Source organism: Ovis canadensis, chromosome 21 (assembly GCF_042477335.2).
Source record: "Ovis canadensis isolate MfBH-ARS-UI-01 breed Bighorn chromosome 21, ARS-UI_OviCan_v2, whole genome shotgun sequence".
NCBI classification, from domain to species: Eukaryota; Metazoa; Chordata; class Mammalia; order Artiodactyla; family Bovidae; genus Ovis; species Ovis canadensis.
This window is the reverse complement of record NC_091265.1, coordinates 60,945,821-61,009,029: the sequence shown is the minus strand read 5'-3', so window position 1 is coordinate 61,009,029 and position 63,209 is coordinate 60,945,821. Positions and strand designations below refer to the sequence as shown.

Below are 63,209 nucleotides of genomic sequence, written 5' to 3'. Positions count from 1 at the left end.
GAGAAAAATGGCTTTCATTATATTTATGGAAAGTTCATCATAATACTGTCTGGGACTTGCTAAGAGAGCTGACATTTGGGAAATCATTGGTGCCTTCCTCTCCCTCACTCTCTTCTCTCTCAGGTGTCCCCTTTAGGAAGGTGATTGCAAGGGGAAGGGAGCTAAGATTGAATGACTGGCAGGACAGCCTGTTGTCAGATAGCACTGGCTCTTTACATACATTTTTATTTTACTCTCACAAGTACCTTGTGAGATCATTGTTATCTTCACTATTTGATGGGTGAGAAACCAAGGTACTAAAGATGGCTATTTAAAATATTTCCTATGGCAAGATGGCTATTTAAAATATATCCTATGGCAAGTGTTGGCTCGGCAGAAAATGCCCCACCTTGAGAATGATACTGGGATTCTCAGGAAGGGTGGAGAAACAGTGCCAGTGTAGAAGTACTTCAGATGAGTTGGTCTTCAAGCCCTTGTCCTTGGAGTGAACTTCAGGGGTAAACAGGCACTGGAACATCCAGCATCATCCTAGAGTTAACGAATGCCTAACAGAGGTAGCCAGGGACCAGACACAGGCAGAAGTGGGGAAGGGAGCCTGTGATCTGAGGGCCTGCCATCAGGATTGCCGCCATATAAACCACTGTAGTCAGCAAAGTTTGATGGGGACTTGCTGTGCTAAGTGGCCTTCCCCTTTCATTTATCTTCAGTAGTCCTCCCAACCTTGTAAGGGAGATATTGTTATAGTTGTTTTACAAATGATGAAACTGAGGTTCCAAGAGGAGGTTGTATGACACTGAGTTTGTAAATGGCAGAGCCAGAATATGAAATAATAAACTATTTATTTATTGGCTGCATTGGGTCTTAGTTGCATCATCCATGGCATGTGGACTCTTAGTTCCTCAACCAGGGGTTGCATGTGCATCCCCTGCATTGCAAAGCAGTTTCTTAACCACTGGACCACCGGGGAAACCCCTGAAATAAAAATCTCTTAACCACTCCTTCCACTTCCGTACAGCTATGCAGTGCATCTCTCACATGGATGTGACCTGCCTAACTGCTTGTCTCAGGGTTCTGCAGTATAGGGACATCAACACGACCAGGAGAAGCCAACCCCCTCTGTGCAAAAGCTAAGACAATGACCTCAGATACATTCAGCTCCCTACAAACTAAGGCTTGAATAAGCCACAGCTTCCACCCTTATGTCACCCGTCAGTGTGTGCCCCCATTCCGTTTGGGGTCTAGAACCTTACATACTATTGGACTGACTCCACATTATTAAAACTGTATTCACTCAGAGCCCATCCTCAAACTAGAGAAGGAAATGGCAACCCACTCCAGTACTCTTGTCTGGAGAATCCCATGGATGGAGGGGCCTGATAGGCTACAGCCCATGGCGTCGCAAAGAGTTGGACATGACTGAGCAACTTCAATTCAAAAATTCAATTCATCCTCAAACTAGTGGAGTTTTAGAGCCAGAAAGGATTGTAGAGGTTATCAGTGATACCCAACAGATGAAAAAATTGAAGCCCAAAGAAATGAAATTGTCTGTGTGAGGTTAAGTTCATTTGAGTCAACCAGGTCAATGAAGGAGCTTTTGGATGCTGCTCTGAACATGCTCAGTCTTATGAGCAGTGTCTCCAGGGGGCCAGTTCTCCCCAGTCCTTAGTCGTTGTTGTCTTTAAGTGGCTAAGTTGTGTCCAACTCTTTGCAACCCCATGGCCTGCAGCACACCAGGCTCCTCTGTCCTTCACTATCTCCTGGAGTTTGCTCAAATTCGTGTCCATTGAGTAGGTGATGCCATCCAACCATCTCATCTTCTGCCCACCCCTCTTCTCCTTTTGCCTTCAATCTTTCCCAGCATCAGGGTCTTTTCCAGTGAGTCAGCTCTTTGAATCAGATGACCAATGTATTGGAGCTTCAGCTTCAGCATCAGTCCTTTTAATGAATATTCAGGATTGACTTCCTTTATGACTGACTGATTGGATCTCCTTGCAGTTCAAGGGACTCTTAAGAGTCTTCGTCAGCACTACAATTTGAAAGCATCGATTCTTCAGCACTCAGTCTTCTTTATGACCCAGCAACAACCAGTCCTTAGACTTAGTGGCATATTGACTGCGTGCATTCATCTACTTACCTCAGGATTTGGATCACTGTTGCATGCCCACTTTACACATGCTGTTTATTCTGAGAAGAAATCCCCAGTCTGGCCAAAGAGACCCCATCTGAAGAGCCCTGGATTGATTCAGACCCAAACCCAAGGATTTGAGTAGAGCCAGAACACCCAAGGAAATGCTACCAGGTGGACAGTGATATTTCAGGAACTGTGGCGCTGCCTTTCCCTTTTGAGTGTGCCCTCTCTGGGTATATCATTCCTGGATACTTAGGAACTAACTTGTTCCCACCCTCTTGGATGGCATCACCAACTCAATGGACATGAGTCTGAGCAAACTCCAGGAGATAGCAAAGGATGGGGAAGGCTCACATGCTGAAGTCCATGGGGTTGCAAAGAATCAGACATGACTTATGGACTGAACGGCAACCACCTTGTTCCCAGGCTCCCCTAAAGGAATGACCCTGGGCGCTTAAGTGCAAAATGTCCCTGAGGTCCTCCTTCTCAGGCTGTTGCAAAACTAAACCCCCTTGAACAGTTTCTTTCCCCCAGGGAAACAGTTAAGAAAGCCTATTTCTCATGCAGGCAATAGAGAAGGGTTAACTGCTTCTCTCGGGTCCTGAGTCAAGTCTGTGCCCCACCAGTTCCCATAACCGGGTTTCCTGAAATGGAGCAGGTCCCAGGTGCCTCTCCACTAATCACTTCCTTGGAAATGGGGCCAGGAAGCTCAGATTAGCTCATCCCTTCACCTTCTTGAGGCCTTCTCCACCCGGAGCACAGAATCTGGGGCAGCTTCACGACTCACCTCCCTCTGCTTCCCTCTCAGGGGTCACACAGGGATGTTCTTGCAGAGGCAGGTTAGGTTATGGAGGGCACTGGAGGCCATAGGCATGCTGCCTTTTGTGCCAATTCTTGGACTACAGCAAAGGAAAGATTCTCCCCCCAAGACAGTATCAGTGTTTGTATAACTAGAGTATTTCTTCACCCCCCACCCTTATGTTTTCTTCCTCTCCTTCCTAGAATGACTGACTGTGATACTAGGTAGCTTCCTGCTTTTTCTGGCTGACAATCACCCTTAGCACTGATTTCTCATCTACTAGTAGCAGGTTCTGTGGCCAGCCCAGGAGGTAGCATTCCTTTCCTGTTAGTGTCCAGTTTCTCCACTTCCTAGGTAACCAATGAAATCTATGTCACAAAGTAGTTCTCCTCTAGTAACTGGCTTTTTACTTTCTCTCTAGGCAAGGCTGCCTTTGTCCTGCCAGCTGGTGTCCACTGCAAGGGAAGTAGTCTTTGTATAACAGAAGACTTCGGAATGGAAACAGCCATGTGATCTGGTCACGTATGGCCAAAGTAAACTTATTGGTTCAAAGGCCAGATGATCAGCTTTATTTGAAAGACGTGTAGGTTGACCAGGTCAAAGATTCTTCTTCTAGGCACTTCGTTAAAAGAGGACACTGATTCCATATGTTCAGTCTTGGTTTAGTTGTATGATTACAATTGTTGTTCAGTCACTCAGTCATGTTCAACTCTGCAACCCCATGGACTGCACATCTGTACATGACTACTGCAAAAACTATGGCTTTGACTGTATGGCCCTTTGTCAGCAAGTGACATCTCTGCTTTTTAATATGCTGTCTAGGTTGGTCATCGGAGAAGGCAATGGCAACCCACTCCAGTGTTCTTGCCTGGAGAATCCCAGGGACAGGGGAGCCTGGTGGCTGCTGTCTATGGGGTCGCACAGAGTTGGATACTACTGAAGCGACTTAGCAGCTAGGTGGGTCATAGCTTTCCTTCCAAGGAGCAAGTGTCTTTTAATTTCATGGCTGCAATCCCCATCTGCAGTGAGTTTGGAGCCCGAGAAAATAAAGTCTGTTGCTGTTTCCATTTTTTCCCCATATGTTGCCACGAAGTGATGGGACCAGATGCCACGATCTTAGTTTTTTGAATGTTGAGTTTTCAGCCAGCTTTTTCACTCTCCTCATTCACCTTGATCAAGAGGCTCTTTAGTTTCTCTTCACTTTCTGCCATAAGGGTGGTATCATCTTCATACCCGAGGTTATTGCTATTTCTCCTGGCAATCTTGGTTCCAGCTTGTGCTTCATCCAGCCCAGCATTCCACATGATGTTCTCTGTATATAAGTTAAATAAACAGGGTGACAATATACAGCCTTGACGTACTCCTTTCTCAATTTTGAACCAGTCCATTGTTTCATGTCTGGTTCTACCTGTTGCTTCTTGACCTGCATACAGATTTCTCAAGAGGCAGGTAAGATGGTCTGGTATTCCCATCTCTTTAAGAATTTTTCATTGTTTGTTGTGATCCACACAGTCAAAGGCTTTAGCATAGTCAATGAAACAGAAGTAGATGCTTTTCTGAAATTCTCTTGCTTTTTCTATGATCCAACAGATGTTGGCAATTTGATCTCTGGTTCCTCTGCCTTTTCTAAACTCAGCTTGTACATCTGGACACACTCAGTTCACATACTGCTGAAGCCTAGCTTGAAGGATTTTGAGCATTAACTTGCTAGCATGTGAAATGAGTGCGATTATCCAGTAGTTTGAACATTTTTTGCCATTGCCTTTCTTTGGTATTGGAATGAAAACTGACCTTTTCCAGTCTTGTGACCACAAAGTTTTGCAAATTTATTGACTTATTGAATGCAGCACTTTAACATCATAATCTTTTAGGATTTGAAATAGCTCAGCTGGAATTATATCACCTCTACTAGTTTTGTTCCCAGGTGGCTCAGTTGGTAAAGCATTCACCTGCCAATGCAAGAGACATGGGTTCAATCCCTGGGTCAGGAAGATATCCTGGAGAAGGAAATGGCAACCCACTCCAGTATTCTTGCCTGGGAAATCCCATGCACGGAGGAGCCTGGCGGGCTACAGTTCTATGGGGATCACAAAGAGCTGGACACAACTTAGTGACTGAACAACAACAATGCCTAAGGCCCTCTTGACTTCACAGTCCAGGATGTCTGGCTCTAGGTGAGTGATTACACCAACATGTTTATCCAGGTCATTAAGACTGTTTTGTACAGTTCTTCTGTGTATTCTTGCCACTCCTTCTTAATCTCTTCAGCTTCTGTTAGGTGCTTGCCATTTCTGGCCTTTGTTGTGCATATTTTTGCATCAGATATTCTCTTGGTATCCCCAGTTTTCTTGAGGAAATCTCTAGTCTTTACCATTCTATTGTTTTCCTCTATTTCTTTGCATTGTTCACTTAAGAAGGCTGATTACAGTACTCTGAAGTATTTTTCCAGGAATGGTGCTATACCTTTAAAGCTAGTAATATGGAAACTTGATTGAGCTTATTTTTCACCCAGCTCCAAGTTGACTTGATTTTCACCCTTTCTAGCTTTAAGACCACTTTTATCTTCTGTTTACCCAACTCTCATTCTCATAACTGAGAAGAGGCTGGGGGATCAAAAATCAAAAAGATCGGGATATCTTAATTCTTTTCCCATTTTACCACTTACTTTAGGTGTTATGTTCTAGTTTTCCACGACCAAAATAGGAAAATTCTCCCAGGAATATGGTTAAAATAGCATCTGTGAGACAATTTGGGGGCTTCCCAGGTGGCACCAGTGGTACAGAATCCACCTGCCAGTGCAGGAAACACAAGAGACTTGGGTTCGATCCCTGGGTCAGGAAGATCCCCTGGAGTAGGAAATGGCAACCTACTCCAGTATTCTTGACTGGAAAATTCCATGGACAAAGAAGCCTGGCAGGTTACAGTCCATAGGGCCACAGAGAATCAGACATGACTGAGTGACTGAACAGTAAACAGCAGTGAAACAATTTGAGAGTTTCAAAATCTTTAAATTAGAAGAAATCTTAGAAGTCATTTAATCTAGTACTTCCAAACCAGAGGAACAATATTTTTTCCAGCTCATTTCCTTTATCTCCACCCCTCCTCCCAAACAGCCTCTCTCTACCTCCTTCCTCAACCTATTCCTGGTATTCAAGGCAGAGTCGATCTATTAATAGTTGCATATTTTGAGTGTTTAGGATTAGGAAACACCTCCCTAATATCATGCAATAGTCATTCCAACTGTCCTGACAAATTAATATCTAGTTTTTACTTGAAATGTTGAATTTACTTGAACAGATGAATTTACATGAATTGTTGGAAATATGCCACCTCAGAGACAGTCCATTCGGGTTTTGGACAGCAGTGGTTTGGTAGAGTTTTCCTATATATTGAACTGAAACCTACCCTGCTGTGTCTTCGACCCATTGTTCCCAGTTTTGCCCTTTGAAATCACTGAGAATTCATCTAATCCTTTTATAAAGGGTAGAGGGAAATACCCATGGCTGTTACTGTTAACTTGACATAGTGGTTCAGACCTGTCCTGAGTGATTGTATATTACAGATGTCCTTTGCCTTGTACACTATGTTCCTCAAATGTATAAATCCTGTTTTGTGTGAATCCAATCATTTTAAACATACTGGGACAGGGTCGAGGGAGGAACTGAGAGAGCTGGACTGATATATACACACTACCATGTGTAAAATGGATCGTTAGTGGGTACGTGCTGTATAGCACAGGGGACTCAGCTCAGTGCTCTGCAATGACTAGTGAATGGCGTGAGGAGGGGTGGGAGGGAGGCTCAAGAGGGAAAAGATATGTGTGTACGTATAGCTGATTCGCTTTGTTGTACAGCAGAAACTAATAAAACATTGTAAAGCAATTATTTTCCAATAAAAATAAATAAAAATTATTTTTAAAAGTTAAAAAGATAAACATACTAGGAAATGGACTGCCTGAAAGAAATCCTGTTATCAGTTCTTTCATTAACTGAAGAATCCTTTTGTAATGCAAACAACCCCCATTTAACCTTTTTTGCAAATCTAGATTTTCATGCATTATGTTTTACTTAAGGCAAGTTTTGCCTACGTAGAAAACAAGTAAAATAATGATCGCAGCAATAGCTAACATTTATTAAGTCCTTGTCCGGCACCAGCTGTCACAAACCTGACTTGCATTGTTTAATTTCTCACTGCAACTTCACTTGAAGGTATCTCCTATTTTCAGGGGAATCTAGGCTTAGAGAAATTAAATAACTTGTCCAAGGTCACACAATTAGAAAGTGATGGCCTAGAATTTCAACAAGGTCACAAGACTCCAGGACCTTGTGTCCTAATCACCAGAAAGTCTCAGATTGCCAATAATAATTGAAATGACTAGTTCCTAGCTATGTGTCACAGCCCAGGCAATTCAGGCTACAATATAGAAAACTGACCTGAGATCTATAACTTCAAAGATGGATGCAGAATCTACCCTTTTTGAGTTCTGGCACTGTCAGTTTTCCCACACAACTCACATTTTCCAGTGCAATTTGATCAAGGAGCCCCAAAGGTATCCCTTCAGTTATTAGCACTAAGCAGATGCTGCAAATTTTATTTCAGGTATACAGGTAACATCAGACATTTTTTTCACAGCATATTCCCAGGGGTTTGTGGCATAAGCTTATTAGAAGAAAAGGGTAGTTCATTATTGACAAGTAAGTGTTTCCCAGGTGGCTCAGTGATGAAGAATCTGCCTGGCAGTGCAGGAAACACAGGAGTTCGATCCCTGGGTCAGGAAGATTCCCTGGAGGAGGAAGAGTCCCTGGAAGAAATCCCTACTCCAGTATTCTTGCCTGGAAGATCCCATGGACAGAGGAGCCTGGCAGGCTACAGTTCGTGGGATTGCAAAGAGTTAGACATGACTGGGCACTCACGCACCATGCATATTGACAGGTAAGATCAAAAATATTGAGAATCATGGTTGATCCCAGCCTGTTCCTAGGTGAGCTGGAATCATTCAAATGTGTTTTTAGGCCCAGTTTTTAATGGTGCTTAGGTTTGCAAGTTAAAAATAGTTTAGGACGGATGGTCCATAAATAAGTACTGTTTTGAATCCAAACTGGACAAAGATAAATGGATGTAATACTTCTATGTCCTCAAATCAGTTCCAATTTCTCCAGTTTAGTCAGCAACACCATGCACTTAGGGCATTGCTCAGCTCAGAGCACATCCTACGAGGCTCCTGGAACCCCAGACTTTTCCACACTGTAGAAGGGAGCTCCAGGTAGGGCTCCTCCCTCCTCCACACCCCTCCTCTACCCACAGCCATCAGATGCCCTATTTGACTTTATCTTGACTCTTCGGCAGACCTTTGGTTTCAACTCCATGATCTTTGCAAATTATGTCTGAGTTGGTGTTACAACTCTGAGTTGGCCTCCAACTCAGTCTCAAGAAATCAGGTCATTCCTTGTAAGGTGCTGGAGCTCCCCTCACAAGCCCACCTTTCTGACCTTTCCTTGTACAACAGGCTTGTTTACAACCTCAGGTCACAGACTTTTAGGTGAGGAAAGACATAATTTTCTTTATTTCTCAACCTGGCTCTTCGGCCTCCATTTCTACTAATAGCAGGTAAATAATAAACCGTGCCGATTCAAGACAACACAGTCATTTCAAGTTTTAAACTCCATCTCCTAGGACTCTCCTGTCAGTCTGCTTCTCACGGTGTTCTGTGTTGAAGTTTATGTATTATTCAGATACCAGGGAAGGGGCTTCAAGGTCAAGTGCCATCTTCTGTCTCTCTTGCCTAACTGCCAACTTGGCTTTAGCCATTGGGCATTGTAGCTACTGCAGTCGCCGTTCTCTGGCGGGTGGAAGCTGTGGTCTTGGTATAAACAGACAGCAGTGATTGCTTCATAGGAAGCTCAGTGGCTCCCACTTCAGCTCTTCCTGGTACACTGAGCTCCCAGTGGGTCCCTGACTTGGGTCACAGATTCCTCAGCCTCTACCGTGGGATTCTCACCACCCCACCTCCCACCCTACAGCAGTCCCCAAAGGCACCCAGTTCTCAGCTCGCTCCCACACTCCTCGCAGGGACTGGGCACCAAGGAACTTTCCCAAGTCCCTCCAAAGGTCAAGGAGTCAGGAAGAGTTGGGCTTAGGGGATGAGAAGGCTGGGGGTGGTGAGGAGATGTTTAGACAGGCCTACTTTGCCTACCCAGGTGACGGTGCCACTTCTGCTGTGGCAATTGCTCTTGATAGCACAGGGGGCTTCGATTTTATTTATTCTTGGCCATGCTAGGTCTTGGTTGCTGTGAAGGGCTTTTCTCTAGTTGCACCGAGCGGGAGCCACTCTCTAGTTGCGATGCTTGGGCTTCTCATTGCAGTGGCTTCTCTTGTTGCAGAGTACGGGCTCTAGGGTGCAAGGGCTTCAGTAATTGCAGCAGGTGGGCTCAATGAGTTGCGGCTCCTAGGCTCTAGAGCACAGGCTCAACTGTTGCAGCAATCGGGCTTAGTTGCCCCAAGGCCTGTGGGATCTTCCCCAATCAGGGATCAAGCCCACGTCTCTTGCATTGGCAGGTAGATTCTTGACCACTGAGCCACCAGGGAAGCCCCAGCACAGGGTGCTTTGAGAGGCTGTGTCTTCTCAGAGTTCCAGTAATGAAGTGGATTATGAGCCTCTTCCATCCCCTGTTGTTTGGTGGTGGGAACAGAAAATGAAGTCCCACAGTTGCATCTGAACTCTCTTGCTCTCCTTTCCCAATCTGTTTCAATTTTGCTCCAAGCTCAAAAAGGATTACATCTTCTGTGTGGAAGGAAAATTCACGTGTGCTTTCCAACTAGACAGTTGATGGCATAAACTCCAAACTTTAGGTTCACTGGGTTCTGTCTCTTGAGCTTTAAGGAGAAGGAAAAAAAAACTAAAAACAAAAAAAAGAAAAAAGAAATCCCTGTCAAGAATCTGGCTCTCACAATGTTTTTAAAAGACTGCAGCTTTCAAAAACATCTTCTCTGCAACAGATTTGAAAAGATCTAATTAAGAGTCAAAAACCAAGACTTTCATCTTCTGTATCATTCTTCTGCAGAGGACAGTATCCAGAAAACACCTGCTGTTGCTTAAGTGATGGGAGATAGATCAGGGGTAAAAGAAATTAATAACACATTGTTTGGTATGAAAACATCTTAGTTGCTTCTGTTTACAACAAGGAATCACCTTCTCCCTCAAGGTCTTTTCTGTTATTCACTAATTTATTGCACAGATATCTACATGTCTGCTCTGCTGGGGATACAACTATGAACTGGACTTCAGTGGTTAAGACTCCATGCTTCCACTAGAGAAGGTGTGGGTTCAATCCCTGGTCAGAGAACTAAGATCCCGCATGCCACCATAAGCTGTGGGCAGTGAGAGTCCAGTACATCAGAGACAGTCCAAAGATGCCAGAAGGTCCCTGCCCCAGATTTGGAACCCATGGAAGGCTTTGTGTGGGAAGAACAGCAGGATCTTTAGGCTTTATCCCAAAGATGTTGGGGAGCCGTTGAAGGGTTTTCAGCAAAGTGATCTGTCAGATTGTTGTGTTAAAAAAAAAAAAAACACTCTAGGGGATTTCCCTGGTACCTCAGTGGTGAAGAATATGCCTGCCAACACAGGAGACGTGAGTTCTATCCCTGGTGCAGGAAGATCCCACATGCCACGGAGCAACTAAACCGCCACATCATAACTATTAAGCCTGTACCCTAGAGCCTGGGAGCTGCAACTACTGAAGCCCTTGGGCCCCAGAGCCCATGCTCAGCAGCAAGAGAAGCCACTGCAATGAGAAGCTTGCACATCACAGCTAGAAAGTAGCCCCTGTTCTCTGTAACTAGAGAAAAGCACGTGGGCAGCCAAGAAGACTCAGCAGAGCCAAAAATAAATAAATAAGGGGAGAAAATAAAAAGACCATGCTAGCTGCAGCGTGGTAGATAAAATGGCCCAGGAAGAATGAGGAAAGGGCCCAGAACAAAACACCATCACCAACAATAACAACAAAATTACCTGATAAACAGAAAGGAACTCACAAAAGAAACAAAGGAGGGACCACAAGGGTCAAAGGAAAAGCAGGAAAGGGTGGCAACCCTAAACCAAAGGAAGAACACTTCAAGAAGCAGGTACAATTAGAGTCCAGTGCTGCCAAGAGAAATAGTAAGATAGCAACTGGAAGTTGACACTGTATTTAACAGTAGGATTATTGACAACCCGGTTGAAAGCAGCTTTAGAGGAGCAGAAGTTATGTTTATATTAGATTAAATCAGTTGCACCAATGCTTATCTATCCCCTGCACTTATTGTCTGTCCCTACGCTAATTTCTTCCAAATGCACGTCTTCAGTCTAGACCTTCTCTTTGAGCTCCACACCCAGATACAGTTGATGACTCAATATCTCCAAGACCAGCACTCTCTTCACCCAAACCTCATCTCAGCAAATGGTACCTCCCTCCCTTCCTCCAGTTGCACAGTCCATCCATAGCAAACCCTTTTTCCTCACCACCGCCCCTAGATCTAACCCATCACCGCATCTTGTCAGTCCTTTATCCCTGTGTGTTCCTCTGTCTCCATTGCCCAGTTCAGGCTACCATCTTCTCTCTCAACTGAACCATGGGGGTAGGCTTCTAACTGGTTCTCACATCAAATTGAATACCCTCTCCAACGTGTTTCCCACACAGCAGCTGGAATAATCTTTTAAAAAAAAATAATTTAAAGCTGCCATGTCTTAGTTGGAGCACTCAGGATCTTTGATCTTTAATGGGGCATGTGGGATCTAGTTCCCGGACCAGGGATTGAACCTGGGCCCCCCGCACTGGGAGTGCAGAGTCTTGGCTACTGGATCACCAGAAAAGTCCGCTGGAGTAATCTTTTAAAAATACAAAGTTGATCACTTCACTTCCTTGTTTCAAATCCTTCAATAGCTGCCAGAATTCTAAACCAAAATTCTTTCAATGACCTCATAAGCCCTGTGTGGTCTAACCGTTGCCTCTCTCCCAGTCACAATGCACCACACGTTTCCTCTGTTTTCCCTCCACTGGACTTCTATTTCTCACGGGCACCAGGCAACCTGCAGCATCAGGCTTGCTGTCCACACACTCTGTGTCACTGTAGTCAAGACCTTGGGCAAGGCACTGGATCTCTCAACGCTTCCATTTCCACTTTTGTAAACTGGGGTTAATACATACCTCCAGATTTGTTACAGAATTAAATGAAATGTTATGCATAAAGAATACAAACAGGGAACTCCCCGGCGGTCCAGTGGTTAGGACTCTACCCTTTCACTATCGGAGCCCCAGGTTTGATACCTGGTCAGGGAACTAAGATCCCACAAGCAAACCACTTTGGCATGGCCAAATGAATGAATATAGAAATATAGTCCCCAATTAACATTGGTAACTGCTAATATTATTCCCCATTCTCTGCCTGGTTAACGTTTCTCATATTTCAGATTTCAGCTCAAATTATTTGTGAGACATCTCCCTTGAACCCCCACCGCCCCCAACTCCCTGACCAGGCTATGACTCTTTAGATTCTCACAGAGCATCCTGAACTTTTCATTCATTCTACAGTTCTTTGTGATTATATATCTGAGGGTTATTTTATTAATGTCTGTCAACCCCGCCAGCCTGTAAGCTCCAAGAGGACCGAGATAGTGTTCATTCTACTCTTTATTAGATCCCCAGATCCCAGCACGGTGGCTGGCATATAAACCAGGTTGGTTTTGAATGAATGTTTGATTGAATAGGAGGCAAAGAAGTGGAGCCAATGAGTTCGGATGACTCAAGAAGACTGTCATTGTAAAGATTAAGGGCAAGACATGGAGGAGGATCCAGATTTCTCACTTGTTTTTTTAAGCTGGCAGATACTTGAGCATGTTTAAATGTTGATGGGAAGGAGCCAGAAGAGAGGGAACTCACCAGAAGGAATGAGAGTCATGGGGCTGCGTGCGGGAGGGAATGGGACTTAGGGCAGGTGCCAGAAGAATCAGTCTCAGACAGAGGAGGGCTGTTTTCGATGGCACAGAAACGAAAGCTGAGACTTCAGTCATGTCTGTAAGTTTGGTGGCAGGAAGTCATACCAAGACCTTTCAGGAATCTTGGTAACATTAAGTCGCAAATCTGGATTCTCCAAGAAGCTCAGCGTATATGGTAGACATCATTCCATTCATTTTCACCACTCATGTAAAAAGGAAGCAGGCATTTTCTTCATCATTGACTGTACTGACGCACTGCAGAGCAAAATAGCAAGTTTCCAAAGCAACTCAGTAACAGAGCTGAGACCAGCAATCTCAGTGTTCTCTTTATTGAACATGCTTCCTCCCAAACTGGGAAACAGTATGGTAAAAATGACAATATAGTAAAATAATAGCTGGCACCGAGTGCTTACTATGCACGGAGCACTGTTCTAGTACTTCATCTGCAATAACTCATTTGATCCCCACATTATGATATATTTTAAGATAGAAAGCTGAATTCCAGGGAGGTTAAGGAGTTTGCTCAAGGTAGAGGTGGCCAAAGTAGATTTTAACCCCAGAAGTCTGACTCCAAAACTGATGCTTTTAAAAAATACATATCTATTTTATTGACCTATAGTTGATTTTCAGTGTTGTGTTAAGTTCTGATGCACAGAAAAGTGGTTCAGTTATACATATATATTCTTTCTCATTTTCCTTTCCATTATGGTTTATTACAGGATATTAAATATAGTTCTGTGTTATATAGTAGGACCTTGTTGTTTATCCATTCTACATATAATATTTTGTATCTGTTAATCCAAAACTTAAAAAAAAAAGAAAGTCTTTATTGAACTTGTTACAGCACTGCTTCTGTTTCATGTTTTGATTTGGTTTTTTTGGCCCCAAGCCTGTGGGATCTTAGCTGCCCGACCAGGGATCAAACCTGTACCCTCTGGATTGGAAAGTGAAATCTTAACCACTGGACCACCAGGGAAGTCTCCTCAAACTGATGCTTTTAAATCACTCTTCTATATTCCTGCTCTAGCAGAAGGAAAGGACATACATGGAATCAGACGATTTGGTGTCTCTATCATGAACTGACTCTATGTGCTTGGCATTCACTTAGGTGTCTAAACATCAGTTTGCTCATCAATAAAATGAGAATGAGAATGTTCACTTATAAGGCTTTTAAAAGAATGATGAAATGTTGAAAAGGGGAAATCACTATACGAGTGCGTGCTAAGTCGCTTCATTCATTTCTGAGTCTCTGTGACTGTATGGTCGGTAACCCTCCCTGCTTCTCTGTCCATGGGATTCTCCAGGCAAGAATACTGGAGTTATTGATTGCCATTTCCTTCTCCAGGAGATTGTTCCGACCCAGGGATCAAGCCCTCATCTCATTCTGTCGCCTACATTAGTAGGCAAGTTCTTTACCCCTAGCACTACCTGGGAAACCCAAATCACTATATGCAAGATACTACTGTCTTGCTTATTGGTTCCATTCCTGGGTGGGGAAGATTGGCTGGAGAAGGGATAGGCTACCCACTCCAGTATTCTTGGGCTTCCCCTCGTGGCTCAGCTGGTAAAGAATCTGCCTGCAATGCAGGAGACCTGGGTTCGATCCCTGGGTTGAGAAGATCCCCTGGAGAAGGGAAGGCTACCCACTCCAGTCTTCTGGCCTGGAGAACTCCATGGACTGTACAGTCTGTGGGGTCGCAAAGAGTCGAACATGACTTAGCCACAGCTAAGACCGACACAGTCAAATTAAAAATAATAATAATAAAAGCCTGAAATTACAGCTAATGGTGAAATATTCCCCAGAAGGCCAAGTTACAGTTTGGTGGTAGAATAATGATTCCAGTTTACTGATGGGCTCTGACTATCAGAGCTGGGAGAGAACTTCAAGCTCTTTTTTTAGTGCAACTCACACACCAAGCCCTCTCCCAACCCATTTGATAGTCTAGGAAGACTGAGGCCAAGGAGGCGAGAAGACACAACTAGTTTGGATTAGTAGCAGGACTTTTTTTTTAAACCTTGATATTGTTTTCAAGTGGGTTTAACACAAACGATTTCACTTTACCAAAATCTTATCTGGAAAGTACTTCAATTACTTACACATTTGTTTCATTGTGTATACCTTTACCTAAAGGAGCAAAATCCTAAAATACCATTACCCATAAATAAACAAAGCCTTAAACCAATAATTCACGCAAAGCACATTCTTCACATTGCCCTTATTTGGCTCTTTCAGGCATATCCCAGGTAGAGACAGGCCCACATGTTCAGGGGCAATAAAATTGAATAGTTATATCCAGACTGCTCTGCGCAAAGTTCAACTGACTGTTATTAGTTTATCTCTGAGCTTAGATTTCAAGTCAAAAAGAACTGTACCTACCTCTTAGAGCTGGGGAAGGGGTGGTGGTTGGGGAGAGAATCACTTTTAGCACCTACCTGGCATTACTATTTGGGTATAATTCTTTTCTCTCTTAAGGAGATAGCAGTTCACCTTGGTTAATGACCTCAGACCATTAGACCACTCCGATGCTACTAAACCAAGGAGAAACCCAGCTGTACCAGGCCTAGACATGTCCGTCCCCACCCCCATTCCCTTTTAAGACAGTGAGTAGGCCGGAATTCTGGTTGATAAATGAGAGGAGCTGAGAAGGAGCTGAGAGGAGCTGCAGTGATGACTGTTCTGAGAATCTGATCTGCGAGGAGACGAATCTCCACCACATGGTACCATGGAGATGCTTTGGGAAAGAGAGCCGGCCTCCCTGACCGAAGGAGGACCAGAGAGGGAAGGGATGGATGAAAGAAATGCTTAAAGGGAGATGGACTGACCGGAGGCGCCCAAAGAGGAAAAAATCGGGACGGAAAAGAGGCTGAATATTGGGAAACCTTCTGGGCGGTGAGTGTCGCTAAAGGAAAGATCGCATGTTCGGGGATGTAGATTTTGTGCGAAAAGCGGAGCAGGGACAAAGGTGGGGTACTCAAACAGCGGAGACAGCCCCGCAAGCGGTGGGGGGTACCCAGACGGCCCGAGGGTGACCAGGGCGGGCGAGGAACGGAAGGCGGGGCTCTGGGGGCACTCACGGGGTAGGCGGTGGGGGGTCGGGAGCCAGCGGAGGAGCCGACGCCGCGTTCGCCCCGGGGAAGGTCAGCGACCCCGGGCCGGGGAGCTGGGCAGAGACCCGAGAGGGGCCGTGGTTGCCATGGCGCCGGGCGGGGAGGGGGTGACTCGTGCCCCGCCCCGAGCCCCGCGGGGCCGCCGGCTCCAGATGGTCCCCGGCCTCCCGCGGGAGCCGGCGGCCTGCGGCAGGGGGAGGCTATTGTCCTCCTTCCGCGGCGCCGCAGTCCCGCCGCTCGCGCCCGCGCACCTCCACGCGCCCCACCGCCGCCGGCCCCGCGCGCCCCCCGTGCGGCTCGCGCCCCGTGACAGCGCCCGCCCGCCGCCTGCCGTGCGCCCGGCCGCCGCCCGCAACCGCCCCACGCGGCCGGGCTGCGGGCGCGGCGACTGCCGGTGCGCCTCCGCCCGCCGCGCTCCCGCCTGTCGGGCCAGCGCTCCGCACCGAGGTAGGTGCCGGCGCCCGGGCGCGCTTTGTCCCGGCCGGCTGGGCGGTGCGCTTTGTGCAGGCGCGCGCGGGCGGCGGGGTCGGGGTCGGGGTTGGGGTCGGGACGGGTTGGGGGAGCAGGAACGGGAGGATGCAGCCCCGGGTGCTCGCACCCTCTGGGTCCCGGGGACAGGATGGAGAGTCAAGCGCCAGCCAGGTACCGGTGTGCGGCCGGTGGGGATCGAGGCGTGCGGGACGCGGGCCTTTCCGGAGCCCAGAGAAGAGTCTGGAAGAGTTGGGGCTGACAAACGCGTTAGGGGAGCGGGTCGCCCGGCTCTGCGCGTGTGTGACAGCGCCAGCTGTTCGCGTCGCGGAGGCGGGCCGGCCGGCGCCGGTCCAGGCGCTGCGGGCGCGCTCGGCGGTCCCTGCCCCGAGGCTGCGAGCGCCCGACTCGCTCTCGCGAGCCGGCTGGGGGCTCCCTGGGGAGCCGGGTGGGCTTCCCCTCGCCTCTTTGGTAGCTGGGTCCACGCTCTCCTTTATGCTCCCCACAGTGTGTAAGAGAAGGGGACACGGTTGGCCGTGGAGAGCGGAACGCTGCCAGAGGAAGAAGGGAGAATGAAACCCCTGCGGGTGGCGGGGAAGAGGCAGCGAAAGGTGTCCCTGTGGCCGAGATGTGTGCGGCCGGCTTGGAGTCCGCGGGCGCAGAGCTAGCGGGCGAGGCCTCCTTCTGGGGTGTTCCAACGCCAGCGCCACAATCGGGCCTTTGCCATCCCTTCTGTCTCAGAACGACTTCAGCCCATTAACCCCGTGGCATTGCATGCTTGTCTGAGCTGTAGGCATGCCCCGGTCCTAACCTGCTACATGCTGTCTCCATGGGTTGTTTCTCAGCGGCCCTCCTCCCCTCCGAGGGTAGCTACAATTCCAGCGCTAGTCGGTTCAGGCACCTGCAGGGTATCTACAAACCAGTTTTCCTTGAGGGTGAAGGGGGCAGAGTGAGTCCCAAATCTGTGTCTCAGCTTGAGGTGCGGGGCAACCTCTTGGCATATTCAGAAGAGCAAAGGAGTAGGAGGAAAAAGCTAATAGGGATCTTACGTTTGTTGCTTAGAGAAACTGATGTAACCCATGGGTTACAGACTTGGGGGAGGGGCATAGCAAGGAGTGAAAAGCAGTCTGAATAATTCTGCCCCGAGTGGAGGATTCTAAAGGACAAGATGAAGCAAAAATCCAGTCCCACTCTCCAGCGCAATTCCTAAGTTCCTTGGAGGAGAGTTCCGGTGCTTTATCAAGAACACAGCCTTGAGGGAATAGGCTGGGGTTTTGTCTCTTGCTTGTCTTGTCTCCCTGTGTGCATCTTCCTTTTGCTATCCTAGCAGCCCTGAGTCTGTGATTTCTTTCTCCTTTCTTTTGCTCGTCCATTCATACTTTGAGTCCCAAAAGATTTTTACTTTGCCAAAGTCCCCACTCCTTCTCATCTGTTATCCATCCTGCTGTCATTGGTTCAACTCCGCCTCCCAGCCCGTCTCCAGCCAAACCGCCCTCCTTCCCGGCCGCTGATTCGCCTGTGTCCAGCCATCAGCTCTATTTGTCTTATTAGATCTCAAACCCCCTCCATCTTCATTTTCCTCTCTCCTTGCCTGAGGCTTCCGGCTCTTTGTGGGTCTTGGGGTTTCTCAGGGGAAGTTGTATTTGAGTTTAGCATGGGATAGAGCCTAAACAGACCCAGAAGCTAACCTCAGGTCACACTTACCCCTAAAACATTGTGTCTTCTCTGCTCTCGTGGCTTTTCTAATTCTAACTGCTCCTCATCTTTGGACAACAGTGGTCCTCAAAATGTGGTCTCCAGACCAGTAGATTTAGTGTCACCTGGGAACAGTTCAGAAATGCAAATTCCCAGGCCCCACCCCCAGATCTCTTGCATCGGAAGCTCTGGGGAACAGGGCCCACTGGTCTGTGTTTTAACAGCCCTCCAAGTAATTGTTATTCATGCAAGTTTGAGAATAATCCTGAACTTTAGAGATGAGGAGCAGAGGCTCTTCTCTGATGCCATTTTCATTCTTTCCTTGTGATTTTCTCTAGACCTAAAAAAAAGATATGCATTTGATGAGAGTGGGGAGGAAGGCTAGCCCATTCATTCAATATCTCTTTATTGGATAGCTATCATACTAGGAAAATACAAACGTGAGTAAGACCTAACCCTTGTCCTCAGTGGGTTAAAAGGGGAGCAGGCAGAGAGACACATAAACAACTAACTGTAATACAATGTGATGAGCGTAATAATAGCAGCGTCCTGAAGTGCTGTGGGAGCACAGAGGAGGGAATGATCAACTGTCTCTGAGGGAGGTAGAGAATTAATCAGGAGGAGGATGTGGCGAGAGAAGGAATTAGGGTACAAGACAGACTCTAGCCGGAGGGACTGGATTTCTAGCTTTACATGCCAGCAAAACGGAGGAAAGGGGAGGGGGGCAGCTGCCCTGGAGGATGGGCGCTAGGCTGAGCGGAGTCCACATCCAGCAGTGCTTGGGCGTAGAACCTAGCAGGACCCCAAGCTTGCAGCTGGCGAGAGTTGGCTTTCTCGTAGCGTGAACGATGTAAGCTACTCAGGTCTGGCCTCCAGGTCAGCAGCTAAGAATAAGGCGGTGGTGAAGCTGTAATCTGGATTAGCTGCTGTACTGTCCTCTTGCCAGAGTCCAGGAATCCATGGAGAACAATCAGGTAGACGATTCTCCAGCAAAGAGAGAGACGTAGGTGAGCATGAGGCTAGGGGTCCAAGCTGACTAAGGAAATAAGTACGGAGACCCAGATCACAAGCAAGGAATGATGAATCAGAGGAAAGAAACCAGGGTGGGATCTATCTAAAGCAACAGAAAACTATAGGACTCCAAAGATGGTAGCAGGGAACACAGCATATTGTCCAAAAGGCCAGGGGGCTCCAGAGCCCAAATGCTTGGAAACCAAAACTCAGAGGCCCTCAGAACTGCTGTGCTTAAGGACACCAGAAAGCATGACTCACTATGGGGATAAACTCCTTGGAGTCCCAACATGGTGGCCCTATGGGGACCTGTGGCCTAAGGACACCAGTTCCTTGCTTCCTTATCTATACAATGGCAGGCATCCCTGGAAACTCAGGGATGAAAAGCATATATGTCTCGAATTGGATTTGGCCAGAGGGCCATTTTATCTGGGAGAAGGGGAGGCTCCAGCTTCATATTTTCTCCCCCACGTTATAGGAGCGGCTCTAACAGCTGGACCTCACTGAGAGGTCTGAATCCCACACCTCAGTCCCATCAGGGGGACCAAGGTGGATTACCAAAGGGAAACCAAAACAATACATGTTTGGTTTTGTGCAGCTTCCAGGGGTCCTGGGGACATACAGTTTGGAAACAGGGGTCACAGTCTGCGTCTTTACATTTCTGCTTTCTGTGGAGTACAAAGACAAAGCAGGGTTTGAAAATCTCAGAGGCTTCAGGGACCAAGTAGGTAATAAAAATGTGTGACAAGGCTGGGAAGGAGCCAACAGGGAGTGGTGGGGTCTGAAGAGAAATGGCAAGCATAGGCCCAGGTGAAGAATCCCAAATTAGTGTGTGTGGTTTTTTTTTTCCCCTCGGTCGCACCACATGGCTTACATGAACTTACTCCCACCAGGGATTGAACCTGGGTCATGGCAGCGAAAGCCCAGAATCCTAACCATTAGGCCACCAGGGCGCTCCCCCAAATTAGTTCTTTTACAACAGCTCATTGGCCATACCCCTGGAGACTGGTTTTAGGAGGTTTGTGATTTCTGATAAAAGAAAAAAAAGGGTCACAGAATAGAAGGGGGCATTATATATGGCAGGGTCCCCAGCTTTCAGGATCTAATACCTGATGATCTGAGGTGGAACTGATGTAATAATAATAGAAATAAAGTGTACAATAAATGCTTGAATCATCCCCAAACCATCCCCTCCACCCCCAGTCCATGAAAAAATTGTCTTCCATGAGACTGGTCCCTGGTGCCCAAAAGACTGGGGACTTCTGTTACATAGGGATTTTGGGGGGTAGGTCTATGCAGGGAGGGGCTTCCCAGGAGGCCGCCTGCCAATGCAGGCGCCATTAGAGACTAGGGTTCGATCCCTGGGAGGGGACGATCTCCTAGAGGAGAGCATGGCAGCCCACTCCAGTATTCTTGCCTGGAGAAACCCATGGACAGAGGAGCCTGGTGGGCTGCAATCCAATGGTCGCAAAGAGCATAGCCACACACACTATGCAGAGAGAGCGGGAGTGCTGGGAATGTCCATCCCAGAGGTAAGTGTTTACATGACTGCTGGCGGGGAAGCCCTAATCTGAGGGCCCAGAGGAATGGAATTCGAATTGGTCCTGGGGTTTGGACTGCTTCCCTGTCTGGTGGTTGAGAGTGTTAGGGGACTCTAGCTCAGGTCGCACCTTGCCTACAGCATTCTCTGCTCAGGATGCCCTGACTTTGCCCTAGAATTTATTTTTATATAAATATTTACAGAGCAAATTGAAAGACTCTGTTGGGGATTAGGGGAAAGGATGGATTTTAAATGAGAAAGGAGTCCTAAGCTTAGTGGAAATGAAGCTCTCTTTCCTACTGGTGGTGGTTTAGTTGCTAAGTCGTGTCCCACTCTTGTGACCCCACGGACTATAGCCCGCCAGGTTCTTCTGTCCATGAGATTCTCCAGGCAAGAATACTGGAGTGGGTTGCTAGTTCCTGCTCCAGAGAATCTTCCCAACGCAGGAATAGAATTGGGGTCTCCTGCATTGCAGGTGGATTCTTTACCGACTGAGCTATGAGGGAAGCCCCTCTTTCCTATTACAGGGAATGAAAAGCCCAAATCTAGGAACCTGAGTCGGATAACTGAGCAACTTCACTTTCACTTTTCACTTTCATGCACTGGAGAAGGAAATGGCAACCCACTCCAGTGTTATTGCCTGGAGAATCCCAGGGATGGGAGAGTCTGGTGGGCTGCCATCTATGGGGTCGCACAGAGTCGGAGACGACTGAAGCGACTTAGCAGCAGTAGCAGCAGCAGGAACCTGAGACCTGAGTTCCCAGGGAAATCCTTGCATGTTTTCTCTTTGGGAGGAAGGGGAGGGGTAGGCAGTCCTGGCCTTCATGTGCCTCAGGTTCCGCTTTGTGGAACCACTTAATGACAGAAGCCAAGTTCTGCCCTGTGCACCCAGGGGAACACATCTCCCTCCCCATCCACATCTCACCACCCATTCTTTCTTCCGTCCCCCCAAACCACACAAGAGGTAAGGTGCTTCCTTTCCAGAACAAGAGACTGCCAAGGTCACAGCCTCAACCCTCAGAAGTGGCGCTATGGATTAAAATATCTTTGTATTTGAGAGGCACTAGGAAATGAGAACTGCAGTATTTGGGGTTCAGTTACAGAGCTAGCCCCCACCATGCTCTTGAATGAGTGCTGAATTACTCGAGAACTTTGAACTGTAGAATTTTGTTTTTTTAAAAAAAATCCCTAGAAACTAATCTGAAGCTCATTTGTTAGTTTTGAGAAGGACAGGGTTGTTTGTGTAACGCAGAGCCGTGAGTTGTGCTGGCGAGCATCCATGGTCCCAGTTTCCCCAGCCTGAGCCCTGGAAGGGAGCGATGGCTGTTGATCTCTCTCAGGGAGCTCTGACCGGCTCCAGGAAGTTCGAGGAACATGTAAATATTGTGGTTAACAGCTTATCCTCCAGGGACTTCCTTGGTGGTCCAGCAGTTAAGACTGTGCACTTCCAATGCAGTGGTGCGCAGGTTCGATCCCTAGTTGGGGAACTAGGATCCCACATGCTGCCCAGGGAGGCAAAAAAGTAAATAAATAAATAAAAGCTTGTCCTCCAGTGTCAGAAAGAATCCTGCTTCAAAACCTAACTCTACTCCTTCCAGTGACCTTGAACCCTGGTTTAACTTTTATGGAGCAACCTCCTCATCCATGAAATAGGGATGATAGTGGTCCCTCGCCCCCCAGAGGGTTGCAGTAAGGTGATGCATGTAAGTGGCGAGGACACATATCACAACTGATATTCATTGAGCATCTATTAAGTGTTCTCTGTCCCAAACAAAAGAAAGAAACCGGGGGAGAGAACCATACTGTCTCCTCCATCAAACTCCTGGGCTCTATATCCATACTTGCTAGCAGTGCATCAGGCTTCCTGGTGTGTCATAGACGCATCTTGGCCTGAGAGCAGAATCTGGGTCTTTCCATCTTAAATCGGTTCCAGGGTACAGGAAGCCACCTTGTAGGAGGCAGTAGGTGAGGTGCAGGGCTCGGAACAGTTTGTGGAACCAGGAATGAAAGAACTCTGGCTTGTACTCACTATTGCCTGTGGGGTCCCAGGCCTGCTTCTCACATTGCCTTGGCGTTTACACACTGCTGTCCAGAGCCACCCCGATGGCACCTTCAGCTCCCTGCCTCCTGCCCCTCTCTGGCCTGAGGCTCTGGAGCCCTTTGTCTCCACTGTGTCACTGAGACACCGCGCCTTCCGACTTCACGCACGTGTGTCTGTTGTGTTCCTGTCTCTCAGCTTCTCCACCATGGCTTCTCCTCTCCCACTGGGGGATGATTTCCACTGGCAAAGAAAGCAGATCTAGGGCAGGAGGAGAGGAGGACATGCTGACTGGTGGGCTCAATGGTTTCGAGATGCCCCTTACCAGCCCCATTTCTCCTTGCAGGAGCAGGAGGCCACCCACCACCATGAGCAGCACCCTGTCGCCCACAGACTTTGACAGCTTGGAGATCCAGGGCCAGTACAGTGACATCAACAACCGCTGGGACCTGCCCGACTCGGACTGGGACAATGACAGCAGCTCGGCCCGCCTCTTTGAGAGGTCCCGAATTAAGGCCCTGGCAGGTGAGGTCAGGGGAGGGCCAGGGGAGATGTTGAGGATGCTGGGGCGGGAAGATTGTCTTCAGGAGTCCTTCAACTTCATGGGAAGACCGAGGCTCTTTCTAAGCTACTGCACTAGAGTGGGAAATCCAGATCACTCTTCCAAGCCCTAGTCCGCAATGCCAGCCTCAAGAACAAACCACATGCAATCCACAAAGTGCTCCAGCTTCCTTCCCCCCAAGCAGGGAGAAGCTGTGCTGATGCTGAGACTCAGCCATGCTCCGCTCTGCGCTCAGCTGACTGCCTGGCCCCTGTCCCTGAGTCATGTTCCTTAATTCTTCTGCATTCTTAGTCTTGCTGTTCTATTTCCACCCACCTCTCCCTTTCATCCTCTCCTGTCTTCCTTGATTCTCACTGTCATCTCTCACACCTGTTCTCCCTCCCCATTCAGTAGCCACTCCTCTCCCTCCCCACCTGTTCCTTCCACCTGCTTGCCGCCTGTTCCTCCCATGAGTTCATCTACCCCTTCCCTGAAGTAGGTTCCCTCCACCCACCGCTGGTTTCCGCCGCCCATCCTCCTGGGTTGCTCTCCACCCGCCTCAGCCCCTGCCTTCCCCTATGGCCTGGGTTCTCCCCTTCAAGCTCCTCTGAGCACCAGCAAACCCGTTTGACGGGCCTCCCTGCGGTCTGGGGAGGGGTTGCCATGGCAACAAGAGTGCAGCTGCCAGCTGACACCACCAGCGGCTGGCGTGGGGCTGAGTCACCCACACACCCCAAGGCCACCCACCCTGTTTGGTTCTCCTCCTCCACGCCACCCTCATCTTTTCCTGACCTGCTGGCCTCCCAGCCCAGTGCAGTGGAAGCGGTCACAGCTACTCCTCCCTGAGAGGCAGTGCTCCCAGCGTGGGTGGGGTGGCCTCCTGGATGAAGGGAGACACTGGTGGGGGGCGGTTCCCAACCTCAGCTGCACTTTTGACAGGATCACTCAGGGATGTTTTCATAAATACAGGTTCTCAAACCCCTTTCTGGACACAGTGAATTAGAGTCTTTGGGAAATCGGGGTTTCAAGCTGTTCGGGTAATTCTTTTCAGCCAGCCCAACATGAGTCTGAGAAACCCCCCACGTGGTGGCCATTACTTCTGGGAATCCCTCATCATTTCTCCTGTGCTCCCCTGTCCTTCTGGTTAGGTCTACACTCAGGCTTGTGAAACACTCATATCACTGTTTTTATCGCTGAGTGAAGGCAAAAGACGTGGGTCATAGAGAATGCTAAGTCTTTGGGGTACCCTGGTACCCTGATTTTGGATAAAAGTAGCCTCTAGAATGTCATGAAAGCTGTGTGCACATGACGTGTGATACCCAGGACTATTTCGATGTGTGCTCAACGCATGCCAACCCAGGCTGTTGGTAGGTGTTTATCTGCACCACTAAACTGGGCTCTTCTGAGGAGGCCTTGCTGTATGGGCTTTACCCAGCCCTGTGCCTTGCACCAGCAGGTGCCAGAAAATACTGAAGGAAGAAGGATGGGAGGGGACAGGAGTTGGCTGTAAGTGACAAGGGCTGAAGCCCATAGAAAGGTGGGACGGGAAGACTTCCCTGGTGGTCCAGTGGCTAAGACTCTGCTCTCCCAAGGTGGAGAACCAGGGAGAACCTGGCTCTCCCAAGGGAGAGTCAGGGGGCCTGGGTTCAATCCCTCATCAGGGAACAAGATCCCCATGCCACAACTCAAGATCCCACTGCAGTAACTAAGACCCAGAGCAGCCAAATATATATATATATATATATATATATATATATATATATATATATAGAGAGAGAGAGAGAGAGAGAGATAGAGAGAAGGCAATGGCACCCCACTCCTGGAAAATCCCATGGACAGAGGAGCCTGGTAGGCTGCAGTCCATGGGGTCGCTATATATATATATTTAAGTGGGAAGGGAATCAGGTAGATGTGCCTGGCTGTGGGTGTACTGGGGGCCTGATGGGCTCCAGGGCAGGAAAGAATCTGGAACTGGAGGTGAGAATGACAAACAAGGGAGGAAGATAACACCATCTATTTCACAAATAAAGGAATGTAAGCAAACAGTACAGCCCCGTGCCTGGCTAGTACTGAGCTGGCTTGGCCCTTTCCAGGATTTCTCTTTCTCGGGGCTCTCTGGAGCTGGGGATCAAAGCCCATGTCCTGAGCGGGACCTCCTAGAGTCACAGCCAGGGGGCATCCTCAGCACACCTGCAAACCTTCGGAAGCAGGACTTGACCTGGGGCGAGGGGGAGGCGGGGGATGCTGGGGGACCGGCGCTCTCGGGACTGGTGCACTCCGAGGCAACTCCGGGCCAGACCGGCAAGTCTCGAGGGCGCTGGCGGTTCCCTCCTCCGGCCCGGGGGCCCAGCCCTGCCCCAGCCGGCCGGCTCCGCCCCGCCCCTCCCCCGTCACTGTCCGACCTGTTTGTCTGGAGCTGCCTCCGTCTCCTCGCCGCACCAGGTGTGCTCTGCCGACGGGTGCCGCAGCGCTCGGGGGCTCAGACCTTCCGCCGCTCCTTTTTCACCCAACTCCTCGAAACTTCCACCGCCCTCGGGCCACACGGCCTGCTAGCCGGGACCCCCGGCTCGCGGGGGAGCGGACCCTCGGCGCCCCGCCCCGGCGCGGGCAGAGCATGGACTCTGGGCCGCGGGAGATCGAGAGGCAGCGGCACCATGAATGGGCACGGGGTGGGCAGGGCGCCCGGATACGGCCTGAACGGGGCCGGCGAGTTTTACTGCGAGGCGGTGGAGGGGGCTCAGAACCCCGGGGGGCTCCTGCTCTCACCCGCTGCCTTCATCAACCCGGCTCAGTACGCCAGCGTGCTGGAGGGACGCTTCAAGCAGCTTCAAGGTGGGCTCCGGGGGTGGGGTGGTGGGCTCCGAGAGGAGGGCTCGGGGGACGGGAGGGAGACGGCTGGAGCCGCCCGGAGAGGGGGCCCCCGCGGAGAGAGCGGCTGGGGGCGTGGGAGGGGGGCCGGAGCCAGGCCCCCGGGGTGGGGGGAGCATCTTCTGTGACTCAGACGGTTTGTGTTGGGAGACAAAGTGCCGGGGGAATAATTACAAGTGGCCGGGAAATCCGCGGACGCTGACGGAGCCGGGAGAGGCTTGGACCCGCTGGAGGGGCGGCGGGGCCCCGCTGGGCGTGTGTCCCGGGAGCGCGGAGGCGCGGCCGGTCTCCCTGAGACTCTCGGGGGGGTTGGGGAGGACACGCCTGCTGGGGTGGTCGGGGAAGGAGGCAGGGGACCGAACCAGCCGGGGAGGGGCCGAGGGCGTTTGTGCTGCCCTGGATTTCTGAATGGTGTCTAAGTGTGTGGAAACCGGGGAGTGTGTCAAAGGGATCTGGTGCAGACGGGCTCAAGTGCGGGTCTGAGGCGGCTGTGTTCCCTCTAGCACACACAGGCCGGTGTGTTTCTCGGGGGGCCGCGGCGGTTTGTGTGCCTGTGGTGGTTGTGGACACCTGGTAAAGTTACGCTCTGTCTCTGGTGGTGGGCTTTGCACATTGTTTTTCTAGCTGCCCCCTGTTTCCAAATCTTACCCTTTTATGCTGCCTGTGAGCCAAAATGGCCTCACCCTCGTGTGTCTGGCATGAGGGCAGACTCCCTGGGTCCAGTCGTGGCTGGTGATCCAGGTGGTCCCTGGCTCCGGCAAGGCCTGTGGATCCTGAGAGGAGGCCCACAGGGCATCAGGCCGTCTGAGCACTTGTTAGGACCCTGAGGTTGTCCCAGGTCCCCGGTTGGAGGTGAGAAAGACAGGAACAGACATGGGTGTGTCGCTGTGTTTTATGGGTGAGGTGCATAGGAATGTGAGATTAAGGGGTGAGCCTTTTTGGTTTCTGAGATGCTGGTGCTAAGGAAAGACAAGTGACTCTTCAGCCCTGGCCGCTTGGGTTGGGTCCTTGCACTGGGCCTCTCCGGGCAGAACAGGAGGAAATCCCAGTGGCCAGAGCAACTTCCAGTGGGCTGAGCCTCTTCCCTTACTTTGTCATTTGTATTTTTTCTTTTTTTTTTACTGGAAGAAATTAATTTATCAGTCGTGGATATTACCATAAATAATGAGGCAAGAGTAGAATGTCCTCATATACTGAAACCCGGGCTATAAAAATGTCAGGCCCAAGGCTTAATGCTCCTGTCTAATTCAACAAACCTTTGTAAACGTCTCCAATGTGTCAGGGTCAGTGGTGTTCTCTCTGTCATTTATAATAATTTCAATTTTTGTGTTTCTGGGAAATGTAACAGCATCCTGTCTCTCAGCAGCAGCTCCCCCTGTGGACAGGCAGTGAGCATCTCGTCACTTTTTGTGAAATTGGCACTGAACTCTGCCTGGCTTTCCCCTGCCCCACCCTGTGTTTCCCGGGTTCACTTTTTACCTGTTTCCAACTTCCACGTTGATGTATTCCCTCTTGACTTTGGAATGTTGGTGTCCTGGGACAGGATCCCCTTGCAACAGGTTGAATGAACCGGCCCAGAAATAGAGGAGCCTTGTCTTTTGTTTAAATTATCCCAGGAGGGCAAGCTGACTCAGGAGGCCTGCAGGCTCTATAATGTCACATCCTTCTAATGACCACTTGGAAGAGCTGCTGCTGTAATTTAAGTCCATACCCTCTCCTTTGCCCACTACCAAACGGGAACAGCCATAGGTCCTGTTGGACTGACCTGAGCAACTCTTACCCTTTCCTTCGGGTTAGATCATGCCTGAATAACAGTAACTCATCCAGGAGACATTTCATGTGGCATCTTACACGCGGTGTCTCAGTTAACACCATGACTTGTTGAAAGAGAAAGTAATGTGCCCATTTTACAGATGAGGAAAGTGAGGCCTTAATGGATGAAACAACAGGATTTCACCACTGATACACAGCAGAGTGCTGATCCCAGGCCTTCCCTGCATGTCCCCTGCTGTAATTTCTTTCATCCTTCCTTCTCAAAGCCTGTTTTCTGTCTCTCTGTCTCTCATTTTTGTTCTTGACCCTGCTCATGAACTCATTCCAATTTCTTTATTTCCCGACTTTTCAAGTTATGGGTTTTCCCCTCGGCCATCTTCCTTCCCTTCCTCCTCCCCAGACCTCACTTCCCCAACCCCACCAACTGATGTTTAGAAGCAGGCGCCCGGTTCTTGAAGGGCAGAAATGACCCCATGTTGCCGCCATAGATGAGCGAGAAGCTGTGCAGAAGAAAACCTTCACCAAGTGGGTCAACTCACACCTGGCCCGGGTGACGTGCCGGGTGGGAGACCTGTACAGTGACCTCCGGGATGGACGGAACCTCCTGAGGCTCCTCGAGGTGCTCTCAGGGGAGACACTGGTGAGCTGGGGTCACCAGGGAGGAGGTGGCCTGAGAGACAGTGGCCAGGGGGACAAGCCCTGGGGGTGGCCCTGAGCGAGAAGAGTGACACCACAGAGCAGAAAGCAGTGGCTGCCTTCTGCTCAGAGGATGGTTTCAGTTTGAGAGGCTTTGCTGCATGGATTAAACCAGGAACATTGCTTCATGGAGACAGGAACAGTGGCCCCATTGAAAAGATTTTTTTTTCCCCACTCACTCTGGGTGCAATTAATTCCCTTGGGAATCTTAATCTGCCCCAAGCCTCATCTGCGATTCAGCTTTAGCTTCCCTGGGCGGTGCCTGTGTTCCTGAGAGAGGTCATGGGGGAAGCCGTAAGAAGCAGGGCCCCGGGAAAGCTAGGAGGGAAGGAGGAGGAGGCCCACAGGCCCACGGCTTTGTGTCCCCTCCCTCCACAGCCAAAGCCCACGAAGGGCCGCATGCGGATCCACTGCCTGGAGAATGTGGACAAGGCGCTGCAGTTCCTGAAGGAGCAAAAAGTGCACTTGGAAAACATGGGCTCGCATGACATCGTGGACGGAAACCACCGCCTGACCCTCGGGCTGGTGTGGACCATCATCCTTCGATTCCAGGTACCCACACGGTGTCACCTGGCGTGTGCCCTACACACCAGTGCAGCATCCCCCAGGGTCACTACACACATGGGGTGCCCAGAACCTCACACACTGGGGCAGGGGACCCTCATCATTAAACAGGACAGAGGCCAGCGTGGGTGTTGTCAAACTGCTATGGCAAATTCCCTGTGGCCTAGTCTGCTAGAGGACCACATTTGGGGGCACAAAAAACCAAAGAGAGTTTTAGAACTGCATTTGGAGGTAGAGTCCACTCCTCTACCTCAAACTCTGCTCACCTCCTTCAAAAGAGCAGCCACCCAGCTCCTTCTTATGCTCCGAGCATCGCCAGTCCAGGGTCCTAATGCCATCACAGCTCTCCTGACCGCGCTGCTTACACCCCAGGTGTAACTCCCTGCTCCTTCCAGCCCTAAGCAGAGCTCCATCAGCTTCACCTTTGAAGCCCAGCTCTCAGGAAATGCTCACTTCTCCACCTGTAGTTTCCCTCCCCAGCAAGAAGCAGCATCCTTGCCTTCAAGGCACTTCCTCTTCCGAATTCCCACCCCCTTCTGCTGCTTCAAATCCTTTTGACCTGGAGTTCTGTGGTCATTAGTCCAAGAAGAAAGGCACTAGGCTGTATCCCTAGGCTCCTAATTGAGGAGTCTAAGGAGTTTCCGAGCATCTCTGATAACTCCAGGACATCTCTGCTAACTCTCAGCATCTCTGATAACTCCAGGAGCTATCAGAAAGGAAGCTGTTCAGGAAGTGAGGGCCTTCCTTCCTTTCTTCCTTCCTTCTTAGATCCAAGACATAAGTGTGGAAACAGAAGACAACAAGGAGAAGAAGTCAGCCAAGGATGCCTTGCTACTCTGGTGCCAGATGAAGACCGCCGGGTGAGGCTGCCAGAGAGCATGGCCTTGGAGGGCTGGATGCACCAAGGCTGTGCAGTAGGAAGGAAGGATGGGGGCCCAGGAACTATGAGCTGCGGATCCATCCTGGAGGCCTACTCACTGTCTATCCCGGCCTCTTGTTTATAGGTACCCCAATGTCAACGTGCACAACTTCACCACCAGCTGGAGAGATGGGCTGGCCTTCAATGCCATTGTACATAAACACCGGTGAGAAGACGGGGGTTGGCCAGCCTGTCTAAGCTGCTGGATTGGTTGATGACCCAGGGGCCCGCACACACACGTAGACAAAGCAGTGAGACAAGCTGAGCTCCACAGCAGTCAGGAAGCGTGAATGTTCAGAGAAGAGCCCAGAATGTGGGGGCGCTTCCTGCACAGAGGGCTTGCGATGGGAAGTCGAGGCGGAGAGGTGCAGTGGGGGTGGGGGGCTTGGGAACTTAGAGATCAAGATGGGGTGGCTTTCCTTCTCCTCTTTAGGCTCTCATGTGCCCTTGATTCCTTCTCTATTCCCTCCCCACCCAGGCCAGACCTGCTGGATTTTGAGTCCCTGAAGAAGTGTAATGCACACTACAATCTGCAGAATGCCTTCAATCTGGCTGAGAAGGAGCTGGGACTTACAAAGCTGCTGGATCCTGAAGGTGGGGCAGAGCTATGTGAAAGAGCGGCTGTGGGCTAGAGACAGAAGGTGGATGATGGATGCCAGGAGCCGAGGGCGGGGAGCACGGAAGTCACTGCTGGTGGTTTACCTGGTTTCTTTGGGGGAAGGGGTGATGGAAATGATCTGGAATTAGATCACAGTGATGGTTGCACAACCCTGTGAATATACACAAATCCACGGAACAGTATGCTTTAAAACAGTGAAATTTATGGCATAAAAATTCTATTTCAGTGTAGGAAGAAAGGCAGCCCCGTATGGGATATGGTTCTATCCCAGCTCTCCATGAAGCAGCTCTGTAACACAGAGCTGGTTGCTTGGCCTCTCTGTGGCTCAGTTTCCTCACCTCTAAAATGAGAATATTTTTAAAAAAATAATAAAAGAAGGACTTCCCTGGAATTCCAGCAGTTAAGACTCCACACTCCCAGTGCAAGGGACATGAAGAACTAAGATCCTGCAATGCCGCATGGGGTGGCCAAAACATTAATCTGACTCTACTAGGTCTCTAAGGGCCCCAAAATTCTAGGGTTCTAAATTAAGCTCTGTGACCTTGAGATCTCACCAAGCACTGGCTTTATGGTCAGTTGACCCTGCTAGTTGGTCCCTATGGTTCTGATCTAATGCCCATGAGACTGGGAATGGCCACGGGGCTTTGTTCTGTACCTGGCATTGTGCTTGTGTGCTAAGCCACTTCAGTCGTGTCCAACTCTTTGCGACCCTATGGACTGTAGCCCACCAGGCTTTTCTGTCCATGGGGATTCTCCAGGCAAGAATATTGGAGTGGGTTGCCATTTCCTCCTCCAGGGGATCTTCCTGACCCAGGGATCAAACCCATCCCTCTTAAAACGCCTACATCTGCAGGCGTGTTCTTTACCGCTAGCGCCACCTACTTGACATGCTTTAACTAACTTAATTCTCACAACACCCCCCCCTTTGAAATCAGTTTCATCATTACATCATTTATGGAAGAGAAGACAGGGTTCTGTAAAGGTTATGTGACTCCCCCAAGGTCACACTGCTGGAGGAGCTGAGATTTGAATTCAGGCAGCCTACCTCTAGAGCCTGTCACCTGAGCTGCCTCCCTGGGAGAGCAGAGAACAGTCTTGGTACAGAAAAGAGCAGGACAGAAGGGCCAAGCGACTTCCTTGCTGGAAATGCTCCTTCTGAAGTTCCCTGGGCAGACTGGGGACTTGGTTGTTTGCTCCCTGTTTTCCATCCCACCAGTAGCCCCTTTTCCCATGCCCTCTTAGTACAAAATGACAAATATCAGCTTAACAGTGATCGAAGCAGGAGAAGGCAATGGCACCCCACTCCAGTACTCTTGCCTGGAAAATCCCATGGACGGAGGAGCCTGGCAGGCTGCAGTCCATAGGGTCGCTAAGAGTCGGACACGACTGAGCGACTTCACTTTCACTCTTCACTTTCGTGCATTGGAGAAGGAAATGGCACCCCACTCCAGTACTCTTGCCTGGAGAATCCCAGGGACAGGGGAGCCTGGTGGGCTGCCATCTATGGGGTCGCACAGAGTCGGACACAACTGAAGCGACGTAGCAGCAGTGATCAAAGCAGGCCAAACACAAGGTTCCTTGGAGAGCATTTGAGAAGCATAGCGATGATAAAGAACGTGGAAGTAAAGCCTAGTGTCCTGTAACTTTCTGAGATGATTTCCATAGCTCCCGCCTGCCTGTGGGTTGGCCAAGGTGGTCAGGAGGGCTTCTAGTCTCATAGTCTTCCCTGGAGGTAGGATACAATCTGGCCTACTTAAGAGAACCTGGGGATTTCAAGTCATAGTCAGCCTTGGTGTCCTTAAGGTAGAAGTTAGTGTGGCTTGAAGGACACTCATGTCCTGAGCCCACAACTGAACTTTGAGATTGGGGTCAGAAATAGCCATGCCTGGGGGCTTCCCTGGTGGTCCAGTGGTTAAGCTTCTTCTTCCACTGCAGAGGATGAGGGTTTGATCCCTGATCAGAGAAGCTCTGCATGCTGTGAGGCGCAGCCAAAAATTATTTTTTTAATTAAAAAAGAAGAAGAAATAGACATGCCTGTGTCCTGAGATGGCCCCGAGAACTGGCCTCTGTCCCTGCTCCCAGGGCTCCCTGGGTCCATCCCTCTGGACATCCCAGGTTATAAGGCTTCATTTGTACCTTCTGTCTTGGTGCCCCTAAACTGGATGACTTCTTAGATATTTTTCCAGCCGCAAGCCCATCATCCACCCCCAAGTGGGAATGCTGTTTCTTTTCTTGTTTCTTGTCTCTCTTCCTCCAAGCAATTCCTTCTGGTCTCCCCATTGGGAAAACTGGGTGAAAGCCTCTTTGGGCATCTGGGTTTTATTCTCTGCTTGTTTCTTGGAGAAAAAGAAGTTAGCTTTTCATGCCCTTTTAGTCCAAATGGCTAATCTGTCATTTTTGTTCTGAAGGGAGCTGGAGAGATAACCTCGTGGGACTGGGAGGGGAGTAAGTGATTGGGATTGGGACTGGAGTACGTGATTCAGATTGTGGGCCTACTTCTGGGAGGCAGGATTCTAATCTCCGTCTGATCTGAGTGGTCCTTTTTCTCAGATGTGAATGTGGACCAACCAGATGAGAAATCAATTATTACCTATGTGGCTACTTACTACCACTACTTCTCCAAGATGAAAGCCCTGGCTGTGGAAGGCAAAAGAATTGGGAAGGTACACTCCAGCATAGGGTTGGTGGGCGTACAGGCCGGAGGAGGCCTGGCCTGGGGTCCTGCTCCTCTGAAGCAGGAGCAGGGGAGGACTGGGCCAATGACCCCACATCACGGTCTCACAGGTGCTGGACCACGCCATGGAAGCAGAGCGCCTGGTGGAGAAGTACGAATCCCTGGCCTCCGAGCTGCTCCAGTGGATCGAGCAGACCATCGTGACCCTCAATGACCGGCAGCTGGCCAACTCCCTGAGTGGAGTCCAGAACCAGCTCCAGTCCTTCAATTCCTACCGCACCGTGGAGAAGCCACCCAAGTAGGTGTCCCTGGGCCTCACCCAGCCTCGGCTGGCCTGCCCTGAGCTGTGCTCACACACAGGAAGCCTAAATCAGGGGGGCCCTTTTGGAAGGGAAATTTGGCAACACAGAAATTCAGTGGATGCTCATTCCCCCAGCTCAGAGTCCCAGGAGCAGCACCAAAGCAATTAAAAAAAAAAATTATCCATTACACGAAATCATGCTATGGAAATGATTGCTGTAGTACATAGAGCTGGTGCAGTTCACTCAGATAAGATTGGTCTGGCTGTTGCAACAACCCAATCCTAGTTTAAGGACGGGCATTGGACCTGTCATTGCTGGCAGCACAGGTGTGTGGCTTGTCACTTGCGCGCTGCACAGGTTCTTACCATTTTTGTATTTTAGCAGTTGACTGTTGAAGTGTGGCTTGACTGTTGGGCAATTCTACACAGAACATGCTAAAACTTCTATTTTTAACTTGCGACCTCCTTCGGAGTTAACGTGTTTTGGCTCCAAAACTAGTATTATTACAGAAACACCCCTTTCTGTGCTTTCCGGGAAATGATTTGAGGTGCCCTTTGACCCAGAAAGTCCGCTTATGGGCATTAAACAAAAATGTAGCTTCAAAGATGTTCATGAAGGTGACCTTTGTAAAAGAAAAATAAGTCATGGGACAGCCACTGAAAACAATATTGAAGAAACGCGTTTATTGACCTGAAAAGAGTTCATGAGACATAATAGAAGACAGCAGAGAGCAAAGGGTTAAGCGACCAAGGTTCAGAGTACCTGAGTTCAAATCTTAGCTCTGCCATCCAGCCCTGGTGAGCGTTGGGCATCTTATTTAGCCTGTCTGTGCCTCGGTTTTCTCATCAGAAAATGAGGGTTATGAGAGCATGTAGTGAGAACTAAACGAGTTAATGTGTGCAAAGCCTGAAAGCAGGGCCTGGCGGTCAGCGAGTGAGTCCTCTACAAACGTTAGTCGTGGTTCTCATATGATCCCATCTGCAGACTTGCATGCCCAAGGGTGACGGTGCTTGTGTCTGTGTAGTTTTTAGTTGTTTTAAAATTAGGTTCTTGGGATTTCCCTGATGGTCCTAGGACTTCATGGTCCCAATGCTGGAGGCCTGGTTCTATCCCTGGTCAGGGAACTGGATCCCAGATGCCACAACTAACAGTTCGAACACCGCAGCTAAAGAACTGGAGTCCAGCACGGTCCAATAAATTAATTAAAGCAAATCCTTAAAAAATAATAAATAAAGTTAGGTTCTCTTTAAACGAGGATTTTGTCAGGATTTTCTGGCTTTCCCAAAAAGCTTTTACGAGAAGGAAAGCAACACAAGACACTTCATTTTGAAACATAAAGAGACCCCGGGCCCCTCAAGGGCTTTGCCTCTGACCCAACTTGGCCTCCTGCCTCAGGTTCACTGAGAAAGGGAACTTGGAAGTGCTGCTCTTCACCATCCAGAGCAAGCTGCGGGCCAACAACCAGAAGGTCTACACGCCCCGTGAGGGCCGGCTTATCTCCGACATCAACAAGGTCCACAGCCTCCCTTCCGTGTCCCGGGCGACCCACCCTCAGCCGCAGCCCCCCCGTCCCTGCCTGAACCCTCAGCCCAGCTGCCCCACCACCACCCCATGGCCGGTGGAACTCCCATGACCTCTGCCGGGTCCCGCACGTCCTCCCCTCCGCCTCCGTCTGTCTCCCTATGCAAATTCGATCCCAGTCCCTTATCCTGCTCAGCATGTCCCCAGCTCTCTGGCCCTACTTTTATTTCATTTTTTTTTTCCCACAAACAACATAAGATTAACAGAAGTAACAGGGTTGACCCCGCAGTCCCACCACCACAGTCAAGTCCAGCGATTTCCACTCGTCCCCACGCCCCTCCCGTCTCTGTCCCCAGCAGACGTGTTTCTCACGTGGCTCCGTGGCACAGCCGCCACCCGGCTGGCTCCTCACACTTCCCTGCACAGGCATCTGATTGCATTCCACTGACCCACTAGACCGAGCTGCCCTGGACCCACCCTTCGCCCCCCCTCAACCCCCCTCAGCCCCGTGAGCCCTCCCCTCTCTCGCTTCCTGAGCCCTGGCCCCTCAGTGCTAACCCAGTCTCCACCTCACAGGCCTGGGAGCGGCTCGAGAAAGCCGAGCACGAGCGCGAGCTGGCCCTGCGCACAGAGCTCATCCGCCAGGAGAAGCTGGAGCAGCTGGCCGCCCGCTTCGACCGCAAGGCCGCCATGCGGGAGACCTGGCTCAGCGAGAACCAGCGCCTGGTGTCTCAGGTAGGACGCAGGGGCTCCTGGCCCGCCCAGGCAGGTCTGGAGACATAGGGAGTGAGAGAAACAGAGGTGGATAAATAGCCCTGCCACGTGGGGAGCTAATGAAACAAGAACTCCATGGCTCAGATGAGCAGACCAAGAACCCGGGAACTGGAGGCTTGAACGGGAATAGGGCTGATGAGCCAGGATGGGATAGAACAGACGGGACGTCTAGAACCACCCCCTGGAGCTGGCGTCTTGCAGTTTGCTCTGGGGGGGGGGGGGCAGGGGGTGAGCAGAGCAGTGGCCCCCAGCCCTCAGACCTCCCTCCCTGTCCCCGCCCCAGGACAACTTCGGCCTGGAGCTGGCCGCTGTGGAGGCAGCAGTGCGGAAGCACGAAGCCATCGAGACGGACATCGTGGCCTACAGCGGCCGGGTGCAGGCGGTGGACGCCGTGGCCGCAGAGCTGGCCGCCGAGCACTACCATGACATCAAGCGCATCGCCGCGCGGCAGCACAACGTGGCGCGGCTCTGGGACTTCCTGCGGCAGATGGTGGCTGCCCGGCGGGAGAGGCTCCTCCTCAACCTGGAGCTGCAGAAGGTGTTCCAGGACCTGCTCTACCTCATGGACTGGATGGAAGAGATGAAGGTACCTGCGGATGCTGCAGTCGGGCCGAGATGGTCAGGACTGTGCTGGGGGGTGGCGATGAGCAGGTTCCCTCAGCTGCTCAGCCAGGTCTTTGCAGAGTGTGCACCAGTTTGGGGCCCTGTCCTTTGTTTAGATAAGCAGACTGCTCCCTGTCCTCATGGGGCTCATGTTCGAGGGGGAGGAGACTGATGATAAAACCCTTGGCCCGTCCGTAAACAACATAGCAGCTGGGCGTGAAACCTATGAGGAAACGGCAACAGGCCATGTGATGGAGTGGTCCAGGAAGGCCTCCCTGAAAAATGGCTTTTAAGCTGAGAGCAGAGTGTCCCAAGGAGTTCTGAGGAAAGAATGTTCCAGGCCAAAGGAACAGAAAGGCCCTGGGCTTGCTCATGTGTGGCATGTTCCAATGAGAAAGGAGGCCCTCAGGGACTGTAAGAACAGGGGCCGGGGGCGGGGGGTACAGGGGATGAGGTCAGAGAGGAAGTAGCCAGCTCACTTAAGGCTCACAGGCCTGGTCAAGGAGTTTGGATGTTACTCAGAGTAACATGGAACACTGAAGGTGCTTAGAAGGTTTTGAAAAGAAGAAGAGACGTGATTCTGCATTTTCACATTTTTTAAAATGTCACTTTGGCTGCTATTTGAAGAAGGGCTGTGGGCAGCCAGAGTGGGAGCTGAGAGACCAGTCTGAGGCTGTTGCAGTGATCCAGGCGAGAGATGGGGACATGGATAGGCCTGGAGAGACAATGACGATCTCGCTGGGGGGCTGGGGATGGAGCCGTGACCGTAGGAGGGCGGGAATAATTCTGGGGCCGAGAAAATGAGTCAGCGCAGAGATTCCTGGAGCAGGATTTAGTAAGAAAGTCGTTCCACAGGAGGGGAGTTGAGTGCAGAGGCCAGAGTGCCAGGACAGAGCTCAGGGGGTCCGTATGTGTGTGAGTGAGGACTGACGGACGGAAGCAGGCATGCTCACGTGGGTGCGATCAAGTGGAGCTGCCCAGAGAGTCGGGTTGTGCGGTTGATCCTTGGAAGACAGGATGAGGTGAGCACGTGTGTGTGTGTGCGCGCGCGCGTGTGTGGCGGGGCAAGAGCCTCGGCTCAGAGGGAACCGTGCAGCTCTCAGACGGGCATCAACATGCCCGGCGTGCCCCACAGGGCCGGCTGCAGTCCCAGGACCTGGGCAAACACCTGACGGGAGTGGAGGACCTGCTGCAGCTGCACGAGCTGGTGGAGGCCGACATTGCCGTGCAGGCCGAGAGGGTGCGGGCGGTCAGCGCCTCTGCACTGCGCTTCTGCGACCCCGGGAAAGGTGACAATGAGGGAAGGGACTGGGACAGAGAGGGGCTGAGAAGGAGGACAGTAAGAGCCGAGGCAGCAAGATGGGAAGAACCTGGGGACAGGAAAGGTGATGGGTGGTTTGTGGGTGGCAGAGTGAGAAGTGTGGGGTGGTGGGGGTTGGAACTGGGGGGTACACACAGGAGGCAGAGGGCGGGGCCACAGCTCTTGGCCCTCTGGTGTGACCTTTGCAGAGTACAAACCCTGTGACCCCCAGCTGGTGTCGGAGCGGGTGGCCACCCTGGAGAAGAGCTATGAGTCACTGTGCGAACTGGCAGCGGCTCGCAGGGCCCGGCTGGAGGAGTCCCGGCGGCTCTGGCGCTTCCTCTGGGAGGTGGGCGAGGCCGAGGCCTGGGTGCGGGAACAGCAGCACCTCCTGGCCTCGGCGGAAACCGGCCGGGACCTGACCGGCGTCCTCCGCCTGCTCAACAAGCACACCGCCCTGCGGGGCGAGATGAGCGGCCGCCTGGGGCCCCTGAAGCTCACCCTGGAGCAGGGCCAGCAGTTAGTGGCCGAGGGCCACCCTGGGGCCGGCCAAGCGGCCGCCCGCACCGCCGAGCTCCAAGCCCAGTGGGAGCGGCTGGAAGCCCTGGCGGAGGAGCGGGCCCAGCGGCTTGCCCAGGCCGCCAGCCTCTACCAGTTTCAGGCGGACGCCAACGACATGGAGGCCTGGCTGGTGGACGCGCTGCGCCTGGTGTCCAGCCCTGAGCTGGGGCACGACGAGTTCTCCACACAGGCCCTGGCCCGGCAGCACCGGGCCCTGGAGGAAGAGATCCGGGGCCACCGGCCCACGCTGGACGCGCTGAGGGAACAGGCGGCGGCCCTGCCGCCCGCGCTGAGCCGCGCGCCTGAGGTGCAGGGCCGCGTGCCCACCCTGCAGCGGCACTATGAGGAGCTGCGGGCCCGGGCGGGCGAGCGTGCCCGCGCCCTGGAGGCCGCCCTGGCTCTCTACACCATGCTCAGCGAGGCCGGGGCCTGCGGGCTCTGGGTGGAGGAGAAGGAGCAGTGGCTCAATGGGCTCGCCCTGCCTGAGCGCCTAGAGGACCTGGAGGTCGTGCAGCAGAGGTAGGTGCCCTGCCCCCTGCCCCCTGCCCCTCCACCCCGCTTCCAGACTGGCATTGTGAGCTGGGGGCCAGCGTGTGGGGTGACGTCCAGCCATAACCTGCCTGCTTCTGGTACCCCACTCTGAGTCTTAGCAGGCGTCCGTTTTTGGTTTTAATGAAAAATGTTAAACATACTCAGAAATAGAAACCTTATTCAACAGACTCAGCCAGATTCAATAATCATCAGCATCATGCTCTGTTAGACTGATTTTCCTTTTCAAAAGCAAATCCCCAATGGGAACGTTTCACCTCTGTACTTTCCAGGAACGAAGAAGTTTGTGATATGAGTAAGTTGTTTTATCACTTATGTGCAGACTTAAAATAGCTAAGGCTTTGAAGTTATAAGCCTTTTAGACAGAGACACAGATTAATCTCTCATAAAGTAGCTTTATTTACAGAATAAGAAATCTTAAAATTTAGAAAGCATGTTTTTCTCATAGAACCACCCACAATACCATTATCAGTTAAAACAAAATTAGGAATTCCTTGATGTCATCTACTACTCAAACTGTAGTCAGATTTTCTGGTGGTGTTTAAAATATAATGAAAGATTTTTTTTTCTTGTTGTTTTCAAGATATCCCTTGACAGGAGTCAGGAAAGTACCACCCCTGTGTCAATTCGAGCCTCTGCCTGTTTTTGTAAATAAAGCTTTATCAGAACATGGCCATACCCATTCATTTACATATCATTCCTGTGTCTGCCTTAGCATTAAAAACAGCCTGGCTGAATACATGTGAGAAAGATCAAATGGTTCACCAAATCTAAAATATTTACTTCCTGACCCAGGGATCAAAGCTGGGTCTCTAGCATTGCAGCAGATTCCTTACCATCTGAGCCACCAGGAAAGCCCCCAAATATTTACTATCTGACCCATTTGCAGAATCTGCTCTAGGAAAATATGAAATGTTTCTGGGGAAAGATACACTTCACATATTTATCACTTAAATTTTTTTTAGTTGTCAGTCCATCTTTTAACACATATTAGTAAGGTGGGACACAGGTAGGCAGCTAAGGGGTAAATCCCAGGAGGAATAAGGGAGCTTGTGCTGAAGGGTAAGGTCCGCTGCTAGGGATTAGTTTGACTTGTTGTCCGGCTGTTCCTGACCTTTAATTTTCACCATGTTTTTGAGCAGCTCTAGAGGTGACAGTTTTTCTAGTTGATTAGCGGGAGGGGGGCTCCCACTCACGCTAATGATCCACAGATGCTGTGAACTGTGTAGGGAAGAGATGCAGAGGCCCCTATAAATAAGTCTCATGTTGACAGAGAGGAGTTCTCTTGGGCACCTAATGGAGGTTGCCCAATGCACCGCTGCCTCCTGCCGCTCACCTCCAGCTCTTCCACTCATCAGGTTTGAGACCCTGGAGCCCGAAATGAACGCACTTGCTGCGCGAATTACTGCCGTGAATGACATCGCAGAACAGTTGCTAAAGGCCAACCCACCAGGGAAGGACAGCATTGTCAACACCCAGAAGCAGCTCAACCACAGGTGGGGTGAGAAAGGATGCTGCTTACAGGATGGCAGCTGGAAGGGAGCTCGGTAGAGATGAGATGGAGGCTAAAGACGAGGAGAGAAAGCCATCTGGAATATGTCCAGGGGAAGGGGGCTGGTGATGAAAGAGATGGAAATGGGTTAAAAGTTGCCTGGGGCTTACCTGCCGGCTCAGTGGTAAAGAATTCACCTGCCAATACAGGAGATGCGGGTTCGATCCCTGGGTCAGGAAGATCCCCTGGAGAAAGAAATGGCAACCCACTCCGGTATTCTTGCCTGGGAAGTCCCATGGGCTGGGGAGCCTGGCAGGCAACAGTCCATAGGGTCACAAAGAGCCAGACATGACAGCGATTAGACAGCAACACCAAAAAAAGGTCATTTGAAGAGGCTGAGGCCTGGACTGGGGGCAGACAAGGAGTTGAGGGCAGACAAGTGGGGAGCAGCCTCTGCAAACAGCAGATGGTAGCATAAATCAAGGGAGAGAGAAGCAGGAAGAGGCTATAGAATACACCTGGACAGGGCAGGGAAGCTGAGCAACTCCAGACACCTCCTCGGCCCTCAGGTGGCAGCAGTTTCGGTCCCTGGCGGACGGCAAGAAGGCAGCCCTGACGTCAGCCCTGAGCATCCAGAACTACCACTTAGAGTGCACGGAGACACAAGCTTGGATGAGAGAAAAGACCAAGGTCATTGAGTCCACCCAGGGCCTGGGTAACGACCTGGCTGGTGTGCTGGCGCTGCAGCGCAAGCTGGCTGGCACCGAGCGGGACCTGGAGGCCATCGCCGCCCGGGTGGGCGAACTGACCCGAGAGGCAAATGCCCTGGCTGCTGGCCACCCCGCCCAAGCCCCTGCCATCAACGCCCGGCTTGGAGAGGTGCAGGCTGGCTGGGAGGACCTCAGGGCCACCATGCGGCGGCGAGAGGAGTCGCTGGGCGAGGCTCGGCGGCTACAGGACTTCCTGCGCAGCTTGGATGACTTCCAGGCCTGGCTCGGCCGCACGCAGACCTCCGTGGCCTCTGAAGAAGGACCAGCCACCCTACCTGAAGCCGAGGCCCTCCTGGCCCAACACGCAGCCTTGCGGGGAGAGGTGGAACGGGCCCGGAGCGAGTACAGCCGGCTGCGGGCCGTGGGTGAGGAGGTGACCCGGGACCAGGCTGATCCCCAGTGCCTCTTCCTGCGGCAGCGACTGGAAGCACTGGGAACTGGCTGGGAGGAGCTGGGCCGCATGTGGGAGAGCCGGCAAGGCCGCCTGGCCCAGGCCCACGGCTTCCAGGGCTTCCTGCGGGATGCTCGCCAGGCTGAAGGCGTACTCAGCAGTCAGGTAAGAGTCCGGGGGGCAATGTCCCAACCAGGAAGAAGTGGGAAATAGGGGTCAGGGGGATGTGAAGGAGTGATGTATGGGGAGAGAAATGGCAGCAGGTGGAATAGCTGAGCAAACAGGATGGGCAGGGGGTACGTGACCAAAAGGGTGAGGGACTTCCCTGGCAGTTCAGTGGTTAAGACTCTGCACTTCTGCTGCAAGGGGCACAGGTCTGATCCTTGGTCTGGAAAGTTGCACATACCATGAGGTGTGGCCCCCCCAAAAGAAAGGGAATGAAAAAAAAGAGAGAGATGTAAATGTAACTTGACCAAATTGACATAAGAAAAAATAGAAAACCTAGCTTGTCGTAACTATTAAGGAAATGTAAACAGCAGCTATAAAAAAGATGGGGCAGGATCTGGAGCATTAAAGGCACTCCAGCCCAGTTCCCTTTTAACCTTCTGAGACTTCCACATAATCAGCACCATCCCTCTGTCTCTGAACCAGAGTCTCCTGCCCCACCCCGGGCAGCGTCCATGTCTCAGATGGCTGCCCTTCAGAGGTTCCTTCTTGGAAGCTGGGCAGTGAGCTCAGTGTCTCCCCTCCCACAGGAATATGTCTTGTCTCACACGGAGATGCCAGGGACCCTCCAGGCAGCTGATGCCACCATTAAAAAACTGGAGGACTTCATGAGTACCATGGATGCCAACGGTGAGCGGATCCGTGGTCTTCTGGAAGCCGGACGCCAGCTGGTATCAGAAGGCAACGTCCATGCCGAGAAGATCCAAGAGAAGGCAGACTCGGTGGAGAGGAGGTACGGTGAGGATGGTGGGCAGCTGGGGGGCCCTAAAGGGAACCAAGTGAAAACGGGATGAACACAGCACTCAGATCCACAGATGGGGGTCAGGAGCTGACCAAACTTAGAGAAGGAAGAACCAAGTGGTTGCAGAGCTTCTGGGTGGAGAAGTTCTGTCTCCCCGACACTGGGGTGAAATGAAGCCCCCTAAGGTGGCTAGACACTGGACCTCAGGATTCCTGGGTTGTCACGTGGTTCTCCTGGAAGGTATTGTCCCCACAGGAGGAGAACCGAAAGCATCTAGGTTGGATAGAACAGGGGTTCCCAACCTCCAGATCTAATGCCTGATGATCTGAGGTGCAGCAATGCAATAAAAATAGAAATAAAGTGCTCAGGAAATGTAACGTGTTTAAATCATCCCCAAGCCATCCCCCACCCCCACCCTGGTCCATGGGAAAAAATTATCTTTCACAAAAACAATCCCTGGTGCCAAAAAAGGTTGGGGACTGCTGAATTAGAGGGTCATAACCCTTTCAGAGCAAGTTCAAGGGCTCCACAAAGGCCTGTCGTTACAGACACAAGAAGAATCAAGAAGTGGTGCAGCAGCTTTTGGGCCGTCTTCGGGACAACCGAGAGCAGCAGCACTTCCTACAAGACTGTCACGAGGTGGAGCTCCCTGCCCCCATGTCACCTCTGACACTCCCTGGCCACCCCTTGTCCCCAGCACTCTTGCTCTCTGAGCCTAGAATCAGGCCCCTGCAGTGTGAGCTGAGCGAGTGAACCCTTGCCTGGCTTCTCCCTCGTCCCCCAGCTCCCCAACGCACCCTTGCCCCTTCCGGCCTCACATTTCCCTCCCTCTGAAATGCTCTTTGCCCTCCTCCATCCCCGCTCGCCGCCCTGGCCAGCTGAAGCTCTGGATTGACGAGAAGATGCTGACGGCGCAGGATGTGTCCTACGATGAGGCCCGCAATCTGCACACCAAGTGGCAGAAGCACCAGGCGTTCATGGCCGAGCTGGCCGCCAACAAAGACTGGCTGGACAAGGTGGACAAGGTGAGTGAGGGGATGGCAGCAGCAAGAAGGGAGTGTCCAGGGCCTCCTCCTGTCAGCATCCCAGCCGCCCAGCAGGGGAGGGTCCCGGCTTCAGTATCGGGCTTAGAGATCATGGAGCCCTAGGAGCCAAACCTCCAAGGTCTGGAGGACAAATGTCTTAGGCCTATGGGCCAGTGACTCCAAAACTTTGAAAAAGGACAAATCAGCAGGGAGCCAGCCTGCAGCTTGGGCTTCCTAGGTGGCACTAGTAGTAAAGAATCCGCCTGCCAACCCTAGAGATGTGAGAGACACAGGTTCCATCCCTGGGTCAGGAAGATCCCCTGGAGGAGGGCACAGCAACCCACTCCAGTAGTCTTGCCTGGAGAATTCCATGGACAGTGGAGCCTGGTGGCCTGTGGTCCATAGGATCACAAAGAGACACTACGCAGCCTGCAGCTTTGAGTCAGCATGATATCTATTCATGGTCCAGAAGAGGATGTTACTCTTCAACAGGGTCAGTAAACTTCTGTAAAAGGGGCAGGCGGTAAATATTTTAGTTTCTGCTGCAACTGCTTGACTCTGCCAGTGTCACAAAGCAGCCAAAGAGAATACATAGATGAATGAGCGCAGCTGAGTTCCAATAAAACTTTATTTATAAAGACAAGTGGTGGGCCAGATTTGGCTCTTAGGCCACAGTTTGTCAACTGTGCTTTAGAGTCTTGCTTCCCTGGCACTTGGTCTCCACACCCAGCTCTTCCTCAAGAGCTGAGCACAGGTAAAACGTAATTTCTACTCAGCGAGTATTCCTGGACAACATCCTGTGTGCTCAGCGCTCTGCTAGGTACTGCAAGGTACACAAAAAGACGCTTTCCTTCCCTCAAGGGCGTGACGGTTGGGAAGAGGAAGAGACCAGTGTGGATCTGGTTTCTTCATTTGTTTAGCAAATATTTACTTGGTGCTAGGCCTAGTGCGAGGCCTGGTGTTAGCCACTGAAGGGGAACAAAGGTGATTCCACTGCATGCTCCACCCTCAAGGAATGATGCTGGAGCCAGGATCTGAGACGTGTACATAAACTGCTAAATTCAACCTAAAGCAGAACATAAGGAATGTAATCAGAGAGAGCCCAATAGGCTAAGGAGCGAGATGTGGGAATCCTAGAAGCAGGAGCCTGCAGGGAAGTTCATGAAGGATGGGTAGAATTTGTACAGGCAGAGATGTTGGGGGAAAGATGTTTCTTGGTAGAGAAACCGGAAACCAGGGGTGTGGACATGGGGCACCTGTATGGGGGCAAGGATGCAAGTCCTTCTGGCAGGAGCACAGGATGTGTGAAGGGGCTATGGAGGTGAAAGTGGGCTGGGACATGAAAAACCCCGGTCACCACATAAGGACTGCACAAGAGCGTTGTGCTGAGGGTTGGTGAAGTTACCCAGCTGAGCTTGGCTCTGGCACTCTTCATCCTGGCAGCATATGGAAAACAGCCTGAAGGCAGTGTCTCAGTTCTGTTTACCGAGTAACAAGGCTTCCAGCGCAAGCCACTTCCATGGGAGGTGATCCAGGGAAGCCAGTAAGGGGTGGGGAGACGAGGTGGAGAAGGGAAGGCGGTCAGCGAAGGGTTCGCTACCATGCCAGTGACCCCAGGGGGCACCTGGTGCTCAGTCCTCATGGGACACCTGGGACATCATGTAGAACAGACATAGTTATCCCAGCCAAAGCAAGCACGCCTGATATTCATCCACCAATTTCCTGTCACTGCTTGAGGGCTGCTTTGGGGGGCAGTAACTCCTTGGCACATCCAGGCCACCTGGCATGCAGACCACACCATGCCGCCCTCACCTTTCCAGAAACCAAAGTCCCCAAGCAGAAAGGATGGGAGTGGGGAAACCAGGTGAGACTCGCTCAGTGAAGGGTGATGAGCTGAGAAACGTGGAATGATGGCCAGTGACACGTGACCGTGTGCAATGTGCCACTGGGAACCGCAAGCACCACGGGACACTGGAACTCACAATAAGGAGAGAGTGCAGTGGCCTCTGAACCAAGACAAGGTCTGACCTTGAAGAAGGCAGGAGGGTTTACTCAGCAGCGAGGGTAGGGTCGTTTAGGAAGCTTGGAGAACACCCAAGAACTTGGTGTGGTTGCCCTCACTTCAGGTCTCTGCTGTCCTTTGGATCTCTTTCTGCTATTGGCCTGTGAAGTTCAGTGGCATCTAATTCTGACACTGACCCCTTCCTTGTCGCACACACAGGAAGGGCGGGAGCTGACTCTGGAAAAGCCAGAGCTGAAAGCTCTGGTGTGGGAGAAGCTGGAGGACCTGCACCGGCGCTGGGACGAGCTGGAGACCACCACCCAGGCCAAAGCCCGCAGCCTCTTTGATGCCAACCGAGCTGAGCTGTTTGCCCAGAGCTGCTCCGCCCTGGAGAGCTGGCTGGAGAGCCTGCAGGCCCAGCTGCACTCGGATGACTACGGCAAGGACCTCACCAGCGTCAACATCCTGCTCAAGAAGCAGCAGGTATGCTGTGGGCCTTTGGTGGGGCTGGTGAACGGCAAAAGAGGAGATGGGAGTCAGTAGCTCTTGAGATTCACGAGGCCATTCCCAGGCCTCACAGACAACATCTTAACAGGCATCTTTCAAAGCAATTTCCATGGGTCACCAGTGTTGGAATCTCTAGGAATGTGTGTCAGTCAGAGTAAAGTTGGGAGACGGGCAGCACATTCTAACTTGAACAAGGAAATTTTAGGGGAAAGAACTCTTAATTAATAAAAGGTGGTTACCTCCCAATGAGGTAAAAAGAACTCCAAAGCAAGGGTCAGAAAAAAACTTTTCTGTAAATGACCAAATGATATTGGGTTGGCCAAAAAGTTTGTCCTGCTTTCTCTAAGATGTTTTGGGAAAATCCAAACAAATCTAGTATTTTGAGTTTTAAGGGTCATACGGTCTCTGTTGGATGAGATGGTTAGATGGCATCACCGACTTACTGGACATGAACTTAAGCAAACCCCGGAGATGGTGAAGGACAGGGAAGCCCGGCGTGCTGCAGTCCATGGGGTCGCAAAGAGTCAGACACGACTTAGTGATTGAACAACAACAACAAAAGTCTCTGTCGTAACTGTTCAACTCTGTCCTTGTAGGGTAAAAGCAGCCACAGGTGATGTGTAAAAGAATAGTGTGGTGTGTGCCAATAAAACTTTATTTACAAAAACAGGCAGGGGACAGGGTTTGTTGATCCCTGCTCTGATGAATACAGGAATAGCAAATGTAGGGAAGAGCTGTGTCCCTAGGACTGGGGAGGGGGTCCCCAGGAAGGACTGAGATGCCCTCCCCCTACCCCAAGGCTGAGTTTCAGACCTTATTGGAGAAGGCATAGGCCTGCTGGATGGCGTAGAAATTTGCTGGGGTATCATAAACCAGAGAGGTCTGAAGCTGGCAGGCCAAAGCTGGACGGCATGGCACTGGGATGCCAGCAAAACTTGCTGTGGGGTAAGAGCCACCGGGTCGCCTATACTTCATGCTATAGGAGCTAGAAGAAAAACAGGCTGGAGCCATAAATAGAAGCCCATGCCTCGCCTTTTCTTAGTGGTGTCCCTCCAGCGCCCTCTATGGACAAGTCCTAGTACTGCACCAGCTGACCAAGGAAAAATCTTTACAGGGTCAGGTTCCAAGACTCAAAATGGGCAAAGGTGTACTTGAAACTGAGATGGATTGGAGAAGACCAAGAGACCATAAGTTGATAACTGGCACAGATATCACACCCCCTGGATTCTTAGATATATTGAAGTTTGAGATCGATTGATGTAGGCCAGGAAGAGATACTCTCCCTAGATTGAGCTGTATCGATAAGAATTCATGATCAGCTTGATACAGACTAGTGTCTCCGCTGACTTTGAAGGTGGAAGCACGGTGCTAACATCTGCTTCCTCTTCCTGTCGGCAGATGCTGGAAAGGGAGATGGCTGTGCGAGAGAAGGAGGTGGAGGCGATCCAGGCGCAGGCAAAAGCGCTGGCCCAGGAAGACCAGGGTGCAGGGGAGGTGGAGAGGACCTCGAGGGCAGTGGAGGAGAAGTTCAGGGCCCTGTGCCAGCCCATGGAGGAGCGCTGCCGGCGCCTGCAGGCCTCCCGCGAGCAGCACCAGTTCCACCGGGACGTGGAGGATGAGATCGTGAGTCTCCGGGACCTGGGACCGGGTTAGAGTCTCCATCGGGGTATACGGCCCCCTGCCTTTGGCTTTCTGTCTCCTTGCTGGGTGCTGGGGGTGAGTGCCAGCAGGGCTCTGTTGTTTCTTCCCTTGGGCATTGGAAGTCAACCCTCTAGCAACACCCAGGGATACCCTCTAGGCCCCTTCCCCCAGAACCAGAGCCCTGGAAAACCTTCCACCGGGAACCCCTTCCCAGCCAACCCCTGGCTCTTACTTTGCCCTCCGGACCTCCACGGACCCCTCCTCTTTCTCATCCAGTTGTGGGTGACGGAGCGGCTACCCATGGCTAGCTCCATGGAACACGGCAAGGACCTGCCCAGTGTCCAGCTCCTCATGAAGAAGAACCAGGTGAGGCAGAGCCTAAAGGCAAAAGAAGGGGTCCCAAGAGCCTCCCGAGACTTGAATGTTTGTTTGTTTGGCTGCCCTGGGGTCTTAGTTGCAACTCTTAGTTGCAGTATGTAGGATCTAGTTCCCTGACCAGAGATTGAACCCAGGCGCCCTGCATCAGGAGCACTGAGGCTTAGCCACTAGACCACCAGGGAAGTCTGAAAAGTTTGTTTTCTTGAGACCTGGGGTTTCCTTCGCTGCCCCTGATGCTGGGCATAATCCGAGACTTCAGTGGGTCTCCTTTCCTTGCCTCAGGAGGGTGGGTTCCCCTAGTAGTAGATCCTGTGGATTGAAGGGGCACCTTCGTCACATCCTTGGGCCAGAAAAGAGGGGAAGTGAAGAGGACTCAGGGAGGATGAGAAGCAGAAGTGTGAAGGGGGGCTTGTGTGGAGTAAGTGTAGGGTGAGGGGCCCTCAGCAAGCCTTGCAGCATCTCCTCTGTTGCTGCGGACAGACGCTACAGAAGGAGATTCAGGGCCATGAGCCCCGGATTGCGGACCTGACGGAGCGGCAGCGCACTCTGGGCACGGCAGCAGCAGGCCCTGAGCTGGCGGAGCTCCAGGAAATGTGGAAGCGCCTGGGCCATGAGCTGGAGCTGCGAGGGAAGCGACTGGAGGAGGCCCTGCGGGCCCAGCAGTTCTACCGCGATGCCGCAGAGGCTGAGGCCTGGATGGGCGAGCAGGAGTTACACATGATGGGCCAGGAGAAGGCCAAGGTGAGAGCCGGGGCAGAGCTCAGGCTGCGTCTTTCCTCCCCCGACCCTTACCCCTGCTGCCCCTGTCCCCTTCCCCAGGACGAGCTGAGCGCCCAGGCGGAGGTGAAGAAGCATCAGGTATTGGAACAAGCCCTGGCCGACTATGCCCAGACCATTCACCAGCTGGCAGCCAGCAGCCAAGACATGATTGACCACGAGCATCCAGAGAGGCGAGTACAGCAGGCAGCAAGGGGGCCAGTCCCCAGGGCTGTAGTGGGGAGGGGTGGGGAGGAGAGGGACGGGGAGTGGGCAGCCAGGTTCAGGAAGGCCAGGATACTACAGAGCCTTCTGACTTGTGTGTGTACAGAACCATCTAGAAAGCTGGGGAAGCGGGGATATGTCAAGTCGTTGGGGGCCCAAGAGGGCCAGGACTCCAGGGGCTAGGCCAGGGGTCAGAGCGGTGCGTCCTCTCCACGCCTCGCAGCACCCGGCTGTCGATCCGCCAAGCCCAGGTGGACAAGCTGTACGCCAGCCTGAAGGAGCTGGCGGGTGAGCGGCGGGAGCGTCTGCAAGAGCACCTCCGGCTGTGCCAGCTGCGCCGGGAGCTGGATGACCTGGAGCAGTGGATCCAGGAGCGCGAGGTGGTGGCCGCCTCGCACGAGCTAGGCCAGGACTACGAGCACGTGACTGTGAGTGCAGGGAGGACGGCAGCCACACGTGGGCTTCCCGGGGGAGGGCTAGCGCCTCATCCTGGGTGGAGCCCCAAGGGGCAGGGGCGAAAGACCAGGGGGTGCAGATGCTGTTCGTTGAGTTTTGAGGTGTTTCGTTCAAAAAATTGTGCAGAGAGGAGGAGGCAGGACTGCACATAGACGTGGGCAAGAGGAGAGTGACCAGTCACTCTTTTCCAACAGAACTCAGCAGTATAGGGGGCGTGAGGTTCCTCTCCATGGTTTGGGGGTGGGGGTTTGAACCCTCACTGGTGCAGAAATACAGACCGTACTTAGGGTATCCTTGTCAGAAGACTAAAGGTTTCAAGCACCCCTTTACTGGGGGCTGGAGGCTGGGGGCATCTGTCAAATGCAGGGTCAGTGGGTACCAGTTGCTTTTGCTCACCAACTTGGCCCTACTGAAGTGGCCCAGGGTGAGAAGTGGGTTTTCAGTGTGAAAGGACTTGCCCCCCACCGCCCCCGAGGTAGGTACCACTCCCTCCAGCCTTACAGCATTGTCCGGGCAACGGCTTCCTTCACCAGATGCTCCGGGACAAATTCCGCGAGTTCTCGCGGGACACGAGCACCATCGGCCAGGAGCGGGTGGATGGCGCCAACGCGCTGGCCAACGGGCTCATCACCGGGGGCCACGCCGCCCGGGCCACGGTGGCCGAGTGGAAGGACAGCCTCAACGAGGCCTGGGCTGACCTGCTGGAGCTGCTGGACACGCGGGGCCAGGTGCTGGCGGCCGCACACGAGCTGCAGCGCTTCCTGCACGGGGCGCGCCAAGCACTGGCGCGCGTGCAGCACAAGCAGCAGCAGCTTCCCGACGGGACCGGCCGGGACCTCAATGCCGCCGAGGCCCTGCAGCGCCGACACTGTGCCTTCGAGCACGACATCCAGGCCCTCAGCGCCCAGGTCTGACCCAAGTGTGGGTGGGGGCGACGGTGTCTTAGGGAACACTCGGTGGGGAATGTGGCGGGGGTACTGGAGGGTGGGCATGCCCTGAAGGGCCACATAGGGATGCGCTTAGAATGCTTCCAGCGAGCCGTCTCTGGCCAGGGGACATCTAGCTACCATGTCCACACCTGGAGTGACAAGGCTCTTTGAGGGCCCGTGACATTTTCTTTTTTTTAATTTATTTTTATTTTTGGCTGCACTGGGTCTTTGTTGCTGCGTGCAGGCTTTCTCTAGTTGTGGCAAATGGGGGCTGCTCTTCGTTGCAGAGCACAGCATGTGGGACCTTCCTGGACCAGGGGTGGAACCCAGGTCCCCTGCATTGGCAGGTGGACTCTTAACCACCAGGGAAGTCCGGCCCCATGACATTTTCAAATGGTTCCAGGAGCTAGAAGATTCTTCCCTTTGTACTAAAATCCATCTGTTGCTCCCACTCAGGCATTAGCCCTACAAAAAATAAGCATAGATCCTTCCTCCAGCCATTTAAACCCAGGAGGGCCCCCCTCACCCAAGTCCTTTCTTTAGGCTGAAAATCTCTTTCTAGCAATCTCTGAGGTCTTCCACATGCTGGACAGGCTTCTGAAAGCTCAACCAGCTAGTGGCCCTTTTAAAGCGTTGACCCCCAGGCTAAGCCCAGGCCCCACAGTAGGGCTCCACAGGGCAGCATGTGACAGGGCTGACTCTGAGTACCAGCCCCCATCTTTCCCAGTGGCCCCCTCACCTCCACCCCACCCCTCCCCCTGCTTCCCCAGCTGGTGAAGTGGGCAGGAGGTGAAGAGCAGAGGCCAGGGCCAAGGGGGCTGCAGCCCCTCGGAGTCTCCCGGCTTGCCTTAACTTTGACCTGGGCCCCTGCAGGTCCAGCAGGTGCAGGACGACGGCCACCGGCTCCAGAAGGCCTACGCCGGCGACAAGGCCGAGGAGATCGGCCGCCACATGCAGGCCGTGGCTGAGGCCTGGGCGCAGCTTCAGGGGAGCTCCGCTGCCCGCCGCCAGCTGCTGCTGGACACCACGGACAAGTTCCGCTTCTTCAAGGCCGTCCGGGAGCTGATGCTGTGGATGGACGGGGTGAACCTGCAGATGGATGCCCAGGAGCGGCCCCGGTGAGACCCACAGTGCCTGGTTGCCTCCAAGGGCTACGGGTTCGTGGCTGGGAGAGGGTGGTGGGCAGCAGGTGATGCGGTCTCTGTGCCCCCAGGGACGTGTCTTCTGCAGACCTGGTCATCAAGAACCACCAAGGCATCAAGGCCGAGATTGAGGCCAGGGCCGACCGCTTCTCCTCCTGTGTCGACATGGGGCAGGGGCTGCTGGCCAGGAGCCACTATGCAGCAGAGGAGGTGGGTGAGGCCTGGGCAGAGCTGGTCACCCTTACCGGGGAGGCCTGAATGCTAGGTTCTCCTCGGAGTCTTCCTGCTTCTTCTCATTCTTTCTGTGCTGAAACCTTTCACCGTCCCCTCAGGGTTGTTCAGGGATTTCCCCATTTGATTTTTCTGTCTGCCTCTTGAAATCAAAAAACACCAGTGAGGACTTACCATACGGCACATGGAATTCTGGTCAATGTTGTGTGGTGGCCTGGATGGGAGGGGGGTTGGGGGCAGAATGGATACACGTGTATGTGTGGCTGAGTCCCTTTGCTGTTCACCCAAAACTGCCACAACACCGTTCATCAGCTATACCCCAATACAAAATAAACAGTTAAAAAAAAGATATCATTAGTAAGACCCCCAGGGGCCCTGGAAAGGCCCTGCTGAGTGCTAATTCCCATCTCTGCCTCCCCAGATCTCAGAGAAGCTGTCTCAGCTTCAAGCACGGCGTCAAGAGACAGCTGACAAGTGGCAGGAGAAGATGGACTGGCTGCAGCTCGGTGAGCCGCTGTAGAAAACCAATTGGGGGCTCTGGGCCCTGGGGGAGGCACGAGGGGACCTTGTACCCTGTAGTTTCCAGAGTAGGTGAGACCAGGAATCCTGGGCGTGGAACCCAAGAGCCCTGCCCCGGGCATGCCTGGCTCTGCTCTGAGCTCCTGCTCTGGGGTGGTGTCCTTCTCGGTGGCCCTGTTCCCAAAGCTGCTGTAGCCCTAGTGCCCTGCTGTTGCCCACTCTGACTTGCCACCTCTCTGCAACCCGACCTCCCTGCAGTTTTGGAGGTGCTGGTGTTCGGGAGAGATGCAGGTGTGGCGGAGGCTTGGCTGTGTAGTCAGGAACCACTGGTGCGAAGTGCTGAGCTGGGCTGCACGGTCGATGAAGTCGAGAGCCTCATCAAGCGGCATGAGGCCTTCCAGAAGTCCGCGGTGGCCTGGGAGGAGCGGTTCAGCGCGCTGGAGAAGCTCACGGCGGTGAGGGCAACCAGGACCCCAGGAACACCGGCCCCCTCCCTCTGCCCCAGGCCCTGCACACTCTCCTGCATGAAGAGGACATTTCTCCTCTTTCCATTACTCCAGGCTCTCCCAGATGTGAGCTGAAGGTACCCTGTGGTCACCTCACCTCTGGGAGCCATCATTTTCCCTGAGTGCCACTAAGAGACAGCATCTCCCCCACGGCTCCTCATCCCCACCTTCTTCTGGTTTTCTCTTCTCCATCCTTCCTGTTTCGTCAGACTAGAGCTGAGACACTTCAGCTTTCCCCAACGCCCCGGACCTTCTATGTTCTGACCTCAGAATTTCTTGGCAGCTGGAGGAACAGGAGAAGGAGCGGAAAAGAAAGAGGGAGGAAGAGGAACGGAGGAAGCTGCCCCCTCCTCCAGAACCCCCGGCCAGTCCACCCGAAGGGCACCTGGTGGACAGCCACACGGCCCCTGCTGCTCCCCGGGACGGGTGAGAGCTGGGACACCTGAGGGAGGAAAAGGAGGCTGAGCCAGAGTCACCCCACCACTTAGCGTTCTCTGTCGCCCCTGCCGTTCCAGAGCACACCCCCGCCTGCCGGCCAGTGTGAACGGCGTCTGCACAGATGCAGAGGGCCCCCAGGTGAGTCCTCCCATCCGAGCACCCTGTCAGAATCTTAGCCCCTCCCCGTCTCGTGTCTGCTTAACAGCGTCTTCTCCTTACAGCCCCTGATAGAACAGCAGAGACTTGAGCAGGGTGGCCTCCCAGAAGGGCCTGTGAGTTACTCCTGGGGGTGTGGGTGTTGATAACTAGGAGATAAGGGATGCAAAGGGGTGTGAGCCGGGCGGTGGGGACACTGGAGTCAGGAGAGGGCAGAGATTCACCGGAAACATGGGGGTGGGAAGACCCGCTCCTGGACTTCAAGCTTCACACCCTTCAAGCCAGATGTCTCCACAGGGGTCCGGTGCTGGGGACGAGGCCAACGGGCCACGGGGAGAGAAGCAGGCCCGGACACGGGGCCCGACCCCTCCGATAATGCCCCAGAGCAGGTCATCCGAGTCCGCCCGGGTCGCCACCTTGCCCACTCGAGGCCCAGAGCTCTCCGCCCAGGAACAGATGGAGGGGCTGCTGTGCCGCAAACAGGAGATGGAGGCCTTTGGCAAGAAGGCCGCCAACAGGTACTGGGTCTGGCCACGTGGCGCGGAGGCCCCTTCGGCTCCTGGTTCTAGACAGGCTTGCCCAGAACCTCTTCCTAGATTGGGGGAAGGGGTAGGACTCAGGAGCAGTGTGGGGCCTGGGTGGGGGTGGGAGGGCCGGGAAACTATAAACAAGATGGGCCTAAGGTGGCACTAGTGTTAAAGAACCCGCCTGCCAGTGCAGGACATGAGAGAGGTGGGTTCGATCCCTGGGTCAGGAAGATCCCCTGGAGGAGGGCATGGCAACCCACTCCAGTATTCTTGCCTGGAGAATCCCCTTGGACAGAGGAGCCTGGTGGGCTACAGTCCATAGGGTCGCAAAGAGACACGACTGAAGCAACTTAGCAATGACAGGAGTGGCCCTGGGAGTCCTGGGACCACCAGGCTGTTCCCAGGGTGGCTGGCCCGTCAAAGGCCGGTCAGGCCCCTGCGTTTCCTCCTCACCTGCACCACGCTCCCCACCCCCCAGGTCGTGGCAGAACGTGTACTGTGTCCTGCGGCGTGGGAGCCTTGGCTTTTACAAGGATGCAAAGGCAGCCAGTGCAGGAGTGCCGTACCACGGAGAAGTGCCTGTCAGCCTGGCCAGGGCCCAGGGCAGCGTGGCCTTTGATTATCGAAAGCGCAAGCATGTCTTCAAGCTGGGGTAGGAATGGGCGGGCGGGAGGCTCCCAGTGATACAGACGCGAGGGCACTGGGCCAGGCGTTTGGGAACAGCAACATCGACGAGGGAGAGGCGGGGGCTCTGGTTGTGCTCACACACAGGGTAGCGGGAGCACCACGGCGCAGGCCTGACAAGCTGAGCAGTATCCTGCAGGAGAGAGGTGTCGGCACTGCCCTGTCTCTGGGTCCTCTGGGCCTGCCCCTGCCTGCCAGCCGGCCGGGGGCGGAAGTGAGCGTGCCCTCCGTCCTCGGCAGCCAATCAGGAAAGAGCTGCTTTGGCCCCACCCCCGGTCCTGAGACTCGTGCAGAAAGGGTCTAGACTAGTTGGCTCTGAGCATCCGGGCCCATTCTCCCGTCTGGTCTCTGGGCGATAAGGCCGTCTCGCTGGCCGGTCAGAGTCTCAGCTCTGCCCTGAGTTTTCTCTCTTTCCCAACAGCTTACAAGATGGGAAGGAATATCTGTTCCAGGCCAAGGATGAGGTGAGCTATCCCCTTCCCCCTGCCCCCTTTCCTCCGTGCTGCCTTGAAGCCATTCAGATGTACTCTTTATCTCCTCACCTCTCTCTCATTTTGTCTGAAGTGTCTCCTTCTTTGATATCGGACAACCCATGTTGTGCCAACTGGATGTTTGTGAAGGCTGCGCCAAAACATGTTTCCTCCCTTAAAGGGGTCTTTTTCTCCAGACAGATGGGGCAGGCATCTCTGCCTCCTCTCTTACCCTTCCCCACTGAGTGCGAGCCACAGCCGCCAGTAGCGCAGCCTCCAAGCTGACCAGGTGTCTTTCTGCGCCCCATGCAGGCAGAGATGAGCTCGTGGCTGAGGGTGGTGAATGCAGCCATTGCCACTGCATCCTCTGCCTCCGGAGAGCCTGAAGAGCCAGCGGTGCCCAGTGCCACGCGAGGCATGACCCGGGCCATGACCATGCCCCCGGTGTCACCGGCCGGGGCTGAGGCACCTGTCGTGCTTCGCAGCAAGGATGGCAGAGAACGAGAACGAGAAAAGCGCTTCAGCTTCTTCAAGAAGAACAAGTAGTTGGGGGCAAGACTCCCAAGCCAGCTCCCTCCCTCTGTCCAGGAAACTGCCAGGGACCGTGGACAAGAATCACCCTCTTGTCAGGACAACTGCCTGCTGCTAGGGTCTGTTGCCAAGGTCAACCCATCACCAGGAACTGTCTCTGGGGACAAGTCAGTGTTCCCAAAGGCAACCCTTCTTTTCTGCTATTTAATTCTAGACTGGTGGTGGGGCCCAGGCAACCCCCAATTCCACTCCTCCTCCTCCCCTCTTTCCCCAGCCTTATGCCTCTGTCCCCACCACGGGCGCAGGCAGCGCCACACCCTCTACGAGGCCATGTGGGGAATGCCTCCCCTGCCCAGGGTCATTCTCCCACCACAGCTGGGGCACGCCATCCAGTCCTCGCCCCTGGGGACCAGCCAGGAACCTCTCAGAGCGGAAGCAGGACCTGGGGGCTAGATTGCCAGATGACGGGTCAGAAACTCCGAAGCTGCCCCTTCCCATCCTCCCTCGTCCTCTGACTCAAGCAGCCCCTCCATCTCCGGCAACTCTCGACAGCTTCCAAGTGTGAGTTGTCTGGGGCCAATCACAGCCTTGAGTCTGGCCAAGGAGGTGATTAAACAGCTCAGCTTCTCTTACTGCCTCTGGGTGTCTTTGATTTCCTGACCACAAACCTCTCTAGCCGTGCCCAAGTTCTTCCCTCTGGCCCAGATCTCCTGGGTGTCAGGTGTCCACCAGCATCCAAGCCCACCGAGAACCACATTATTCTGTGAGCCTCCCTACCATGGTCTCATTTCCCCATGGTAATAACCTCCACTTTGCTGGGTTGACCAATGTCAAGCCTCTTTTTAGACCAGAGAAGATCCCCATGACGTTAACAAGCAGTATTCCTGTTAGAAGGCAGTGAAGGACTGCTGCTGTGGTGCACAACTTTCTTCACTCATGATTCTCCCAACTGTTTTAAAAAATGGAAGGCGGGGGGGCTTCCCTAGGGGGTCAGTAGCGAAGACGCCATGCTCGCCATGCATGGGGCCTGGGTTTGGTCCCTGGTCAGGGAACTAGATCCCATATGCTGCAACAAAGATTGAATATCCCATGTGTCACAACTAAGACCGAGCAAAGCCAAATAAGGTTTTTTTTTTTTTTTTTTTTTTTAAAAAGGAAGGCGGTAGAGCCCTGTCACAACCTAGTATCAGCCACAGCTTAGCCTGACAGTGGAAAGTGGAACATACAGGCAGTGAGTACTGGCCCCACCTTCTGTCTCGATGGAGAGGACCCCAATAAGGGGTCAAGGGAGTTCAGGTTCTCAATCTACTGACCAGTAGAAGGGTATCACCCTGGGAAGCCATGAGGCACCTCCTAAGTGCATAAACAAACACACAGGAAAATGTATTCTAGATCCAGTGAGGTATTAAAGTAGATGACTTTCCCCGTTGTTTCTGGCTCGGCCACTGAGGGTTTCAGGGCAATAGTATTTGCCTTGGGCTCCTATAGGAAAAGCTTTGCTCTTTCATTGTTTCCCATCCATATACAAACAACCATTTTCGGGGCTCAGAGATCTTTCCAGGAAAGCAGCCCCATTGTTAGCATAGTAGGGCAAGGGCCCTAGCTGAGCAGACCCTCCCATCAGCCATGATAAAGACAGGGTCAGGTGTGTGCAGGCCCAGAAAGTTCCCAAACATGAGCTGTAGTAGATCAGACAGCTCACAGGATAATTACCACTTTCTCTCAAGAAGAGCAGACTCAGTACTTCAAAGCAGACATGTGATAACATAACTGAAACAATCTGTCGTGAGGCATCAGCACTACACGGACACCTTCTTTTGTTCTCCAGGTATAACTGTGAGAGCTCCACTGTAGGAAGAGAAACTCACACGCTGTGGGGTGCTCAGGGAGTCTGGGTGGATGCACTCCTTGGTGGCAAGCCTGGGCATTGGGAGAGACAGCAATAATTGGAGATTTTAGAAGGAAAAAAATGTGTATTAGAGTGAAAAACCAGTGGAGAAATTAGCGTTTTAACTCGTAAACAGGGCAGCCAAGTGAAGCAGTCCTGCGGAATGCAGTCAGCCATAGTGAGTGGAAATGTAATAAACCTATGGTTTGAGCATTTACATACACATGGTAGCCGACGCTACCACGAATCCTTAAGGACAGGACATAGAAGAGGATAAGCATAAAGTCAGGAAGTTAAGTCTCGTAAGGGAGATACCTTCGGAAACGAGTGGACGAAAGTTCCAGGAAGGATGAAAGAATGCGATGGAGCAGTGATGGATATGAGGCAGATTAGAGCACAAAAATACAATAATGCAGGCTCCACAAATCAATGGGGAAATAGGGACAGACGAAAATGGATTAATTATTTAGAGGAAAATGTTTGCATTCTTACCTAACCCCACTTCCAAGGGCAAACTCGAGATCTGTGCTGACCAGTGTGGCAGGCACGAGTCACGTGCAGCCACTGAGCGTGTGAAATCCGGCTAGTCCGACTGAGCTGTGCTGTAAGTGTAGAATGCCTTCTGGTTTTTGAAGAACGCAAAGGAAAAAAGAATTTAAAACGTCTCAATAATTTGTATTTGATGATACGTTGCAATCTTTTAGCTATATTGGATCTCAAAAATATTAAAGTCATTTCAACTGTTTCCTTTTGCTTCTTAAATGTGTTTACTAGAAAATTTTGTATATGTTTCTCACATTATATTTCTATTTGGATAGCACTGCTCTAAATGGACTACAGGCCTGAATGTAAAAGGTAAAAACATTAATGTTAATAGAAGGAAATGTAGGTGAATATACTTAAGACCCAAGAGGACAGAAAAAGGCCATTCTGTACAAAACTTCAAAAGCACACACTTTAAGGCAAAAATTGATTGTCAATCACATTAACAAATTAAGGATTTCTGTTCAATGAAGGACTCCATGGACAAAATTAATAATTTCGTAGGATGAGAGAAGATACTTGAAACTGACCTCTGGTGACCTCAGCCTACAGCAGCTTGGAGTGGGGCTTGGGTTCCCAGCCAGAGACTGAGGCTGGGTCGCAGCGCTGAGAGCACCAAATCCTAGCCACTAGACCAATGGTCAGTGACAAGGGCCCTGGTCCTTCAGCTTTGCAGAAAAAAATTCCCATAAAGACAGAAAGTAATGAAAAAGGTAACGTGTTTCTATTAGGAGGAAAGGGGGTACAATACATGGCAGAAAGCGAAGAACTAAAGAGTCTCTTGATGAAAGTGAAAGGTGAGAGTGAAAAAGTTGGCTTAAAACTCAATATTCAAATAACAAAGATCATGGTATCCAGTCCCATCACTTCATGGCAAATAGATAGGGAAACAATGGAGACAGTGATAGACTTTACTTTCTTGGGCTCCAAAATCACTGCAGATTGTGACTGCAGCCATAAAATTAAAAGACACTTGCTCCTTGGAAGAAAAGCTATGACCAACCTAGACAGCATATTAAAAAGCAGAGACATTACTTTGCCAACAAAGGTCTGTCTAGTCAAAGCTATGGTGTTTCCAGTAGTCATGTATGGATGTGAGAGTTGGACTATAAAGAAATCTGAGTGGCAAAGAATTGATGCTTTTAAACTGTGGTGTGGGAGAAGATTCTTGAGAGTCCCTTGGACTGCAAGGAGATCCAACCAGTCCATCCTAAAAGAAATGAGTTCTGAATATTCATTGGAAGGACTGATGCTGAAGCTGAAGCTCTAATACCTTGGCCACCTGGTGTGAAGAACTGACTCATTGGAAAAGACCCTGATGCTGGGAAAGATTGAAGGCGGGAGGAGAAGGGGACAACAGAGGATGAGATGGTTGGATGGATATGAGTTTGAGTAAGCTCCATAACTCAGTAACCCTAGCTTGAGAAGTTGGTGACGAACAGGGAAGCCTGGTGTGCTGCAGTCCATGGAGTTGCAAAGAATTGGACACAACTGAGCAACTGAACTGACTGACACTGGACACACAGATGGACTCAGAGAGCATGTTGCTGAGTTGCATCCTTGTGGCAGTTTGAATTACTTTCATGGGGCATTTCTTTCAGATTTCCTTTGGCCAATCATTCTGATTTGCCTGGTTCACAGTCCATATTTTGTACATCTCAGGATCCTCCCATGGACTGTACCATAAAGGCATGTGGGTAGAGCATCCCTTGACATCACTCCCCTTTGACCTCCAAGGAGCCTTTCTGCACATGTGTGGTCATAGAGGTCTCCTGTCTTCGAGAATCAGAAACATGTGATCTGGTCAGGGCCCAGCCTTCTCCCTTAATTGTCCTACTAGTCTTGTCTTGCAGTTTCAGTCCACAGGGAATGAATCCCCTATCACTTTATTACGGAGAGATCCATCTACCTCCTGCCTCAAAACCAATAAGAGATTAATATCTAGAATAGACAAGAAAATCCTACAAATCAGCAACAAAAAAGAGACTGTAACCTGACAAGTAACATGGGGAAAAGATAAAAACAGGAAAGTTCGGTTCAGTTCAGTTCAGTTGGTCAGTCGTGTCCAACTCTCCAAGACCCCATGAATCGCAACACGCCAGGCCTCCCTGTCCATCACCAACTCCCGGAGTTCACTCAGATTCACTTCCATTGAGTCAGTGATGCCATCCAGCCATCTCATCCTCTGTGGTCCCCTTCTCCTCCTGCCCCCAATCCCTCCCAGCATCAGAGTCTTTTCCAATGAGTCAACTCTTCACATGAGGTGGCCAAAGTTTTGGAGTTTCAGCTTTAGCATCATTCCTCCCAGAGAAATCTCAGAGCTGATCTCCTTCAGAATGGACTGGTTGGATCTCCTTGCAGTCCAAGGGACTCTCAAGTGTCTTCTCCAACACCACAGTTCAAAAGCATCAATTCTTCGGCACTCAGCTTTCTTCACAGTCCAACTCTCACATCCATACATGACCACTGGAAAAACCATAGCCTTGACTAGACGGGCCTTCATTGGCAAAGTAATGTCTCTGCTTTTGAATATGCCGTCTAGGTTGGTCATAACTTTCCTTCCCAGGAGTAAGCGTCTTTTAATTTCATGGCTGCAATCACCATCTGCAGTGATTTAAAGTTACAGAAGAGTAAACCTCCCAAACTTAAGAGAAACAAGAGATGTTTAGGATCATTAGTAATGAGAGAAATGCAAATTAAAGCAACAATGATATACCATTTTATACCTGGCAAAAATTAGAAAACTGGATAATGTCAAACACTGGCAGAGACACTGAGATGCAGGATCCCTCGGGTGGGAGGTAGACTGGTTTCCAGAGGACAACCTGACACTACTTGGTCAAGTTAGTTCTGAGACAGTCCTGGGATCTGGGACCTTTTGCTGCAGTGCTACAGTGCTTGTGCCTAGACACAACTCTCCTCAGATGACACTAAAAATAACTGCGTGCATGCACAATTTGGGCAAATTCTGGACCAAAGATACAAAGAGACCAAAAAACACAACTGCCACTTTTGAGGTGCCTGAAGCAAAAAGCAAAAGCAGGCTACTGCGCATGCTCCCTGCACTCACCACCACCTAAGGAAGGGGCAAAACACCTAAGCCACCCTCCAACCCAACCCCTGGACACACCCCTACCCTCACCCCATATAAAGAGCAAGCTTGCACCTCCTTGGGGAGCAAGCCAGCAAGGGGACCTGTTTGTTCTCACTTCCCCGCTGCTGCAACAGGGGCCCCAGTAGAGTCTTGCCTGAATTTCTTGTCGGGCCTCTGATCAATTTCTATTGACTGGAGAAAGCCAAGAACCCTGGTTGGTAACAATTTAATGTATACCCTATGACTCAGCAACCCAGAAATTCCATCCCAGTCCTAACTCCCCTCAAATTTTCACACCAATCTATTAGGGTACACATAATTAACATAAGGATGTCAACTGCAAGCTTATTTATAATAAGAATAAGGAGTTAGAGGCGACCTGAGTGTCCTATGCTGGAAGATAGATAAAATATGGTGGTTGCACACTGTGGAGTATTGCTCAGCAGTTAGATACCACACAAAAACTTAGGGCTTCCCTGGTGGCTCAGTGGTAAGGAGACATGGGTTTGATCCCTCGGTTGGGAAGATCCCCTTGGAGAAGAAAGTGGTAACCTGCTGCAGTATTCTTGCCTGGAAAATCCCATGTACAGAGGAGCTTTGTGAGCTACAGTCCACGGGGTTGCAAGAGTCAGACACAGGACTTAACTGACTAAACAACAAGAACTACATAGTGCTTAGTGAAAAAAGTAAGAAACAATGAGCTATACAACACAATTTACATAAACATCTTCATAAATTAATTTACCCAAATAACATTTACCCAAATGAACAAGGGTGGACTTTGTTTAGATCCATATTAGGAGAAACCAAATGTAAAAACAGATACTTGGGACAATCCAGTAGAAATTTAAATAGCAATATCACATGATATTAGCATCGCATAGAGCTGATTTTTTAGAGGCAGTTAGTGAGAAACTTATAGGTGAAACGACATTATGACTGGAATTTGCCTTAAAAAAAACTCTAGCCCTAATGCACACACACAAAGCAAAGGGGCTGCATGAAATAAGATGAGCAAATGTTGATAACTGTCAAAGCTGAGTAAGGGGCCCAGAAGATTTCATAATATTCTTTATTTGGGCCTTTTTGAAAATGTCCACAGTGAAACATTTTTTGTAATGGAAAAAGCAAATGTGCATTAAAAAAACATGTCTTACAGAAGACAAACTTATAGTTACCAAAGAGGAAGATAGGGGAGGAAAAATTAGGAGTTCGGGAATAGCAGATGCAAACTACTATATATAAAATAGACAAACAACAAGGTTCTAAGGTATAGCACAGGTGATTATATTCAATATCTTGTAGGGACTTTCCTGATGGTGCAGTGATTGAGATTCTGAGCTTCCATTGAGGGGGCCTGGGTTCCATTCCTGGTCAGGGAACAAGATCCTACATGCTGCAACTAAACATTTCCATGCCCCAACTAAAAAGATCCTTCATGCCACAACTAACACAAATAAATAAAGAGCTTGTAAAAACCTATGATGGAAAAGAATATGAAAATGAGTATATGTATATGTACAACTGAATCACTTTGCTGTACACCAGAAACTAACACGACATGGTAAATATACTTCAATTTTAAAAAATATATATCTTGCAAGAACACAAAATAATACATTCTAAATTCATTTAACGGTTGCCTACGAGGGCTTCCCTTGTGGCTCAGCTGTAAAGAATCTGCCTGCAATGCGGGAGACCTGGCTTCGATCCCTGGGTTGGGAGGATCCCCTGGAGAAGGGAACGGCTACCCATTTCAGTATTCTAGCCTGGAGAATTCCATGGACTGTATAGTCCATGGGGTTGCAAAGAGTCGGACACGACTGAGCGACTTTCATTTTCAAACAGTGAGGGAAAGCGAAGGGGAGGTAAAAGGGAATAGATAAGAATAGGGAAATAGATGGGGGAGAAGATGGAATG

At 51.5% G+C, this 63,209-nt stretch overlaps 1 protein-coding gene across 2 annotated transcripts; it reads left to right on the top strand.

Moving 5' to 3' along the window:
• Nucleotides 1-15,705: 15,705 nt before the first annotated feature.
• SPTBN2 (spectrin beta, non-erythrocytic 2) lies at nucleotides 15,706-56,393 on the top strand. Of its 2 annotated transcripts, XM_069566358.1 has the most exons (37): nucleotides 15,706-15,787; nucleotides 23,104-23,282; nucleotides 28,428-28,579; nucleotides 29,014-29,187; nucleotides 29,968-30,059; nucleotides 30,204-30,284; nucleotides 30,597-30,712; nucleotides 33,288-33,400; nucleotides 33,522-33,709; nucleotides 35,109-35,226; nucleotides 35,811-35,969; nucleotides 36,292-36,594; nucleotides 37,747-37,900; nucleotides 38,121-38,991; nucleotides 40,380-40,517; nucleotides 41,083-41,839; nucleotides 42,430-42,632; nucleotides 43,190-43,280; nucleotides 43,520-43,666; nucleotides 45,888-46,151; nucleotides 47,574-47,798; nucleotides 48,093-48,182; nucleotides 48,675-48,935; nucleotides 49,014-49,144; nucleotides 49,399-49,603; nucleotides 50,165-50,539; nucleotides 51,434-51,678; nucleotides 51,774-51,912; nucleotides 52,355-52,439; nucleotides 52,711-52,907; nucleotides 53,242-53,384; nucleotides 53,474-53,534; nucleotides 53,618-53,668; nucleotides 53,850-54,070; nucleotides 54,558-54,731; nucleotides 55,185-55,227; nucleotides 55,546-56,393. In XM_069566358.1, exons 2-37 carry the CDS (start codon nucleotides 23,126-23,128, stop codon nucleotides 55,777-55,779), a joined length of 7,158 nt encoding a protein of 2,385 aa, XP_069422459.1. In that variant the 5' UTR covers nucleotides 15,706-15,787; nucleotides 23,104-23,125; the 3' UTR covers nucleotides 55,780-56,393. The 2 variants fall into 2 exon arrangements, with proteins under 2 accessions (XP_069422459.1, XP_069422460.1); XM_069566359.1 differs by lacking the exons at nucleotides 15,706-15,787; nucleotides 23,104-23,282 and adding an exon at nucleotides 25,725-26,130.
• Nucleotides 56,394-63,209: the final 6,816 nt, after the last annotated feature.

Bases quoted from the DNA above. Each gene is read 5' to 3' on its own strand.
- SPTBN2 (XM_069566359.1), top strand. From the start codon at position 25,953: ATGAATGGGCACGGGGTGGGCAGGGCGCCCGGATACGGCCTGAACGGG. The intron at 37,901-38,120 runs GTGACAATGAGG...TGACCTTTGCAG, and splicing joins CTTCTGCGACCCCGGGAAAG to AGTACAAACCCTGTGACCCC. The intron at 48,183-48,674 runs GTGAGGCAGAGC...TGCTGCGGACAG, and splicing joins TCCTCATGAAGAAGAACCAG to ACGCTACAGAAGGAGATTCA.